Genomic DNA, 72,089 nt, shown 5'->3' with positions numbered 1-72,089 from the left:
TCTCTGGCCGAGGCGCAGGGTAGGCCCGGGACGGCGACGTCTGTTGGCTTGTTGTTGGTACCTCTGTGAGGAACGCAGAAGATTAAGACGGGCCTTCTTCCACGTAAGCCGACAGCGTCTGATGAACCTCGAGGCTGAAGGCACACTGACTTCTGCCTCCTGGTTCGGGAACAATGGAGGAGCATAGCCAAACTGACACTCGTGCGGGGACATACCAGTGGAGGAGGAGCACAAGGTGTTGTGCGCGTACTCGGCCCAAACCATGAAGGACGACCATGTGGACGGGTTGTTGGAGACCATACATCTGAGGGTGGTTTCCAGCTCTTGATTCATCCTCTCGGTTTGGCCATTGGACTCCGGATGGTACCCTGAAGATAGACTGGCAGTGGCCCCTATGAGTTGGCAGAAGGCCTTCCAAAACCTTGAGGCGAACTGGGGACCTCTGTCGGAAACCATATCTTGCGGAATGCCGAAGACTCGGAACACATGGTTAATCACCAACTCAGCCGTTTCCTTGGCAGAAGGTAACTTAGTCAAGGGAACGAACCTGGCCGCCTTAGAAAACCTGTCGATGATGACTAGGATAGTTGTATTACCATGGGACGGAGGAAGGCCAGTAATAAAGTCCAATGAGATATGGGACCAGGGTCGGTGGGGAATAGATAGAGGGTGAAGGAGTCCTTGAGGGCGGAGGTGAGAAGATTTGCCCTGGCAGCACACGGAACAGGCCTTGACGAAAGTGACAACGTCTTCTTTTATGGTGGGCCACCAGAACTTACGCTGGATGAACTCCAAGGTGCGACCTACGCCCGGGTGACAGGTGAGGCGAGAGGAGTGCCCCCACAGAAGGACTTGGGACCTTGCTGCCTTGGGAACAAACAACCGATTGGCAGGACCTCCTCCAGGGCCCGGTTCGATGGCTTGGGCTTGTTTCACGGTATCCTCCACTTGCCACGAGATCGGAGCCACGATCTTAGCGGCCGGAAGGACAGTCATGTCAGTATCTTCTCGAATGGCAGGAGAGTAGATTCGTGACAAGGCGTCCGGTTTGAGATTCTTCGACCCGGGTCTATAGGTGAGGATAAACTGAAATCGGCTGAAGAAAAGAGACCATCGAGCTTGTCTGGAGTTCAACCGCTTCGCCTGCTGGATATACTCCAGATTTTTGTGGTCCGTATGCACTTGAAACGGTTGAGAAGCCCCCTCGAGCCAGTGTCTCCATTCCTTCAATGCCATCTTAACCGCTAGGAGTTCACGATCCCCCACATCGTAATTCCTCTCGGCCGGGGTAAGCCGGTGAGAGAAGAAGGCGCAAGGATAAAGCTTCTTGTCTTCACCCCTCTGAGACAGGACAGCTCCAACCCCAACCTCTGATGCGTCTACCTCCACCACAAAAGGTTCATCCGCCGTTGGTAGTGTCAGAATGGGAGCAGAGAGGATGCGCTGCTTGAGTCCTTGGAAGGCCGTCTCAGCTTCTCTTCCCCACAGAAACCTTGTGTTGCCACCCTTGGTTACAGCTGAGAGAGGGGCTGCCACCGAGCTGAAGTTCTTGATGAACTTGCGGTAAAAGTTAGTGAAGCCCAGAAAACGCTGAACTTCCTTAACGGACTTGGGGGTGGGCCAATCCGCTACCGCCCCTACCTTCGTGGGGTCCATCTGGACTCGACCGGGTTCCACTACAAATCCCAGGAATTGTACTCGGGAGGAATGGAATTCACATTTTTCCGGCTTAACGTACAAATGGCTGTCAAGAAGGCGTTTGAGTACTTGTCTGACATGCTTAGTGTGTTCTTGAAGGGAGCTCGAAAAGATGAGGATGTCATCCAAGTAAACAAACACGAAGATGTTAAGCATATCCCTAAGCACATCGTTTATGAGCGCTTGGAACACAGCTGGAGCGTTGGTCAGGCCGAAGGGCATCACCAAGTATTCGTAGTGACCAGTAGGCGTGTTGAAAGCGGTCTTCCACTCGTCACCGGGTTTGATCCGCACAAGATGGTATGCGTTCCGCAGGTCAAGCTTAGTGAAGACCACTGCTTCCTGGAGCAGCTCAAAGGCTGTGGCCATAAGGGGTAGCGGGTAGCGGTTACGGACGGTTATGGCATTAAGTCCCCGGTAGTCGATGCAAGGACGTAATCCCCCGTCTTTTTTGGCCACAAAGAAAAACCCTGCTCCCGCCGGCGAGGTGGATGGACGCATGAGGCCTGCTGCCAGAGAGTCCTTGATGTAGGTATCCATAGCAGCTCGTTCGGGAGGAGATAGGGAAAAGATCCGACCCCTGGGGGGGCATGTGCCCGGAAACAGGTCGATGGGGCAATCGTAAGGTCTATGGGGTGGTAGTTTGGTGGCCCTCTGTTTGCTAAATACCGGTTTGAGGTCATGGTAACACTCGGGAACTCGGGACAGGTCGATGGATTCTAGAGACTCGGGAGGGGAACTCGGGGAACTTGGGAAGATACAAGTGGCTTGGCACGTAGGACCCCACTGCTTGATAGTGCCCACAGACCAGTCGATGTGAGGGTTATGGCTGTGAAGCCAGGGGTATCCAAGGACGAGAGGGAACTCGGAACACGAGGTCAGATGAAAGTTCATCACTTCCTGGTGTTGGGAAACTGAAAGTCGCAAGGGGGTAGTGACACGAGTGACAAGTCCAGATCCCAAAGGGCTTCCATCCAACGTAGTAACCCTTATGGGATCACTTAGAGGTTCAGAGGGAACGCCATTTTCCTTCGCCCAGACACCATCCATGAAGTTACCTGCGGCTCCAGAGTCTACCAAGGCTTGAAGGGGAAGCTCGTGGTTGTCCCAGGAAAGGGTAACTGGAATGAGCAGGCGGGAGTTGGATGGATGGGAGGAGGTTATGTTTCCCGTTACAGTCCTCCCAGGCCTGCACGGGAGAGTGCGTTTTCCCTGGAGCCCGGGACACGTGGAGAGGAAATGGCCCGGTTTGCCGCAATATAGACAGCATCGCTCCCTCATCAGGCGGTCTCTCTCAGCCTGGGAGATGCGTCCAACCTGCATGGGTTCCGGTGGAGTCAGCGAGGATAAAGGTGGAGACTCGGAGCTGGGACCGATAGGAGCTAGGGTGAGAGATCTACGGTTGAGCTCTCTCTCTCTCAGACGCAGGTCTATGCGTGAAGCCAACTTGATCAGGGACTCGAGGTTGTCTGGTGGTTCCCGAGTGGCCAGTTCATCTTGGATGGTGTCGGAAAGACCCTTCAAAAAGCACACTGTGAGCGCCTCGTCGTTCCAGCCACTCGCTGCTGCCACCGTGTGGAACTGGATGGCATAGTCCGTCACGCTGCGCCGACCTTGGCGGAGAGTCAGGAGCTGTTTGGCTGAGTCAGGACCGCTGGTAGGACCTTGAAACACTTGCTTGAATTCTTCAGCAAAGGTAGAGTAGCTGGCACAGCAGGGACTTTGGGCATCCCACACAGCAGTAGCCCAGGCTAGGGCTTTTTCCGACAGCAGGGTGATGATATATGCTATCTTGGACCGGTCGGTGGGAAACGACGAGGGTTGCAGCTCGAAGGAGAGAGAACATTGGGTGAAAAACCCCTTACAAACCCTCGGATCACCTGAGAACCGTTGGGGAGGCGGCAGACGAGGTTCAGCCAGGGGGTTAACTGCCACGGGCACTTGAATCTGATGAACTGGAGCAGAAGCGGTTGCAGGAGAAAGTTGATCAGAAATCTGCTTTATGGAAGTCATCATCTCCGACAGAAGTTGAGAATGTCCAGCCAGTAAGGCCTCTTGCTGAACCAGAGCAGCTTCGTGACGTTGGACAGTCCCCTCGTGGTGGGACAGCATGGGAAAAAAGTCCTGGGTACTGGCTGCCTCTGGGTTCATATTAATGGCTCAGTGTTTCTGTCGGGACCCGGTGCGAGAAACAGTCACTAATAATTGGCAGAACCCAGAAGATGAGGCAGACACAGCAGTACTAGAGATGGTGGTTTAATAAAAAATAGATATCTTCCAAAATACAAAAGAAAATCCACAAAGTGGTAAAAACAGCAAGGGAAAAAACAAACCTCAAAAGATCAATCCAAAAATACACGAGAACAAAACCAGAGAACCTCTGGAAAATACAACAAGAGAAAAATGTTCACAAAGGCTGGGGCTGGGTGCTAACATACAAACACTGAGCAAGGAACTGAGGAACACACAGGGTTAAATACTAACAAGGGAATGACTTACAGGTGCAAACAATAATTAGGGCAAGAAAAAACAAAAGGTACAAAAAAGGTGCAAGGGGGACATCTAGTGAACAAAACCTGAACAGTCCTAGCCAAAACCTGACACAAACGTAACAGGTATCAGTATTGGTAAACATGAATATAAATTAAACTTATTTGCAGATGATATCCTGATATACCTGACCAATATTTAAAACTCAATTCCCCCTTTGCTAAAAATATTTTCAGAATACTCTAAAATTTCAGGATATAAAATGTATGTGGGGGGAAAAATTATGGCAATAGGAAAACGAAAATAATAACTCTACAGCAATCCATTAAGTGGACCAGAAAAAATATGAAACACTTAGGATGCACAATAAATAACAACAAACAACAAATATATAAAGATAACTTTATTCCATTACTTAACTACAGTATATGAAAGTAGAAGTAATTAAATGAAACAATCTTCACATAAATCTTACAAGAAAAATAAACCTCTTTAGAAAGGCATGGTATTTATTTTCGGTAATACCAAAGACATTCTTCAAAAAAGTATACTCAGTCATTACAGACTTTATATGGGCAAATAAAATTCACAGAATATAAAGGAAAGTGTGATTTTAACCTTCCAGACTTGGAATTGTATCAACTTGCTAACCAAGGCTTTGCACTAAAGAGGAACAATGGGTACATATTGAAGATGTGCATACTCATCCCCAGAAATGTTTTACATGTCTATTTTCAAAGGATAAAGATAAATACATTAACAACTTCAACATTAACAACTTTGGGATAAATGTCAGACCTCGACGGTTGAAAGTTCCCAAACAGTCATTCGGATTCCCATGTAAAATAGCCTTTTGAGTGACTAAAACAAAAATTAAGTTTTCTCTCATGTCAAACTACCAGGAAGCCTGAAAAAACAGGCAGAGTGGGCGGGGATCTAGTAGGCTAGGGAGGGAGCTTACCTTGACTAGAGGTTCTTTGAAAACGCCTATGTCAAGCAACATGGACGCAGTGATGAGTGTTACAGTGAGATCATCTTTAAAAACCTCTTTAGCTGAGAGACGTTTTGCACTGTTTTGCTTTGGCTTTAGTCATCAATCTAGAAATAAGGCAATATTTTGAATAGTGTAGTAGTGTTTCACCCCTTCCCTCCTCAAAAAGCTATGGCCTTTGGCTTTCACCTGGAATTGTTTATTTATGTCTGAGAGAAGAAAAAAAATTCAACCTGTATCATCTAGTACATAATAAATGTATAATAAAACATGTACAAATATGATGATGTCGTAGTGAATTCATGACGTGAATGAACAAGGCTTTTCATACTTTATAATATGTCTATATATAGTTAAATCAGTTTTAGGAACATCTACCCAAAATATTTAACTTTCTTTTTTAATTTACCCCAAATATCATGACATTTTTGAACGTCTAAATCAACATTTTGGCCATTTAATCAATGTTTCCACCCTATCGACAAGTGAAGAGGACGCTTTTTCTTGGTTGTACTGATGTGCTTTGTGGCCTGCTGGAGGTCATTTTGCAGGGCTCTGGCAGTGCCCCTCCTTGCACAAAGGCAGAGGTAGCGGTCCTTCTGCTGGGTTGTTGCCCTCCTACGGCCTCCTCCACGTCTCCTGATGTACTGGCCTGTCTCCTGGTAGCGCCTCCATGCTCTGGACACTACGCTGACAGACACAGCAAACCTTCTTGCCACAGCTCGCATTGATGTGCCATCCTGCATGAGCTGCACTACCTGAGCCACTTGTGTGGGTTGTAGACTCCGTCTCATGCTACCACTAGAGTGAGAGCACCGCCAGCATTCAAAAGTGACCAAAACATCAGCCAGGAAGCATAGGAACTGAGAAGTGGTCTGTGGTCACCACCTGCAGAATCACTCCTTTATTGGGGGTGTCTTGCTAATTGCCTATAATTTCCACCTTTAGTCTATTCCATTTGCACAACAGCATGTGAAATTTATTGTCAATCAGTGTTGCTTCCTAAGTGGACAGTTTGATTTCACAGAAGTGTGATTGACTTGGAGTTACATTGTGTTGTTTAAGTGTTCCCTTTATTTTTTTGAGCAGTGTAGTTATAGGTTTCCGCTTTCATCTGTGTCTGGTGTTAGCTAGTTACTGTCTAGCTAGGGCTTCAGCCAGCATGGAACAAAAGCGGGGGAAGGGTTGCCCAAAACTCCGACACAGTTGTCATGTCATTAAAGACAGATGCCAAACAAGAGATTGTAACAAACTTCTTGACATCATTGATAGTCATGATATATAAACATTAAACATTACTGTTAATATATAAATATATGTAATGTACTCTGCAAAGTTTCAACTAAAATTGTCTAAGATGAACTTGCTAGCTAGCTTGATAAACAGTGCTGGCAATTCCATTTGGGCTAGCTAGCTGAATTATATAGCCAACTTTTCTCTATATTGATGCTGTTACAATAAAAAAAAACAGAATGACTGTTCAAGTCCTTTAAAGCCTCTAGAAGTGCATATAAAAAATAAAAAAAATTGGTCTACACATTTTGCCATGACTTATGACATGTTCATATAATATCTGGGTGAGAGTGACTAACAAAATAAATATGGGCCCCCTGGATGTCATGGCCCCTGGGCACGTGCCCAGTGTGCCCGGTCGGTAATTCAGACATGAGTACTACAAGGTTTAGATAGCTGGCTAGACTTACTTACCTAGTAATCTAAATATGTTAGCTGACATGAGCTAATTGAGTGACTGACAGTGACTGACAAAAGGAAAACTGTAGAAAACTACTGATGCACAACCAAATGTTGAAATTGCACCTTGTCTATTCTACTTTTTTAACTCTCAACAGTAAGTTGACACCCCGAAAATGTACTAAAATATTTAGCTTATTGGTAGGGCCCTGAATACATACAGTGGGGAGAACAAGTATTTGATACACTGCCGATTTTGCAGGTTTTCCTACTTACAAAGCATGTGGAGGTCTGTAATTTTTATCATAGGTACACTTCAACTGTGAGAGACGGAATCTAAAACAAAAATCCAGAAAATCACATTGTATGATTTTTAAGTAATTAATTTGCATTTTATTGCATGACATAAGTATTTGATACATCAGAAAAGCAGACCTTAATATTTGGTACAGAAACCTTTGTTTGCAATTACAGAGATCATACGTTTCCTGTAGTTCTTGACCAGGTTTGCACACACTGCAGCAGGGATTTTGGCCCACTCCTCCATACAGACCTTCTCTAGATCCTTCAGGTTTCGGGGCTGTCGCTGGGCAATACGGACTTTCAGCTCCCTCCAAAGATTTTCTATTGGGTTCAGGTCTGGAGACTGGCTAGGCCACTCCAGGACCTTGAGATGCTTCTTACGGAGCCACTCCTTAGTTGCCCTGGCTGTGTGTTTCGGGTTGTTGTCATGCTGGAAGACTCAGCCACGACCCATCTTCAATGCTCTTACTGAGGGAAGGAGGTTGTTGGCCAAGATCTCGCGATACATGGCCCCATCCATCCTCCCCTCAATACGGTGAAGTCGCCCTGTCCCCTTTGCAGAAAAGCATCCCCAAAGAATGATGTTTCCACCTCCATGCTTCACGGTTGGGATGGTGTTCTTGGTTGTCCTCATCCTTCTTCTTCCTCCAAACACGGCGAGTGGATTTTAGACCAAAAGGCTCTATTTTTGTCTCATCAGACCACATGACCTTCTCCCATTCCTCCTCTGGATCATCCAGATGGTCATTGGCAAACTTCAGACAGGCCTGGACATGCGCTGGCTTGAGCAGGGGGACCTTGCGTGCGCTGCAGGATTTTAATCTGTGACGGCGTAGTGTGTTACTAATGGTTTTCTTTGAGACTGTGGTCCCAGCTCTCTTCAGGTCATTGACCAGGTCCTGCCGGGTAGTTCTGGGCTGATCCCTCACCTTCCTCATGATCATTGATGCCCCACGAGGTGAGATCTTGCATGGAGCCCCAGACCGAGGGTGATTGACCGTCATCTTCAACTTCTTCCATTTTCTAATAATTGCGCCAACAGTTGTTGCCTTCTCCCCAAGCTGCTTGCCTATTGTCCTGTAGCCCATCCCAGCCTTGTGCAGGTCTACAATTTAACCCTGATGTCCTTACACAGCTCTCTGGTCTTGGCCATTGTGGAGAGGTTGGAGTCTGTTTGATTGAGTGTGTGGACAGGTGTCTTTTATACAGGTAACGAGTTCAAACAGGTGCAGTTAATACAGGTAATGAGTGGAGAACAGGAGGGCTTCTTAAAGAAAAACTAACAGGTCTGTGAGAGCCGGAATTCTTACTGGTTGGTAGGTGATCAAATACTTATGTCATGCAATAAAATGCAAATTAATTACTTAAAAATCATACAATGTGATTTTCTGGATTTTTGTTTTAGATTCCGTCTCTCACAGTTGAAGTGTACCTATGATAAAAATTACAGACCTCTACATGCTTTGTAAGTAGGAAAACCTGCAAAATCGGCAGTGTATCAAATACTTGTTCTCCCCACTGTATAAAGAGAACAGAAGCTTACAGCTATATCAATTTAATTAATTTAATTGTTTATCTAATGTACTTTATTGTAGCTGTCTCTCAGGCCACTCAAGTGACATCATTTAATGTTTTTTGGGGCCATGGAGATGTAACAATCAGAGGGTACGTCCCAAATGGCAAATGGCAACCTAGTCAAAGTAGTGCACTACATAGGAAATAGGGTGCCATTGGGGCATCTGGTTGTTACCTGTACTGTACAACATGATTAATGAGGACATTAACAACATTAATTAGTAGCTTGATTAGAAAACGAGTCTGTTTCATTACTGCAAGTCTGTGTCCAAAATGTTTCCCTATTCTCTACATAGTGCACTAACAGGGTGTGTGTGTGTGTATGTGTGGTGCTTAGCGTATTTATTTACTTAATTATTTAGTGTTAATTAAGTTGGAAACCTGAAGCATCTGCTGCAGAGGGAACGAGACTGCAGCGAGCAAGGAAAATGTCTGCCTTCCTACCTCTATACACATTCACGCACAAATCAAGTGACATTTTATTCATCATATGCTTCGTAAACAACAGATGTGGACTAACAGTGAAATGCTTACCTACGGACCTTCCCAACAATGCAGAGAGAAAGAAAATAGAGAAATAATAGAAAAGTAAAACACGTAATAATAAAAGTAATAATAAATGCACAATGAGTAACAATAACTTGGCCATACACAAGGGGTATCAGTACTGAGCCAATGTGCAAGTGGAATGAGGTAATTGAGGTAGATATAAATAGGAATAAGGTGACAGCTAGTGAACAGTAGCAGCAGCGTGTTATGAGTCAAAATTGTTAGTGCAAAAAGGGTCAATGCAGATAGTCTGGGTAGCTATTTGGTTAATTATTTAACTAACTATTTAGCAGTCGTATGGCTTGGGGGTAGAAGCTGTTCAGGGTCCTGCTAGTTCCAGACTTGGTGTATCGGTACCGCTTGCCTTGTAGTAGCAGAGAGAACAGTCTATGACTTGGGTGGCTGGAGTCTTTGACCATTTTTAGAGCCTTCCTCTGACACTGCCTGGTATAGAGGTCGGCCCAAGTGATATACTGGGCCGTACTCACTATCCTCTGTAGCGCCTTGCGATCAGATGCCAAGCAGTTGCCATACCAAGCGTTGAAGCAGCCATTCAAATTGCTGTCAATGGTGCAGCTGTAGATTTAATTGAGGATCTGAGGGCCCATTCTGAATATTTTCTGCTTCCTTAGGGGGAAGAGGCGTTGTCGGGTCCTCTTCACGACTGTGTTTATGTGTTTGGACCATGATAGCTCCTTAGTGATGTGGACACCGAGGAACTTGATGCTCTCGACCCGCTCCACTACAGCCCCGTCAATGTGAATAGAGGCGTGCTCGGCCCTCCGCATACACACACACACCCACACACACACACAAGAGCCCCATCGCGGACCAGGATGTCTTGCTCCCAGACAGACTAAACAACTTCTTTGCTCGCTTTGAGGACAATACAGTGCCACTGACATGGCCCGCTACCAAAACCTGCGGACTCTCCTTCACTGCAGCCGACGTGAGTAAAACATTTAAACGTGTTAACCCTCGCAAGATTGCAAGCCCAGATGGCATCCCCAGCCGCGTCCACAGAGCATGCGCAGACCAGCTGGCTGGTGTGTTTACGGACATATTCAATCAATCCTTATCCCAGTCTGCTGTTCCCACATGCTTCAAGAGGGCCACCATTGTTCCTGTTCCCAAGAAAGCTAAGGTAACTGAGTTAAACGACTACCGCCCCGTAGCACTCACTTCCGTCATCATGAAGTGCTTTGAGAGACTAGTCAAGGTCCATATCACCTCCACCCTACCTGACACCCTAGACCCACTCCAATTTGCTTACCGCCCCAATAGGTCCACAGACGACACAATCGCAACCACACTGCACACTGCCCTAACCCATCTGGACAAGAGGAATACCTATGTGAGAATGCTGTTCATCGACTACAGCTCAGCATTTAACACCATAGTACCCTCCAAACTCGTCATCAAGCTCGAGACCCTGGGTCTCGACCCCGCCCTGTGCAACTGGGTACTGGACTTCCTGACAGGCCGCCCCCAGGTGGTGAGGGTAGGTAACAACATCTCCACCCCGCTGATCCTCAACACTGTGGCCCCACAAGGTTGCGTTCTGAGCCCTCTCCTGTACTCCCTGTTCACCCACGACTGCGTGGCCATGCACGCAGTCAAGTTTGCAGACGACACTACAGTGGTAGGCTTGATTACCAACAACGACGAGACGGCCTACAGGGAGGAGGTGAGGGCCCTCAGAGTGTGGTGTCAGGAAAATAACCTCACACTCAACGTCAACAAAACAAAGGAGATGATCGTGGACTTCAGGAAACAGCAGAGGGAGCACCCCCCTATCCACATCGACGGTACAGTAGGGGAGTTTTAAGTTCCTCAGCGTACACATCACAGACAAACTGAATTGGTCCACCCACACAGACAGCGTGGTGAAGAGGGCGCAGCAGCGCCTTTTCAACCTCAGGAGGCTGAAGAAATTCGGCTTGTCACAAAAAGCACCAAAAGCACTTTTACAGATGCACAATCGAGAGCATCCTGTCGGGCTGTATCACCGCCTGGTACGGCAACTGCTCCGCCCACAACCGTAAGGCTCTCCAGAGGGTAGTGAGGTCTGCACAACGCATCACCGGGGGCAAACTACCTGCCCTCCAGGACACCTACACCACCCGATGTCACAGGAAGGCCATAAAGATCATCAAGGACAACAACCACCCGAGCCACTGCCTGTTCACCCCGCTATCATCCAGAAGGCGAGGTCAGTACAGGTGCATCAAAGCAGGGACCTAGAGACTGAAAAACAGCTTCTATCTCAAGGCCATCAGACTGTTAAACAGCCACCACTAACATTGAGTGGCTGCTGCCATACATGTAAAAAATGTATCACTAGCCACTTTAAACAATGCCACTTAATATAATGTTTACATACCCTACATTACGCATCTCATATGTATATACTGTACTCTATACCACCTACTGCATCTTGCCATCTTTATGTAATACATGTATCACTAGCCACTTTAAACAATGCCACTTAATATAATGTTTACATACCCTACATTACTCATCTCATATGTATATACTGTACTCGATACCATCTACTGCATCTTGCCTATACCATTCTGTACCATCACTCATTCATGTATCTTCATGTACATATTCTTCATCCCTTTACACTTGTGTGTATAAGGTAGCTGTTGTGAAATTGTTAGGTTTGAGTACTCGTTGGTTATTACTGCATTGTCGGAACTAGAAGCACAAGCATTTCGCTACACTCGCATTAACATCTGCTAACCATGTGTATGTGACAAATAAAATTTGATTTGATTTGACACACAGTCCCTCCGCACTACACAGACAGGTGAGGTGAAATCCCGAACCAGTTGATTACAAAATAATACAACAGGAGCTGAAGACAGAATACTCCCTGATAAATATTTTAACGTCCCAATTAATGAAGTCTACAGGGGACTCAGGAGAGGAGAGAGCAAGCCCAAAGTGACGGTGGCATCTGGCCGTGGCGAGCATTAAAAGCCTATTCCGCTGTTTTAACACCCATAAAAGAGGCGTTAAAAATGGGAGGCCCTGCTTTACACCTCCCTGTTGTGTACTTCCTGTCCCCTCGATGAGAACGCACACACCACACAAACACACACACCCAATTGTGGTGGATCATAAACGCTTTATGGCGCTAAGGCCACTGGAGAGAGTCCCCCCATCCTGCTCACAGCACACACATTCATACACACAAACACACAGACATATACACACCATTATACACATAGACATATACACACACATTCATACACACAAACACATAGACATATACACACACATTCATACACACAAACACATAGACATATACACACACATTCATACACACAAACACATAGATACCATCTTTGTCTCCAAGCCCCATGCCACTAATCGACCACAATTAAAGTGGAATCAGCCAAAAGTGTGTGTGTGTGTGTGTGTGTGTGTGTGTGTGTGTGTGTGTGTGTGTGTGTGTGTGTGTGTGTGTGTGTGTGTGTGTGTGTGTGTGTGTGTGTGTGTGTGTGTGTGTGTGTGTGTGTGTGTGTGTGTGTGTGTGTGTGTGCGCCAAAATAAACCTCAGAGACTGTACCAACCTCATAAGCCTGTAGAATATTACAAATAGATAGACAGAGACTGACTGATCTCCTTAATTCTCTCTCAACATGTGACAACATAAAACTGTGAGCACATGTACTATTTATGTGAAATAAATGTGACAACATGGCGATTCAAAATGTCAACATGTGAGAACATGAAACTACACGTGAGCACGTGAAAACACAATCTCATGATTTTTTTTAACACATGAGGATTAAATATTTGAACGTGATACATTGACACTACAAATGTGACAACATATGAGCTGAAAACATGGGGATGCAACGTTTCAACGCAATACCATTAAATAACGTGCATTTGAGCACATGTGAACGCCGAAATGTCAAATTTAATTTAGAATACTTTACTTTAAATTAACATTAATTCATTTTCATTGTTTCCTGCAGGTTTTATCTAGTTTATGGTTTTATCCAGGGACAACCCAAGGACATTTTTAGGACTTTCTCAGAACATTGTGTCATGGTGCCCTGGAGGTTTTTGTCAAGTTATGGTGAAAATACAGTAAATCTACAACTAGTTCCTGGAATTTCACAGCTAAATCAATGTGTTACCATTTATGGACAGTATGCTGATTACTTTTGGAAGAGTAAAAAGTTATTTGTTTCTGGACATTTTGAGCCTGTATTCGAACACACAAATGCTGATGCTCCAAATACTCAACTAGTCTAAATAAGTTTTATTGCTTCTTTAATTAGCACAACAGCTGTGCTAACATAATTGCAAAAGTGTTTTCTAATGATCAATTATCCTTTTAAAATGTCACGTGTGCTCTCCGGCCTCTAGGTCACCAGGCTGCTCGTTATGTTGCACGCCTGTCACCATCGATACGCCACCTGCACATCATCAGACTCACCTGGACTCCATCACTTCCCTGATTACCTTCCCTATATATGTTACCCCCTTTGGTTCTTTCCCCAGGTGTTATTGTTTCTTGTTTGTGTGCTGTTAGTGTCTCATGTTTTTATATTTTTTATTATGTTTATTTTATTAAAACACTCACTCCCCGAACTTGCTTCCCGACTCTCAACGTACATCATTACATAAAATGATAAACGTGGATTAGCTAACACAACATGCCATTGGAACACAGGAATGATGGTTGCTGATAATGGGCCTCTGTACACCTATGTAGATATTCCATAAAAAATCTGCCGTTTCCAGCTACAATAGTCATTTAAAACATTAACAAAGTCTACACTGTATATTTGATCAATTTGATGTTATTTTAATGGACAAAAAATTTGCTTTTCTTTCAAAAACAAGGACAATTCTAAGTGACCCCAAACTTTTGAACGGTAGTGTATATAGCAAAACACTATTACTGTAGAAATGTACTGTAAAATGACAAATATTTACTGCAAAATTAACAGCAATGGCTAACAGTGTAGTTTTATGTTATCACATGTTTAACCACATGATTTCACATGAAAATATGTTTTTGGATGACTTCACATGACATTTGAAATGTGAAAACAAGTTTATGGAATACTTCATGTGACATTTCAGGTGATAATTAACATGTGAAAACGTGTTTTTGGAACACGTGACATTTCACACTTGAAAACATGTGTTTTTGGAACACTTCACGTGACATTTCACACGAAAACGTGTTTGTGGAACACTTCACTTAACATTTTCATGTGAAAACGTGTTTTTCAACCACCATACAGTGCATTCGGAAAGTATTCAGACCCCTTGACTTTTCCACATGTTGTTATGTTACAGCCTCATTCGAAAATGTATTAAATTAATGTTTTTCCTCATCAATCTACACACAATATCCCATAATGAAAAAGTGAAAACAGGTTTTTATACATTTTTGCAAATTTATAAGAAATAAAAAACAAATACCTTATTTGCATAATTATTCAGACCCTTTGCTATGAGACTCGAAAATTATCTCAGATGCATCCTGTTTGCATTGATCATCCTTGAGATGTTTCTGCAACTTGATTGGATTCAATTGATGGGACATGATTTGGAAAGGCACACACCTGTCTATATAAGGTCCCACAGTTGACAGTACATGTCAGAGCAAAAACCAAGCCATGAGGTCGAAGGAATTCTTCGTAGAGCTCCGAGACAGGATTATGTCGAGGCACAGATCTGGGGAAGGGTACCAAAAAATGTCTTCAGCATTGAAGGTCCCCAAGAACACAGTGGCCTCCATCATTCTTAAATGGAAGAACTTTGGAACGACAAAGAGACTTCCTAGAGCTGGCCGCCTAGCCAAACTGAGCAATCAGGGGAGAAGAGCCTTGGACAGGGAGGTGACCAAGAACCCGATGGTCACTCTGACAGAGCACCAGAGTTCATCTGTTGAGATGGGAGAAGCTTCCAGATGGACAACCATCTCTGCAGCACTCCACCAATCAGGCCTTTATGATTGAGACGGAAGCCACTCCTCAAAAAAAGGTACATGACAGCCTGCTTGGTGTTTGCCAAAAGGCACCTAAAGCACTTTCAGACCATGAGAAACAAGATTCTCTGGTCTGATGAAACCAAGATTGAACTCTTTGTCCTGAATGCCAAGTGTCACGTCTGGAGGAAACCTGGCACCATCCCTACGGTGAAGCATGGTGGCGGAAGCATCATGCTGTGGGGATGTTTTTCAGTGGCAGGGACTGGGAGACTAGTCAGGATCGAGGGAATGGTGAACGGAGCAAAGTGCAGAGCGATCCTTGAGCGGACCTCAGACTGGGGCGAAGGTTCACCTACCAACAGGACAACGACCCTAAGCAGTCTCTGAATTTCCTTGAGTGGCCCAGCCAGAACCCGGACTTGAACCCGATCGAACATCTCTGGAGAGACATTGTACTGAGTAAAGGGTCTGAATACTTATGTAAATGTGATAGTCCTGTTTTTTTTTTTATACATTTGCAAACATTTCTAAAAACCAATTTTTGCTTTGTCATTATGGGGTATTGTGTGTACATTGATCAGGGGGAAAAACTATTTAATACATTTTAGAATAAGGTTGTAACGTAACAAAATGTGGAAAAAGTCAAGAGGTCTGAATACCTTCCGAATACACTGTAGGTGATATTTTACATATGAAAACGTGTTTTTGGAACACTTCACATGTGAACACATTTTTGGAATACTTCACGTGACATTTCACATTTGAAAATATGTGTTTCTGGAACACTTCACAGGTGACATTTCACTTGTGAAAATTAGTTTTTTTAACACTTCACATTTTACATGTGAACACGTGTTTTTGGAAGGCTTCACGTGACATTTAACATGTGGAAATATGTGTTTTTGGAACACTTCACATGTGAAAAGAAGACCCAACCTGGGATTTGAAATCACAACCTTTGCAGTGATGGTACACTGACCTCTCAGCTGCACCAGAAAGTCTGTAGCATTACCATACAATTCATTACCTATACTCTTTTGCACAGAGTGCCATCTGTACTGCTATCGGTTATTCTGACTATTCTCTCATCATTGATTTCATTGACTTATTTCAGCTATTTTAGGGTTCTGTATAGTTGTCTAATGTTGGTGGGCCATATTATTCTGTTTTAATGAGTATATTTTTAACAAAGCTGAGATTGACTTTGAAGTCCAAAGTGTAGGAATACAGGTGAAATCTGTTATTGAAACAGACATAGTGGCGTGGCGTAGCAAGAAGATTGGAATGCAGTGAACTAAGAGGTTGTGAGTTCAAATCCCAAGTAAAGACATGTTGAATAAGGACTGTATAAATAAACACACAATGCAGTCATGTGTGTTAAATATGTAAGTTGAAAACACTATGTTATTAAAAGCACTGTGTGTATCATAAAGACTCATTGAGGGCATCATCACCTGAATTCTCATGTGAGAATTTTCATCCACATGGTTATACGATCACATGTTAGGTGTTCAAAAACACATAGTTTCACATGTAAAAATCCACATAATCATGTTTTGTATTCCAAAAACACGTGCAAAACGTGTGAAAATGTCACGTGAAATCATGTAGTTTTTCCTTTAGTCTCTCTCTCTCTGTCTCTTTCCCCGCTATCTCTCTCTAGTTTAATATTTTTCTTGCATAACTGAAACTTTTAGTCATTCAGGCATTTTTGTTCCTTGTTATTTATTTTTCTGAAAAAGGACAGAGAGAGAAACGAAGGGATGTGTACCAGGCAGGTAGGCAGCGAGAGAGAGAGGGAGAGAGAAAGAAGGCTTTTGTCTGGAAGCTCTGTGGATGGTAATTGACCAGTGCTGCTATCACCATCAGGGCCCGGAAGACGCTGTGTCTTACATGGAATGGTGACATACTGAACAAAAGGGGTCAAAGGTGAACCCAGCCTCAGCCAATGGCTATAAAGCTTAAAATCACTTTTTCTGTAACTACATCGCTGGCAACTGCCACATAATCCTGAGGAATATTACAAAAAATGATGACTGATCACATTACTCCTCAGCTCTCTCTCTCTCTGTCACAAACTCCCCACCCTTTCATTCGTTCATCATCCCAGTAGTCTTGAACACTCTCTCGCTCTCCCTCTCTCTCCGCCACTCTCTCTCCTTCCATCTATCCTCTGACTGATGTAGAGACATTAAAGAGAAAGGGAGCGGATCTTTTACCTGCACTGATTGCTGTTAATTAATTAACAACGATGCTCACATCTGCAGACGAAGAGTGGAGAACAGCACTGCACTCTCTCCCTTTCTTTCCCTTTCTTTTGTCAACAGACCATTTCTTCCCCTGATATAAATACACAGATGCACACAAACACGCCCTCACACACACACACATGCACGCTCACACACCTGACAAGCGGCATTGATGTCATCTAGTGCACACAAGGTGCTTTCTGTGGAGCTGACACAGCTGCCGCTGTCCCTGTATCGATTGACCAGAGAGAGAGATAGGGAGAGAGAAATAGGGAGAGAGAGATCGGGACTGAAGGAAGAGCCCGGTTGGTGTGCGCTGTATTGATTATGCATTAATATGACTTAAACAGTCACTGTCCCCAGGATTTATATGGGAGCAATGCGGTGTCCAACCAGACAACAACTAGACCCGCTGGAACATGACGGACATTTTTAGTTCCGAAGAGAGAGAGAACAACTCTCTCTCTCTCTTTCTCTCTCTCCTTCTCTCTCTTTTCTCTCTCTCTCACTTTCCACCTTTCCCTTCCATGTATGTGTTGTCTTATGGAATATCACCCTCCAGGTATGGTGAGCAGAGAGTGTCTCTCCAGTAAAGAGTGGTCTTGTCCGGCGAATTGACGTCTCATCCCCATGTGAATCATAGGCGAGCAGGAGTTCAATCTTTAATATAACATAAACCATAATGAAAAATAAACCCACAAGAATATATGTTTAAAAATGCAGGGATACATTGAGGTAGAGCCTACTTCTCACATAAAATATTAATGTTGCGCTGCCTGCCTTGGGAGGTAGATTATTTATTAGGCTATGTCGGCATATGCTAATACATATACTGCGATGTGTGGGTATTCAAAGTGAACTCTGAATTAAAAATGTATATTGCTTGTGGCCCTCACATATATACTCCTTCGTATCCAGCTCCTTGATAGCCCCCCGTACTTCACCATCGAACAGAACCCCCCTGGGGACCTGTCGTTATGTTCCCCAGTGTGAACGTCACAGGCGTTGTGATCATAGGTGTGTGTTTGATATATTTAGATATATTAGATACATTTTGATCATAGGTGTGTGTTTGATATATTTAGATATATTAGATACATTTTGATCATAGGTGTGTTTGATATATTTAGATATATTAGATACATTTTGATCATAGGTGTGCGTGATATATTTTAACTGCCTGGTTGATTTGCGCACTAGTAACTATAGGCCTTATCCCATAGAGGCTAGGGATGTGACAAATTGGAAGAAGAAAAAAAAGGTTTTCCATTAAAACAATAAGAACATTTTATAAAATTCCATGTCAAATCCTATTGCGTGGTACGACCGCTAGGAAGCAATGAAGTTTCTAGCCCACGCGCAATTTAGATTTGGTCCACTAGATGGCAGCAGTGTATGTGCAAAGTTTTAGACTGATCCAATGAACCATTGTATTTATGTTCAAAATGTTGTATCAAGACTGCCCAAATGTGCCTAATTGGGTTATTAATAACTTTTCATGTTCATAACTGTGCACTCTCCTCAAACAATAGCATGATATTATTTCACTGTAATAGCTACTGTAAATTGGACAGTGGAGTTAGATTAACAATAATTTAAGCTTTCTGCCAATATCAGATATGTTTATTTCCTGGGAAATGTTCTTGTTAATTAAAATGTCATGCTAATCACATTAGCGCACATTAGCTCAACCGTCCCGAGGGTGGGATACTGATCTGTAGAGATCCTTAAGAGGTTTTAATTCACTTTGACTCCAGTGTTCCTTCCATTTTTAATGTGCATTAGCGACTCACAACAAAAAATATACCTAGCCAAGTGATCACAGTTCTACCTACATTCTATTTTCCCCTGTTATTTGTCTTGCACTCCATTTCGAACTGACCGCTCCCTACACACAGCTCCCATTAGGCCTATAGAAATTACTGCCTATAAAAACATATCTAACTGATGGGATACACAAACAAAACTGCGGACAAGCTACATTCCTTGCCAAATCATGACAGTTTATCACTAATTCAAAATGTACTGGTTGATTAAATCAGGGAAATATGTGTTCTAACTACGAGCTGCAGCTTTGGAATAATAAATGTGTCTCCTCTATTTTAGGCTTTTTGCTAATGGTCTCCAACAGGTCGATCGCTAGCTACCCGTAGCTCACAGCCCACCTATGAGTAGCTCGCCAACCAATTCTGAAAGTACATGCAATCTTCAAGTGTTACAACACAAACTGTCAAAAACAAATCTCACAAGTATCAGAGCCAATTAATGCTTGATCCGACTATGTCGCCAGAGGCACCATATGAATGGTGGGATGCAATTGCAAATCTCCGAAAGGCACGCAGAGGCCAAATTGAGCTCCGTACTGCATCGCTGTGCACCTCTCAAATTTTTTAACAATGCAGAACACAAACTCACTTCCTTGACATCTTTCTTCACAACAGCTGTGCGCTGCTCGGTGATGCGCAAGAAGTATGAATGCCCTGACTTCTGCAGAGGCCATATCACCATAAATGCTGCACGGCCAATGTAGATGTCGGATTGATCGTGCAGTGCCTTCCAGACACCTCAAGCTCCAGCTCCTATCTAATCAAGGCAAAGTTGACATTATCCCACCCCTGGTTAGCCACTATTGGGTTAAAAATCCAAACCTAACACAATATATGCCAATACATTTCCAGCATTATTGCCCCTGTCTGTCTGTGTGGTGCGCGCTTTTGTCTATCACTATGTGTGTAGCCAGCCAGTTGATGTGATTACCATCTTGTGGGTTGACAGAAATACTAAGTGTTAACTGAGAAGTAGGCTTACAGTTAAGTCGGAAATTTACATACATTGAGGTAGGAGTCATTAAAACTTGTTTTTCAACCACTCCACAAATGTACTGTTAACAAACTATAGTTTTGGCAAGTCGGTTAGGACATCTACTTTGTGCATGACACAAGTAATTTTTCCAACAATTGTTTACAGACAGATTATTTCACTTATAATTCACTGCATCACAATTCCACTGTGTCAGAAGTTTACATACACAAAGTTTACTGTGCCTTTAAACAGCTTGGAAAATTCCAGAAAATGATGTCATGGCTTTAGAAGCTTCTGATAGGCGTGCCTGTGGATGTATTTCAAGGCCTACCTTCAAACTCAGTGCCTCTTTGCTTGACATCATGGGAAAATCAAAAGAAATCAGCCAAGACCTCAGAAAAAAAATTGTGGACCTCCACAAGTCTGGTTCATCCTTGGGAGCAATTTCCAAACGCCTGAAGATACCACGTTCATCTGTACAAACAATAGTACACAAGTATAAACACCATGGGACCACGCAGCCATCATACCGCTCAGGAAGGAGACGCGTTCTGTCTCCTAGAGATGAACGTACTTTGATGCGAAAAGTGCAAATCAATCCCAGAACAACACCAAAGGACCTTGTGAAACTGCTGGAGGAAACAGGTACAAAAGTATCTATATCCACAAGAAAATGAGTCCTATATCGACATAACCTGAAAGGCCACTCAGCAAGGAAGAAGCCACTGCTCCAAAACCGCCATAAAAAAAACAGACTACGGTTTGCAACTGCACATGGGAACAAAGATTGTACTTTTTGGAGAAATGTCCTCAGGTCTGATGAAACAAAAATAGAACTGTTTGGCCAGAATGACCATCGTTATTTTGGGAAGAAAAAGGGGGAGGCTTGCAAGCCGAAGAACACCATCCCAACCGTGAAGCACGGGGGTGGCAGCATCATGTTGTGGGGGTGCTTTGCTGCAGGAGGGACTGGTGCACTTCACAAAATAGATGGCATCATGAGGCAGAAAATTATGTGGATATATTGACGCAACATCTCAAGACATCAGTCAGGAAGTTAAAAATTGGTCGCAAATGGGTCTTCCAAATGGACAATGACTCCAAGCATACTTCCAAAGTTGTGGCAAAATGGAATAAGAACAACAAAGTCAAGGTATTGGAATGGCCATCACAAAGCCCTGACCTCAATCCTGTAGAAAATTTGTGGGCAGAACTGAAAAAGTGTGTGCGAGCAATGAGGTTCTACAAACCTGATTCAGTTTCACCATCTCTGTCAGGAGGAATGGGCCAAAATTCACCCAACTTATTGTGGGAAGCTTGTGGAAGCCTACAAGAAATGTTTGACCCAAGTTAAACAATTTAAAGGCAATGCTACCAAATACTAATTGAGTGTATGTAAACTTCTGACCCACTGGGAATGTGATGAAATAAATAAAAGGTGAAATAAATAATTCTCTCTACTATTATTCTGACATTTCACATTCTTAAAATAAAGTGGTGATCCTAATTGACCTAAGACAGGGAATTTTTACTAGGATTAAAAGTCAGGACTTGTCAAAAACAGAATTTAAATGTATTTGGCTAAGGTGTATGTAAACTTCCAACTTCAACTGTATCTGGCAGTACAGTATATCATGAGTAAGTATTTCATTTGTACCTACACTGAACAAAAATATAAATTCACCATGTAAGGTGTTGGTCCCGTGTTTCCTGAGCACAAATAAAAGATCACAGAAATGTTCCATACGTACAAAAAGCGTATTTCTCTCAAATGTTGAGCTTTTCTTTTTTTGCCAAGATAATCCATCCACCTGACAGGTGTGGCATATCAAGAAGCTGATTAAATAGCACGATCATTACAAAGGTGCAACTTATGCTGGGGACAAACAACTCTAAAATGTGCAGTTTTGTCACACAACGCAATGCCACAGATGTCTCAAGTTTTGAGGGAGTGTGCAATTGGCAAGCTCCCTCCAACGTTGTTTTAGAGAATTGTCTATTGCGTCGTGTGGGCAAGCTGTTTGCTGATGTCAACGTTGTGAACAGAGTGCCCCATGGTGGCGGTGGGGTTCGTAAGCTACGGACAACAAACACAATTGCATTTTATCGATGGCAATTTGAATGCACAGAGATACCGTGACGAGATCCTGAGGCCCATTGTTGTTCCATTCATCTGCCGCCATCACCTCATGTGTCAGCATGGTAGTGCACAGCCCCATTTCACAAGGATCTGTACACAATTCCTGGAAGCAGAAAATGACCCAGTTCTTCCATGGCCTGCATACTCAGACATGTCACCCATTGAGCATGTTTGGGACGCTCTGGATCAACGTGCACGACAGCGTGTTCCAGTTCCCGCCAATATCCAGCAAGTCTATGCGAAGGAGATTTGTTGTCCTGCATGAGCAAGTAGTGGTCACACCAGATACTGACTGGTTTTCTGATCCATACCCCTTCCTTTTTTGAATGTATCTGTGACCAACAGATGCATATCTGTATTCCCAGTCATGTGAAATCCATAGATTAGGGCCTAATGAATGTATTTAAATTGACTGGTTTCCTTATATGAACTGTAACTCAGTAAAATATTTGAAATGGTTGCATGTTGCGTTTATATTTTGGTTCAGTGTATTTTAATTGTTATTTGCAAACTTTGCCATGAAATGAGCAGCAGCAGTACAGAACCATTACTGGACCGGCACATTAGATGGCCCATTCCTCACTCGCTAGATGCACAATTAAAGGGGAATTACACAACAAAACAATTGTTATCTTTCTTCCAGACCCCCCGAAAATATTGTCTTCGGATGTGATTTAAGCATTGACATGAACTCAGAACATACAATTTAGTTGTTTCTCTATTAACAAAATCGGAAGCCAGGAAAAATAAAACGGATAAAACATAATTTGGAAAAATAAAAATCACAGATTTTATAGGGCCCCCCTTTAGAGTTGTTTATTAACCATTATTTTACTAGGTATATTGACAGAAAACAGTGCACTACTTTGTCTTCTACACTAAGGACACAGGGAAGAGTTGCAGGGGAGGGGAGAAGATAAGAATGCGCCTATTTGAAAGCAAGAAAAAAATGAGTAGCTCTCCACGTTTTATATTTTTTAAGTAGCTCTCATGCTAGAAAAGGTTGGCGAGCCTGTGCTATAATGTACCATTCAGAATAGGTTACACCCCTAAACCTAGGCAGGTTCCAGAATGAAATATTCAACAAAAAAACATTATTTTGATGAAGGCAAATTGCATATTCATTAGTCTAGGGGTCTACTTTCATGTTTCATGTATAACAAAAGCCTGCCCACCAAATTTAAGCTCACAAATCAAACACAAGGCAAAAGAAAACACACACCAAATGCGGCTATCTACTGATTAAAAAGGGAAGAATTTTTGCTTTCTTATGCTGTTAACTACATGTCTCAACTCCCATTATAAAGGGAATAACACCCTGTTGAAACAATAGTAAACTGTGAACAGTGACATTGATGAGAAAGACGCACCTCTTTCAGTAGCGCCAGACGTGGTTCAAGTAGTGCTTCATTTAGCAAAATACCTCGTAACTCAAGTATGCTGTTGACAATGTGGTGTAAAGTACTTAAGTAAAAATATCTGTACTTTACTATTTATATTTTTGACATCTTTTACTTTTACTTCACTATTCCTAAAGAAAATAATGTACTTTTTACTACATAAATTTTTCCTAAAATTAAAAAAAAATCCTAAAATATAAATAGTAAAGTACAGATACCCCCAAAAACTACTTAAGTAGTACTTTAAAGAATTTTTACTTATGTACTTTACATGTACATACTGTATCTACCTCAATTACCTCGTACTCCTACACATCGACTTGGTACTTACCCCATGTATATAGCCAAGTTATCATTGTGTATTTATTCCTCATGTTATTATTTTTCTATTATTTCTCTCTCTGCATTGTTGGGAGGAGCCCGTAAGTAAGAAAACACCTGTTGTTTACAAAGCAAGTGACATGTTTTTTTAAAATAAAAACACGTTCTAAATATGCTTTATGAGTAGTGAATGAACCTAGGGTGGCAACACATACATTCTAAGTGTTTTTCTACGTGTTTTTACTTCATCCAAAAGTTGGAATAATATAGTGGGCACTTTGAATGCAGTGTTGGTTGACATGACAACATGTGACAGGGTAGGAACCAAAGTGTTGGTCTGTGTCCCAGTGGACCCTAATTATATGTTACATTAATTGTTTTCTCTTACTTGATGTAGTGTAGCTTTAATATAGATCTAATATTCATGCTCCACCTATTCCTCTCTGATTTAGAATATACTGTTGCACAAACAACATGCTGATCTAGGCCTACAACAGAGGGGTATAGTATGAAGCAGGTTTGAGGAATTAGTGAAGTAACTTTGGTCAACTCTTGAGTTCAACCAGAGATTATCTATTATATTGACCAGATACTCTAGTAGCCACTCTAACAATTAAAATAAATCTCTTCAAAAATAGAAGACATTCGGAAGGAGGCAAGATCAAGTGGGACCATTCCAGCCAATGAGAGGGCAGATACATGCACAACGGTTTTGACTAGTTACCACAGCCACAAAGTCAAATGGTCTATATTGTAAAAATTCAGAAAAACAAAACATTTATTTTTGGTCTGAATGTAAAGTTAAGGTTAGCAGTGAGGTAGAGGTTAGGGTTAGGTTTAGAATTACATTTCAAAAAGAGGAATTGCATAAATAGGCGGTGTTTATGACTTTGTGGCTGTGGTAACTAGTGACGACTAGGCACAACTCCGATATAAAATGTTTTTTCTCCAAGTTGCCAGTATGTCACGTGTTCTACTTATATCAGAACACTTGTAACAACCTAATCATTACGAAACTTCTATTCGATCAAATAAGCCACACTTAGCAAATAAGCCAATTGACCCTCATTGACCTCCATAAAAAAACTCCTGCTGGAGAAGGCAGATTTTGGTCTCAGTTACAATATCCCTCTTGCTTCACCTTTTCCTTTCTGGATCAACGATAATGGGTCATACGAAAGTGGCTCACCTTTAGACAGGCATATTTCTATGGCAACGAATCCTTCAGAACTACCCTGTTCCGGGGCAGGCTAACTCACGGCTACCTCCATTTACCCTGCATGAAATCACTGAGCCGTGATTTAAGGAACGTGAAGCTGGTTATAAAACCCTGAATAGATCTAGCTTGCTTTGTAGAATACTCATCGGCACTGGTACCAGGCTGTATCAACTAGCTACAGGCTAGCTATCAAGCTAACTATAGATTAACATTAGTGGTTACCACAATTTATTTTAGCTACAACTTGCTAAGAAAATCCAAACTAGCTAGGTGTTTGCAGACAGTAAGATACAGAAACGAATTGTGTAATTATAGAATGGATATATATATATATATTAATAAGCAAAGTGGAAAGCAGCATTGTTATCACCAACATATTGTTGCATCTGCGGCATTGACCATGCAGACTATCACTGCAAGTGAAAGGCAAGTGGTTGTGACCGGTTAAGTGAAAGGGTGCGGTGCTTGGTGTGTGTGGAAGGAGACAGGAGAGCGATGACTCAAGTAGCAAACAAATAAACTATAAAAACAGACATTACACACGGCAGAGTAGCGTAACACATTTAACAAACCAAACTTTGAAATACCCTTATACAAGGTAGAGTAAAAACCCAAACTGGTCCGTGCATCAGTACCGGTATATAGTAAAATACGGTATACCACCTGAAGTGAGAGTGTGCTTATGATTATTTAAAAGTCAAGGATTTCTCTAAATGATAGCTTGAGAGGAGAGGATTAGCATAAGGGTAGGGGTTGAGGGTCAGGGTTGAACTGGGAGGTGGACATGAAGCTAGGGTTGTGGTTGAGGCTTGGGTTTTGGTTGAACACTAACCCTAGCATTTCAAGCTCATTAAAACACCCACACTGCCACTCAGAGGGAAAAACATTTCTTATACTTTTCACTCTGCATTGTCAGAGAATCTTCCAACCACAACTTCAGCATTTCACCTGTAAGTAAACACAGGACTATTTTACTCCAATAGAAAAATATTAGAGTAAATTCAGAGTTAAAGATAACAGCTCTACTGGTAGGTAGTACAACACGTAGACCCCATTGCTAACCACCCCGTACAGACAGTGATATCTCCCTGTGTGAGTGATGTGGTCAGCTAAAATGGTGTCAGCCATTTTAGCTGCCATCTTTCTCTATGCATTTATGCTGCGCTTGGGAGATTCCCTGGCTCCGGCATCTGCTGATTACCCCTACACACTAATCTATTCTCATAGCTTATTTATACTCGGTTCACTCTACCCCCGCGGGTAAAAGCTTTTTAAATCACTTATCTTCATCAAGGGAAGAGAGAAGGAGAGAGTGAGACAAAGAGGAGGGGAGGGAAAAAAGACTACTGGTGTTACCTTTTCTTCCATTTTTTATGCTTGTATTTTGCAGCTCATTCTTGCTAGTGGCTAAATGGCTGGAGGCCAGAGATACTGAGGTGAGGGTGTACGGGTTGTGTGTGTGTGTGGGGGGAGGGGGTTAGTGTAGTGCTGACAGTGTGTTTGTGAAGTGTGTGTGTGTTGAACAGGAGGAGTGCTGGGATTGAGCCAAGACAGGCCAGGATAGGACAGGGAATTGGTCAGGATCAAACACAGAGCTGCTTTACCAATCCGAGCCACAAGAGGGCAGAAGAAGACCTCTGCAAAACCAGGAGCCTATAGAAATTTTTCAATGCTTTTACTGTCGCAAAAAAAGTTATGACATTTCAAAATTGCTCTTATTTCTGTGTGTGTGTGCATGACTACTGCATGCATATGTGCATATGTGCCTGTGTGTGCATGTGTGCAGAGAGAGAGAGAGAGAGAGAGAGAGAGAGAGAGAGAGAGAGAGAGAGAGAGAGAGAGAGAGAGAGAGAGAGAGAGAGAGAGAGAGAGAGAGAGAGAGAGAGAGAGAGAGAGAGAGAGAGGGACACAGACAGAGAGAGGGAGGAGAGAGAAAGTAGTAACTAAGAAAGACAGAGGCATAATATTTGCTGTCTACAGTTTGGTTCTGGGTTTGGGTTGGTGTGCTTTGTTCTCCCAAGCACATTCCACTGTGTCCACCGAGAAAGTTTGGCAGGTACACACCATCAAATAGCCAGGAGAAATAGAGACACACCCTATACAATACAGGCACACACACACAACTAAACAAGCATGCAAAACCACCATATGTCTCATGTACCCTTTCACTCAAACAACAGATCATTATTTATTTGTCTTTTTAATGAATATGGTCCATATACATACTCAACTTGATCGTATCAAAACTACTTTAAACAATGCATAGTGGCTGAACAGCCTTAGTCAACAGTCTATTATAGAAAACATGTATGTCTGCAGGCACTAAAACATTTCCTGGCAATTCTGGTCTCGGCTAAGTATTTCCTGGAATCTAATTCCAAACCAAATTCAATATCTGGCCTTTCTCCCTAGATAATTTTTTCATGTGATGGTTTGGTTTGAAAAGAGGCCCTTCAGAACCATGAGGGAAAGTCAACTAAGACCCATGGATAGTTGGTAGAGCATGGTGCTTGCAATGAAAGCGTTGTGGGTTTGACTCCCACGGTGGACCAGTATGAAAATGTATGCACTCATTACTGTAAGTAGTTCTGGATAAGATCGTCTACTAAAATATACATTTAAAAAATGTGTGAGGGTTTGGTTTGCACAAGGACCGAACTAGGACCCATTGATAGGGTATATGGGTTTGGTTTATAACGGGCCCAACTAGGACATAGGTTGTGAGGGTTTGTTTTGGTTTGGAACAAGGCCCATCTAGGACACAGGGATAGGGTGTGGGGGTTTGGTTTTGAACAGGGCCCAACTAGGATGCAGGGATAGTGTGTGGGGGTTTGGTTTGGAATGGGGCCTTGGCCTTGGAGGCTAACAGTGAGCTCTAGGGATGTCAACTCGTATAAAAAATAATATTTATGAAACCCCCCTGGACATTTTCAATGACTCGAGGTTTCATGGAAAGTGAATACTGGCTTGTGGCAAAATATTTTGTTTAAGATATTCATATTTTGGTAGATATTATCTACACCACTGAGGTCTAACACATTACACTTCACAATACATTATATAAAACAACTAAAAACATAGTATATATCAAATACTTTGCACAACTCAATAATATATATATTGATTGTTGCTCAAATCTAAACAGCACCATTGAACAGGTAAAGCACCATGTATTATTATTGTATATGTAACTGATTTTGCCCTATGCGATTATCATTTCCATTATTGCTAAACCGATATTGTATCTTCAGTAAAGCTGAGTCTATTGTTGTATTATGGAGGCTGGGTTACATCCACACTGGACCAATGTTGTCAATATTGGCGCTGGGTTTTTTATTCAAATATTCAAAGGGCAACCCCACCCTAGTACAACAACTCCACAGACAGGGCTGACTACAGTCTACAAATGTCAGACAGACAACACTGCAGAAATGGAGTGACCTTTTCTATCTGAATGGAAAGAGGTTTGCTTACAGGTTTTGAATGTCCACAGTCACTGAACAACCAGAATGCAGCTATGTGAATGAATGTACAGCTATGCCATGCTTTGTCTCATTCACTTCTAGCACCTGTTGCTTTATCTAGTCCAGGTTGTATGAAATGTTTTATGATATATGAAGTATACCTGTGTAGTTCATCCAGTCAGGGAATAAAGCCTGAATAACAAGATATAAAGTGCTCCATCTCCTGTTCACTGTGAATTAGTCCTTTTTGGAAGTTTTTCCTGGGTAAGCCCTATCACTACTTGTTTTAGGATATGTTTACAGTGTAATTTAATCTTTGTGTAACCCAAAAAGATGATCTATCGCTACAACTACATTTGAAAGCTATGAGGGGTGCTCTTAACCTAACATATGGTTTATCTGAGTGCAAACTTGGTAAGAATTATAATACTTTCCCTCACACAAAATACATAATTCATGAAATGGCCTCCATCCCAAATGGCACCCTATTCCCTATTTAGTGCACAAATTTTTATCAGGCTCCATAGGGTTCTGGTCAAAAGTAGTGCAAAATATAGGGAATAGGGTGCCATTTGGGATGTACCCTTAGTGCTGCCGGGGGACATGGAGTACTTTTTAGGGTTTACTGGCCAATGGGACATCAGTACAGCTATGTGATGGCTGCAGATGCAGGACACTTCTTCACACCCTCAAGGCACTTTAAACTCACCAACACAACAGTGACAATCTTGAATTCATTTTGTTTGGTTTCCTGACAAAACATCCAAAAGATCCTCAATCTTTATCGGACTGTGTGTGCAACATGTATTTTTGCCAGATTAAGACTTGGCTTGGTTTACTTCTCAAAATATATATTTTGCTATCTAGATTATGTTATATAAAATACATTTATTAAAAGACACAATAAGAAAATTAAGGAGATATTCTACTATGAACTGTGAACCAATCACTCTTCTGATTTTGTCTCCATCTCGTTTCACACGTCCATAATATCACACAAGCCCACAACCCTGTCCGCATCTCAAATAGCACCCTATTCTCCCCTATGTAGTACACTACTTTTGACCAGGGCCCATATGGCTCTGCTCAAAAGTAGTGCACTATATAGGGAAAAGGGTGCCACCTGGGACATAGACCCAACCATCCCCCTACCCTTCGCTCTTTGGCTTGATGAGGTGTCCATTGAAAGTGACGTAGGTTTCAAAGTCATCGCTGAAGATAGCGTTCTCTCTCTCCCCTTTGAACAGCCTGACCCACACCTGGTCCTCTCTCTCCAGCTCTAGCATCAGGCTCTGGCTCTGCATGATGCTCCGGTCACTGGGCTGAGCGTACAGGATCACCACCTCCCTCTCGTTATGCATCACGTGCACATACGTCTCCTTCTGGTTCCACGTGTGCACGTTCAGGCTGAAGTAGTAGACCCCTGGCACGTAGCAGTAGAACTTGCCGGTGAACATGTTGAAGTGGCCGTAGAGGTTGACGAGCTCAGTGTCGAACACTAAGGTCTGGTAGTAGTCGTTGGAGTGGATGGCCTTCTTGCGGCCCACGGAGAAAGCAGCGTACTGGGCCTTGCAGGGTTCACCCGGGGTCCCTATGCTCCCTTTGGTGCCCCTGATGCCGTTGGGCCCTCGGGGGCCGGCCTGGCCAGACTTACCGGATTTACCGTAGGGTCCTCGCTGGCCGCTGTCCCCCTTCTCACCTGGAGGAGGAAGAAGTAGAAATGTTAGTAAAACTCCAGTACATGCAACTTTTCAAGGCAATAAGAAGAGAATACCTCAGGTCAGTGGATGCAGTCAAAGGTCATGGTTTAAGGTCAGACTACAGATAAATTATTGTGTTTGTGTCTGACACAGATTTGCCCACTGCTTTGCATAGCTAGTGGTCATTCACCATAACAGTTACAGTACCACATCTGTTTTCACATTCTCAGCATCCAAGATGTACAACGTGCAGATACAAATACCCACAGCTGTTGTCCCCTCTTCTAACCCACTGGTTCCCAAACATGTTTTCGCCCAAAGCCTTTAATCACCTCATCATTATCCCCCAAGACACAACTTGAGTCCCAAATTACACCTTATTCCTTACGTAGTGCCCTTATTTTGACCAGGGCCCATAAGCACTATGTATGCAATAGGGTGCCATTTGGAATGCAGACACAGTCCAGTCTTAAAGCTGAGACCCAGTAAAACGTTTCACAACCCACCAGTGAGTCCTAACCCACTACTTTTCCTAACCCTGGGGAACAATTTACTAACCCACAAACCCAAAGTGTTTGTCCCCTCTCATCTTTGTGGAGAGTCACCAAGCTCATCCTGCTTGCCAAAGACCCTGCATGCCTGTGTGGTTTAGCCTGACCCTGAACTGATCTTGGCAGAGACATTATTCTGGTTAGAAAGGTATGAGAGGCTCGCTGACTCTCGAAAGCATTGTGTGTAGTTGCTAGTTACGAGCTTCAGTTGCTAACTTCAGACCCATTTGCTATTCGGCCCTTTACCTTTAAGGCAAATTAACCAATCTGCTTTCTGCTACACTGGACCACTCATTTGATGTTCTTGTGCAACTCTTTAAATGGAAAGTGCTTTCCCCCAGTGATTCAGGTTCTCCAAACGGTTGAAGTTAAGTTCAAGTTAATTGCGTCCACCAACCATCTCTCCTCAGAAATTGAGCCTGGGAACAAGGTTAAGTTTAAGTACGTAAGTTCAAGTTACTTAACTTGAACTTAACTTAATGTGGTAGTCAGTAGTAGTGCAGGTGAGCCACCTACCTTTGAGGATGGTGATGTTGATCTGTGGCACCGCTTGGTACTGTGGGTACTGTTGTGGGTAGTGGGGGTTGGAATAATGAGGGGGCTGCTCTCCAGGGTCACAACACCGCCGACAGTCTTTACCCCTCACCTCACTACCAGGGGCCATAGAAACAATGTCAATGGATACATCCCAAATGGCAACCTATTCCCTATTTTGTGCAATACTTTTGGCCCATATAGGGACCCTGGTCAATAGTAGTGCACTATATAGAGAATAGGGTGCCACTCAGAGGGGTAGTATGTAGGAGTAGTATGCAGTAGTACCTGACATCTCTGTGGTAGACCCTGGTGTTTGTCCTAGGGTCTATCCTAGGGTCTGTCCTGGGGTCTGTTGTCTCACTGTCCCTGTCTCTGTTCTGGTCTTGTTCCTGGTTGTAGGGGGTCCGGTAGGGTTCACCTGAGACCACCAACAGGAGCAGTACCACCCACGCACACAGGGCAGAGGGCGGCTGCCCACCCCGCACTGTCATCTTCGGAAAACAGGAAGTGACATCAGTCATAATCAGGAAGTTATTGAGCTCATATGGTAAGGAACTTCATATCTTCTCCAATGTACTTTGAGAAGGAGATGAGGAGAGAGGACACAGGAAATCAAGGAGATACAATTGAGATTCATCCATAGATTTTGTTAATGGTTGTTCTGCACTTTAGTTTTGCTATGAATAGACCTCTTTCTTTCTTTCTTTAGGACAGTGATTACTACATAATCGGTGAAGTTGGGGACAGACCCAGTGTCTCTGGAGACAGAGTGGTTGGCCTGCTACATAATGTGTTTGTGGGATAAACCAAACTCCTATATTCTCATCTGTTTTCACTTGGATGGTTATGACACCTCAATATGACAAACAACAACAGTGTGCGTCCCAAATGTCACTATATAGTGCATTACGTTTTACAAGGGCTCTGGTCAAAAGTGGTGCACTATAAAGGGAATATGGTGCCATTTGAGACGGAGACAGACTGTACTCAGAGTAAAAAATAAATAAATAAAAACACACATTTCCACACATTAGCCTAACTCAAGAGAAATTATGCTGGAGAATATGATTGTCTTTGAACTTCTTTAAAGCTAGAATCCTTAGTTACTACATAAATTTTTGGACTTAGAAATGAATAATGATATATACCCTATAAGTTTTGAAGAGTATAACTTATAACGTCAATTCCACAGTAAGAGAATTGCGCTGAGACTCAGGTTTTATATTTAAAATGTATGCCAAACAAAAACCATTGATTTCAAAGTTTAACAAACCATACAACTCTATGCACAATAATTACTTTTAACATTTTGCACTGAACATTTTACAAAATAACTGTGCAGATGCAAACTTTGGTAACAGAATCTCTGTAAAATCTCACTCAGTTTTTTATGTGTCCATGTTTTCCAAGTAAATATTTGCTCTGAAATAATATTTAATTATGTCTGCAGAAAGAATGGGGTGTCAGCTATGACATGACACATTGACTTTGAAAAAATCTATTTTGGTTCTTGAACTACAGTAAGTGTGTCAGAGCTTCTAGGAGTACTGGGTGGAGGAGTCAAGCGCAGAGAGCAGGTTAGTTTAGGACGTGGATTTTTATTCCTGTCGACAGTAACAACGGTCATGCCCAACACAACGGGCGCATGAAAAATCCCAGTCCAAACACACAGGACTAAACTGTCCGGAAAATAGCTTCACCTTAAAACTTCTTTGGGCTGCAAGCCCGAAGCCGGGCGCAATATGACAACAGCCACTTCAAGTGCAGGGCGCGAAATTCAAAATATATTTTTTAGAAATATTTAACTTTCACACATTAACAAGTCCAATACAGCATATGAAAGATAAACATCTTGTGAATCCAGCCAACATGTCCAATTTTTTAAATGTTTTACAGCGAAAACACCACGTATATTTATGTTAGCTCACCACCAAATACAAAAAAGGACAGACATTTTTCACAGCACAGGTAGCATGCACAAAACCAACCTAACTAACCAAGAACCAACCAAACTAACCAAGAAACAACTTCATCAGATGACAGTCTTATAACATGTTATTCAATAAATCTATGTTTTGTTCGAAAAATGTGCATATTTGAGCTATAAATCAGTTTTACATTGCAGCTACCATCACAGCTACCGTAGAAATAGCACCGAAGCAGCCAGAGTAATTACAGACACCAACGTCAAATACCTAAATACTCATCATAAAACATTTCTGAAAAATACATGGTGTACAGCAAATGAAAGACAGGCATCTTGTGATTCCAGCCAATATTTCCGATTTCTTAAGTGTTTTACAGCGAAAACACAATATAGCATTATATTAGCTTACCACAATAGCCAGAAACACAAGCCATTTACCAGCAGCAAAAGTTAGCGATCGTAACAAACCAGCAAAATATATATAATTTTTGACTAACCTTGATAAGCTTCATCAGATGACAGTCCTATAACATCAGGTTATACATACACTTATGTTTTGTTCGAAAATGTGCATATTTAGAGCTGAAATCAGTGGTTATACATTGTGCTAACGTAGCATCTTTTTCCCACAACGTCCGGATATTTTTCATATTCTGACCAAATAACTATTCAGAAACATTACTAAAAAATACATGTTGTATAGGAAATGATAGATACACTAGTTCTTAATGCAATCGCCGTGTTAGAATTCTAAAAATAACTTCATTACGACATGCAGTTTACGTTATGGCGAGAGCGTGCCCAAAATCTGGGCGCAAACTACTAGTTCACATGTTCGACAGATATATGAAATAGCATCATAAAATGGATCCTACTTTTGATGATCTTCCATCAGAATGTTGTACAAGGGGTCCTTTGTCCAGAACAATCGTTGTTTGGATTTAGAATGTCCTCTTCTCCAGTCAATTAGCACGGAAAGCTAGCAAAGTGGCGCGAAGCTCTCCTTCCTGAACATACGCAGACAAAGCAACACGCCTAACGTCCCGAAAAAATTTAAATAATCTAATAAAACTATATTGAAAAAACATACTTTACGATGATATTGTCACATGTATCAAATAAAATCAAAGCCGGAGATATTAGTCGTCTATAACGAAAGCTTTACAGAAGGCAATACCAGGTCACTTCTCGCGCGTTCCAGAAAACAGGAAATTGGGGTCACGTCATGCCAAGAGCTTTTATTCAACCTCAGATGATGTTATACACTCCATTTCTTCTCTCGCTGCCTGTTGACATCTAGTGGAAGGCGTATGAAGTGCATGTATACTAATAAATAGCAAGCACATTTATAGGCAGGCCCTAGAACAGAGCATCGATTTCAGATTTTCCACTTCCTGTCAGGAAGTTTGCTGCAAAATGAGTTCTGTTTTACTCACAGATATAATTCAAACGGTTTTAGAAACTAGAGAGTGTTTTCTATCCAATAGTAATAATAATATGCATATTGTACGAGCAAGAATTGAGTACGAGGCCGTTTGAAATGGGCACCTTTTATCCAGGCTACTCAATACTGCCCCTGCAGCCCAAAGAGGTTAAATACCAACACCAAATAACAGAAAACAAGCCCGCACAAAAGCCAGCGGGCCTACTGCCCTTAAATAGCCTACCCACAAAACTAAACTCAAAACAGGTGCACCCAATCAGCCCAAACTAACAGAAAAAAAAAGAAGGGAATCGATGGCAGCTAGTAGGCGGGTGGCGACGACCGCCGAGCGCTGCCCGAACAGGAAGAGGCACCATCTTCGGCGGGATTCGCGGAGGGGCAGGTTTCGGGTCGAGAGCCAGACCCTGTCCCCTGGTGCGAACACAGGGGCCTCACTGCGGTGGCGGTCAGCGCTCTTCTTCTGCCGTTCACTGGCCTGTCTGAGAGAGTCCTGGACTGCCTGCCAGGTCTCTCTAGAGCGCTGTACCCACTCCTCCACCGCAGGAGCTTCGGTCTGGCTCTGATGCCACGGAGCCAGGACCGGCTGGTACCCCAGTACGCATTCAAATGGCGACATGTTAGTTGATGAGTGGCGGAGTGAGTTCTGGGCCAACTCTGCCCACGGGACGTACCTCGCCCATTCTCCTGGCCGGTCCTGGCAATACGACCTCAGAAACTTACCCACTTCCTGGTTCACTCTCTCCACCTGCCCATTACTTTCGGGGTGATACCCAGAGGTAAGGCTGACCGAGACCCCCAGACGCTCCATAAACGCCCTCCACACCCGGGACGTGAACTGGGGACCTCGATCAGATACGATGTCCTCCGGCACCCCGTAGTGCCGGAAGACGTGGGTAAATAGAGCTTTCGCAGTCTGTAGGGCCGTAATGGGCAATGGGCAATGGGAGGAGACGACAGGACTTAGAGAACCGATCCACAACGACCAGAACGTTAGTGTTCCCCTGAGATGGGGGAAGATCAGTCAGAAAATCTACCGATAGATGAGACCATGGCCGTTGTGGAACCGGGAGGGGTTGTAACTTCCCTCTCGGCAGGTGCCTAGGAGCCTTACTCTGTGCGCATACCGAACAGGAGGAGACATAGAGCCTCACGTCCTTAGCCAAGGTGGGTCACCAGTATTTCCCCCTAAGACCCCGCACTGTCCTCTCAATCCCCGGATGACCCGAAGAAGGTAGTGTGTGAGCCCACCCAATCAAACGATCACGGACACCAAGCGGTACGTACCTAAGGCCAGTCGGACACTGGGAAGGCGCAGGTTCTACCCTCAACGCCCGCTCGATGTCCGCGTCCACCTCCCATACCACCGGGGCCACCAGACAAGAGGCTGGAAGGATGGGAGTCGGATCGATAGGCCGGTCCTCCGTGTCATATAGACGGGACAGCGCGTCGGCCCTAGTGTTGAGGGAACCTGGTCTATAAGAGATCGTAAATCTAAAGCGTGTAAAGAACATGGCCCACCTAGCCTGAGTCTCTTCGCCGCTCGGATATACTCCAGATTGCGGTGGTCAGTCCAGATGAAGAAAGGGTATTTAGCCCCCTCAAGCCAGTGTCTCCACACCTTCAGGGCTTTTACCATAGCTAGTAACTCCCGGTCCCCCACATCATAGTTCCGCTCCGCCGGACCCAGCTTCTTAGAAAAGAAAGCACAGGGACGGAGCTTCGGTGGCGTGCCCGAGCGCTGTGATAGCACGGCTCCAACACCAGCCTCGGACGCATCCACCTCCACTATGAACGCTAACGAAGGGTCTGGATGCGCCAACACGGGAGCCTCAGTAAACTGTGCCTTCAACTGGTTGAAGGCTCCATCTGCCTCGGCCGACCACCGTAGACGCACCGGCCCCCCCTTCAGCAGTGAGGTAATGGGCGCCGCCACTTGACCAAAACCCCGGATAAACCTCCGGTAGTAATTGGCAAACCCTAAAAACCGCTGCACTTCCTTTACCGTGGTCGGAGTCGGCCAATTACGCACGGCGTTAACGCGGTCACACTCCATCACCACCCCCGAGGTGGTAATGCGATAACCCAGGAAGGAAACGGCTTGTTTGGAGAACACACATTTCTCAGCCTTGACGTATAGGTCATGCTTCAGCAGTCGCCCAAGGACCCTGCACACCAGGGAGACATGTGCAGCGCGTGTGGCAGAATAGATCAAGATGTCATCAATATATACTACCACACCCTGCCCCTGCAAGTCCCTGAGAATCTCATCTACAAAGGATTGGAAGACGGCTGGAGCATTCTTCAACCCATACGGCATGACGAGGTACTCATAGTGGCCTGATGTGGTACTAAACGCTGTTTTCCACTTGTCTCCTCCCCGAATACGCACCAGATTATACGCGCTCCTGAGGTCCAGTTTTGTGAAAAAACGCGCTCCGTGGAATGATTCCATCGCCGTAGCGATGAGAGGTAGCGGATAACTAAATCCCACTGTGATTGAATTGAGACCTCGATAATCAATGCACGGACGCAGTCCTCCCTCCTTTTTTCTCACAAAAAAGAAACTCGAGGAGACGGGTGACATGGAGGGCCGAATGAACCCATGTCTCAGAGCTTCGGTGACATATGTTTCCATAGCCAACGTCTCCTCCTGTGACAATGGGTACACGTGACTCCTGGGAAGTGCAGCGTTCTCCTGGAGGTTTATCACGCAATCCCACCGTCGATGAGGTGGTAATTTGGTCGCTTTTTCTTACTAAAAGCGATAGCCAAATCGGCATATTCTGGGGGAATGCGCACAGTGGAAACCTGGTCTGGACTCTCCACCGACGTGGCACCGATGGAAACTCCCACACACCTACCTGAACACTCATCTGACCACCCCTGAAGAGCTCCCTGTCTCCAGGAAATGAGGGGATTGTGAATGGCTAGCCAGGGAACCCCCAACACCACTGGAAACCCAGGTGAATCAATAAGGTAGAAACTGATCTGCTCCCTATGATCCCCCTGCGTTACCATGTCCAGCGGAATCGTGGCCTCCCTGACCAGCCCTGACCCTAACGGTCGGCTATCTAAGGAGTGCACGGGGAAAGGTGGGTCTATCTGCACCAGCGGAATACCCAACTTACGGGCGAGTCCGCGATCCATAAAACTCCCAGCTGCGCCTGAGTCGACTAGCGCCTTATGCTGGAGAGACGGGAAAAACGCAGGGAAAAAAATAACCAAAAACATGTGACCAACAGGGAGCTCTGGGTGAGTCTTGTGCCTACTCACCTGGGGTGGCCGAGAAGTATTGCGCCTGCCATCTCGACTCCCAGATGGACTCCTCCAGCACCGGTCCGAAGTGTGTCCTCTCCGGCCACAGTAGGTGCAAGAGGAGCCACCTCCTCCGGTCCCCCTAGATGCAGCTCCTCCCAACTCCATCGGAGTTGGAGCGGGAGGGCTGGGAGGTGGAATTGACAGGACCCCCTCTGAACGCCCGCGGGCAGCTAGCAGGTTATCTAGTCGGATCGACATGTCTATCAGTTCATCGAGAGAGAGTGTGGTGTCCCGACAAGCTAGCTCCCGGCGGACGTCCTCCCGGAGGCTGCAACGGTAATGGTCTATCAAGGCCCTGTCATTCCACCCCGCACCAGCAGCCAAGGTCCGGAACTCTAACGCGAAGTCCTGAGCTCTCCTCACCCGAGGGAGTCGGACGCACGGTAGCCAGGTAGAGCTCAAGCTGGAGCAGAAATCCCTGGCATCCAGCCGCTGCTCCATTGTACTCCCTCGGGGGGGTGAGACGCAATGTGCTGGTCCCAGCCGATGACATTGGAGGAGTGGGTTGCGTCGTCTGCAGGGGAGCTGGGGAGGGCGTCGGGAGACCACTCCTCTCCCATCGCTCCATCCTCTCCATCATCTGGTCCATCGCTGACCCGATTCGATGGAGGACAGCTGTATGATGGTGGACGCGCTCCTCCATTGTTGGGAGAGGGGTGGTCGCTGCTTCTGCTGACTCCATTGGTGGTGCGGGCTTCTGTCAGAGCTTCTAGGAGTACTGGGTGGAGGAGTCAAGCGCAGAGAGCAGGTTAGTTCAGGACGTGGATTTTTATTCCTGTCGACAGTAACAACGGTCATGCCCAACACAACGGGCGCATGAAAAATCCCAGTCCAAACACATAGGACTAAACTGTCCGGAAAATAGCTTCATCTTAAATACCAACACAAAATAACAGTAAACAAGCCCGCACAAAAGCCGGCGGGCCTACTGCCCTTAAATAGCCTACCCACAAAACTAAACTCAAAACAGGTGCACCCAATCAGCCCAAACTAACAGAAACAAAAAGAAGGGAATCGATGGCAGCTAGTAGGCCGGTGACGACGACCGCCGAGCGCCGCCCGAACAGGAAGAGGCACCATCTTCGGCGGGATTCGTGACAAAGTGAAGTGGATTTACACCTGGTAAGGGAATTGCGATAAAGGAATTTTGTAATGCGTCCCTGATCTGTTTTACACAGAAATGCATAAATATGGATATCATTTTCTTCATGCTGATGTATCCTAAATAGGTACACAAAGGTATCCAATATCCTCCTTTGCATATGTGGGTATTATTCTACACACTGGCTATTATTTTAATGTCTCTGCACCCAAACAAGACCAAATGTGGTTGGTCTGGGCCGGAACAAATCTGAACCAATCATAGACATCTATGTTTCACAAGCTTGTACATCAAAGTACAGCACAGTAGAGCTCAATAGAGCACAGTAGAGTACAGGTATAACAGTCTTATAACATGTTATACAATAAATCTATGTTTTGTTCGAAAAATGTGCATATTTGAGGTATAAATCATAGTTTTACATTGCAGCTTTCATCAAAAATATCACCAAAGCAGCCAGAATAATTACAGAGAGCAACGTGAAATACCTAAATACTCATCATAAAACATTTATGAAAAATACATGGTGTACAGCAAATGAAAGATAAACATCTTGTGAATCCAGCCAATATTTCAGATTTTTTCTTTCAAAGCACTTCATAATTACAGAAGTGAGTGCTACAGGGCGATAGTCATTTAGGCAAGTTACCTTGGAGCTCTTGGGAACAGGGACAATGGTGGTTAGCTTGAAACATGTTGGGATTACAGACTGGGACAAGGAGAGATTGAAAATGTCTGGGAAGACATCTGCCAGCTGGCCTGTGCATGCTTTGAGAATGTGCCCTGGGATTCCATCTGTGATTCTTAACCTGTTTAAATTATTGATATCATGTCAGGAAGTTGGGAAGACTAAATAACACTGGAGATTTTGCTATATATAATCAGAAGGATAGAATTATGGTCAGATTTGCCAAACGGAGGGCGGGGGAGAGCTTTGTATGCATCTCTTTGTGTGGAGTAAAGGTGGTCTAGGATAATTTTTTTCTCTGGTTGTACATGCGACATGCTGGTAAAAATTTTGTAAAACTGAATTAAGTTTGCCTGCATTAAAGTCCCCGGCCACTAGGAGGGCTGCTTCTGGGTGAGCATTTTCTTCTTTGCTTATGGCCTTATAGAGTTGGTTGAGAGCAGTCTTAGTGCCAGCTTCGTTCTGTGGTGTTAAATAGACGGCTACGAATAATTTGGATGAGAACTCTCTTGGTAGATAGTGTGGTCTACAGCTTATCATAAGCTACCCTACCTCAGGCGAGAAATACCTTGAGACTTCTTTAATATTAGACATCGCGCACCAGCTGTTATTGACAAATAGACACACACCCCACCCCTCGTCTTACCAGAGGCAGCGTCTCTGTTCTGCCGGTGCATGGAAAATGCCGCTACCTCTATATTGTCCGTGTCATCGTTCAGCCACGTCTCGGTGAAACATAAGATGTTACAGTTTTTGATGTCCCGTTGGTAGGATAATCTTAATCGTAGGTCATACATTTTATTTTCCAATGATTGCACGTTAGCAAGAAGAATGGATGGCAGTGTGAGTTTACTCGCTCGCCTCCGGATTCTCAGAAGGCTCCCCGATCTGCTGCCCCTTTTCCAGCATAATTTCTTCACGCAAAAGGTGTGGATCTGGGCCTGTTCCAGTGAAAGCAGGATATCCTTCTTGTCGGACTTGTTAAAGGAAAAAGTTTCTTCCAGTCCGCGGTGAGTAATCACTGTTCTGATGTCCAGATGTTATTTTCGGTCATAAGAGACGGTAGCGGCAACATCATGTACACAATAAGTAAAAAAATAAGTTACACAAAATGCAAAAAACTAACAAAATATCACAATTGGTTGGGAGAATGTAAAAAGTCAGCCATGTTCTTCGGCGCCATCTTGACACATACATACAGTGGGGAGAACAAGTATTTGATACACTGCCGATTTTGCAGGTTTTCCTACTTACAAAGCATGTAGAGGTCTGTCATTTTTATCATAGGTACACTTCAACTGTGAGAGACGGAATCTAAAACAAAAATCCAGAAAATCACATTGTATGATTTTTAAATAATTACTTTGCATTTTATTGCATGACATAAGTATTTGATCACCTACCAACCAGTAAGAATTCCGGCTCTCACAGACCTGTTAGTTTTTCTTTAAGAAGCCCTCCTGTTCTCCACTCATTACCTGTATTAACTGCACCTGTTTGAACTCGTTACCTGTATAAAAGACACCTGTCCACACACTCAATCAAACAGATTCCAACCTCTCCACAATGGCCAAGACCAGAGAGCTGTGTAAGGACATCAGGGATAAAATTGTAGACCTGCACAAGGCTGGGATGGGCTACAGGACAATAGGCAAGCAGCTTGGTGAGAAGGAAACAACTGTTGGCGCAATTATTAGAAAATGGAAGAAGTTCAAGATGACGGTCAATCACCCTCGGTCTGGGGCTCCATGCAAGATTTCACCTCGTGGGGCATCAATGATCATGAGGAAGGTGAGGGATCAGCCCAGAACTACACGGCAGGACCTGGTCAATGACCTGAAGAGAGCTGGGACCACAGTCTCAAAGAAAACCATTAGTAACACACTACGCCGTCATGGATTAAAATCCTGCAGCGCACGCAAGGTCCCCCTGCTTAAGCCAGTGCATGTCCAGGCCCGTCTGAAGTTTGCCAATGACCATCTGGATGATCCAGAGGAGGAATGGGAGAAGGTCATGTGGTCTGATGAGACAAAAATTTAGCTTTTTGGTCTAACTCCACTCGCCGTGTTTGGAGGAAGAAGAAGTATGAGTACAACCCCAAGAACACCATCCCAACCGTGAAGCATGGAGGTGGAAACATCATTCTTTGGGGATGCTTTTCTGCAAAGGGGACAGGACGACTGCACCGTATTGAGGGGAGGATGGATGGGGCCATGTATCGCGAGATCTTGGCCAACAACCTCCTTCCCTCAGTAAGAGCATTGAAGATGGGTCGTGGCTGGGTCTTCCAGCATGACAACGACACGAAGCACACAGCCATGGCAATTAAGGAGTGGCTCCGTAAGAAGCATCTCAAGGTCCTGGAGTGGCCTAGCCAGTCTCCAGACCTGAACCCAATAGAAAATCTTTGGAGAGAGCTGAAAGTCCGTATTGCCCAGCGACAGCCCCGAAACCTGAAGGATCTGGAGAAGATCTGTAGGGAGGAGTGGGCCAAAATCCCTGCTGCAGTGTGTGCAAACCTAGTCAAGAACTACAGGAAACGTATGATCTCTGTAATTGCAAACAAAGGTTTCTGTACCAAATATTAAGTTCTGCTTTTCTGATGTATCAAATACTTATGTCATGCAATAAAATGCAAATGAATTACTTAAAAATCATACAATGTGATTTTCTGGATTTTTGTTTTAGATTCTGTCTCTCATAGTTGAAGTGTACCTATGATAAAAATTACAGACCTCTACATGCTTTGTAAGTAGGAAAACCTGCAAAATCGGCAGTGTATCAAATACTTGTTCTCCCCACTGTACATACACATACATACATACATGCATACATACATACATACATACATACATACATACATACATACATACATACATACATACATACATACATACATACATACATACATACATACATATATTTAAAAAATATATATTTTTCCTTTATTACCCTCCAACCCCACCACCCCTCCCCAATTGGAGCAAACTAGTGAACAACAACGCTGAGGCCTGTATTTCCAGCTTATACATACTATACACATTTTATGGACACAACCTATTACAATAGTTATATTTTGTTTGTTTTTACTCTTGTCCTTCCTCTACGCTCAACCTCTCCTATCCATGTCTGATGTCCATCCGGTTTGATTTCTATTTGCCATAGCTTTCAAACTGTGCTCTTTCACAAAAGATCTTAACCTATATACGTTTTACGGGCACAGTATGTTTTACATTAGTTATCTTGTTGTTATTAGTCCCAACCTTCAGCTCCATTCAACCCCTCCCATCTATCTCTTAACACCATCCATATTGGATTTCTATTTGCCATATATTTTTCAACTGTGCTGTGATGTTTCACAAAAGTTCTGAACCTTTCTATTCTCATCTACAGATTGTAAACTGAAAAAAAAGGTTTTGCTAAAAGTATTATTATATTATTGATCGATTGACTATGACTTTTGAGATCACCCAGTAGTGCTATCTGCAAGGTTAGCTCCAGGTAAATATTGCAATTCTTCAGGCTTTCCTGGACCTGTGATCACTAGGTTCTACAGCTGCACCATCGAGAGCATCCTGACTGGTTGCATCACTGCCTGGTATGGAAACTGCTCGGCCTCGGACTGCAAGGCACTACAAAGGGTTGTGCGTATGGCCCAATACATCACTAGGGCCAAGCTTCCTGCTATCCAGCCTCTCTAGGCATAGACTGTTGTCTTTGCTACCGCATGGCAAGCGGTACCAGAGCGCCAAGTCTATGTCCAAGAGGCTTCTAAACAACTTCTACCCCCAAACCATAAGGCTCCTGAACATCTAATCAAATGGCTCCCCAGACTATTTTCATTGCCCCCTCCCTCTCTCTTTACGCTGCTGCTACTCTCCGTTATTATCTATGCATAGTCACTTTAATAACTCTACCTACATGTACATATTACCTCAATTACTTCGACTAACCGGTGCCCCCGCACATTGACTCTGTACCGGTACCCCTGTATATATACTCAATATTGTTATTTTACTGCTGCTTTTTAATTATTACTTTTATTGTTACTTTTATTTACATTTTTGACCAAAGTCTGCAGTGTGTGTGTGTAAGTGCATGAGTACTGGAGGCGAGCAAAAGCTCAGGAGAGAGGAGGGAGTGTGGCGGGGGTACCTGTACCAGACAGGGTGAGACAGGTCAGGGAAGACGGTGAACAGATCGCCAGGTGGAATCCAAGCAGCAGTGCAGCAGTGCAGCAGGCAACGGGAGTAGGTGTCACACCCACTTGGGAGAAGCTTTTTTTGGGAGGCATATTCCTTCTAGAAATCCCCAGCTAGCTAGCATCCAAACAAAGTTGTCCTGTGGCTGTTGTATTTTGGAGATTGCGAGGAGGATATCTTCTGATGTGATCAAAGCAATAATATTGTTTCTTATTGAGGTAGTTTACAATTTTAGTGTCCTGGCTGCATGTCAGTTCAAGTTGGAATTGAGATGATGAATTGTAATAAATGAATATAGCCAAAGAGTATCATGCTTCGCATCTTCCTCTGATAAATCTACTGTCAGATAGATTGACAAATTATAAGACGTGTGTGCTCTATTCATGCTCTATTCAAATCACTTCCTTTGTAGTTTCTTTCTCAGATCTGTATTCAAAAAGTTTTAACAAGTAGTCACCTATTTTTGTAAGTAGTTGCTTTCTCAGAGCTGTATTTAAAGTTTTTGGGATCTGTATTCAAATAGTTATAGTCACCTCCAACATAACTAGAATTTCGATATCATGGATGGTCAGTCCTTGCATCCATAGCTGTCACGCCCTGGCCTTAGTATTCTTTGTTTTCTTTATTATTTTAGTTAGGTCAGGGTGTGACATGGGAAGTTTGTGTGTTTTGTCTAGTTTAGGGTGTGTGTATTGTTTAGGGGGTTTTGTATAGTGTATGGGGTTGTGTTCAGGAGAGAGGTCTAGGAAAGTCTATGGTTGCCTGGTTTGGTTCTCAATCAGAGACAGCTGGTTATTGTTGTCTCTGATTGGGAGCCATATTTAAGGTAGCCATAGGCTTTAGGTGATTGTGGGTAATTGTCTATGTTCTATGTTGCATGTGTGCACTTAGTTTGTTTTAGCTGCTTGTTTGTTGTTCGTTTAATAAGTATTTGTTTTTTCTTCATTAAAAGAAGATGGCTTTCTTTCACGCTGCGCCTTGGTCCTCTCTCTCACCCATAGACGATCGTGACAATAGCGTTGTCTATGCATTTGACAGTGGTTACATTTCTCCAGGCCCATCCCTCACCTTTTTACCAAAACAGCGGCGGGTTGGCCACTTTGTTTTTGTTTCATTAAGGACTCTAGCTTTAAGGTAGTGATAACAGAACATCCTCGGACTGCCCTGAAGATCAGATACAGTGTGTTTGAAGATTACCTGAATCCAAAGGTCAAGTTAAGGGTCACTGCTCTCTTATCCTTGATAGGAATGTGATGTTACTCTTTGGATCAGGACTATGGGATGAGAGAAAGGGTCAGTCAGCTGACTGCTCAAGTATGTATGGGATGTTGTTTTTGCATACATATCAAGGGGAGTGTGTGTGTGCAGGCAGCACATATATTTGGCAACTATTTATGGCTATTCTGGTGGTCTAAAAGTATATGGCATATTTTTTATGGCACATTTTATGGCTCCTGGCATTGTATTTGTTTCTCACAGTATGTGTATTTTTGTCTGCTGCTGTTTTGACAATGAATATAGACATACACTGAGTGTACAAAACATTAAGAACACCTGCTCTTTCCATGAAATAGACTGACCAGGTGAATCCAGGTGAAAGCTATGATCCATTATTGATGTCACTTAAATCTACTTCAATCAATGTAGATGAAGGTGAGGAGACAGGTTAAAGAAGGATTTTTAAGCCTTGAGACAATTGACAGGGATTGTGTATGTGTGCCATTCAGGGGGTGCCAGGCGCACAGGTTTGTGTCAAGAACTGCAACTGGGTTTTTCAATGAAAACAGTTTCCTGTGTCTATCAAGAATGGTCTACCACCCAAATGGCATCCAGCCAACTTGACAACTGTGGGAAACATTGGCATCAACAAGGGCCAGCATCCCTGTGTAACGCTTTCGACACCTTGTAGAGTCCACGCCACAACGAATTGAGGCTGTCCTGAGGGCAAGGTGGATACAACTCAATATTAGTTCTCCCGGGTGGCGCAGTGGTCTAGGGCACTGCATCGCAGTGCTAGCTGCGCCACCAGAGTCTCTGGGTTCGCGCCCAGGCTCTGTCGCAGCCGGCCGCAACCGGGAGATCCGTGGGGCGACGCACAATTGGCATAGCGTCGTCCGGGTTAGGGAGGGTTTGGCCGGTAGGGATATCCTTGTCTCAGTATGTAAAAATGTAATAAAATGTATGCACTCTACTGTAAGTCGCTCTGGATAAGAGCGTCTGCTAAATGACTAAAATGTAAAATTAGGAAGGTGTTCTTAATGTTTTGTACACTCAGTGTATTTGATATAGACATAACAAGAAATATTGCAGCGTCATACAATAAGTTATAATACAATGCAATATACTGTATGATACTTAGGCTACGATGCATCTACAAATATAATGAAGAAAGGACTTAACCCGAACCTTAAAAATCCACTTTAAAACAGCTACTCACTTAAATGGCCACTGATCTTTTTTATCCTCAATCAAATAATGACTTCCTCTGCAATTTGACAGAAAGTTTCACTGCGTTTTACCAGAGTGTGAGTCCCAAATGGCACCCTATTCCCTATACAGTAGTGGCCCCCTGGTCAAAAGTAGTGTTCTATAAATGCAATAGAGTGCCATTTGGGACTGAGAGAGTGCCGTCCATTATCAAAGGAAGTGGTCTATTACCTGTGATCCATTCAGTGAAATACAGGGTAGAGCATTTCCTTTCAGTGTAATGGTAGGGCTTGATTGTTTTTCTTATCCAATTAGGAGATCGTATCCACCTACAGTCTGTAATCACAACACACACACACACACATATGCATGCACGCACATACAAACACACTCTCCTCTCTCCGTAACAAGGTAATTACGAGCATCACAGCCGCTTTTAACCTGGGGGTCACTGTTTCAGGGTTTGATTTTGTTTCCTGTGATGCGATGTGGTTGAAATGGTTTTCCAAAACGAAGCCATGCGGTCGGCTTTTAAAGCAACCACTTTAGAAAACATAGCATCACACACAACCACAGCTACACACACAAATATGTGGCACAGACACACGCACACACGCACCCACCCACCCACACACACATACACATACACATACAGTAAGTAGAGCTGTGCTTTTGAAGTCAACAGGCCAGACAGAACACTACTACCAATTAACCATTGAACAAAATATCTGTGAACCACTGTGGTAGTAAATCAGACAGAGGCTGCGTCCCAAATAGTGCCCTATTCCCTATATGGTGAACTACCTTTAACCGTTATGGGCCCTGGTTAAAAGAAGTGTACTAAAAAGGGAATAGGGTGCCATTTGGGACGCAAGCCAGAGAACAGACAATCAACACAAATAGAAGGGACTGTTTGTACTGGCCGAGAAGGTTTATACATGGTCTGATAAGGTGCAAGTCTAAGAATGGAGACAAAGAATAGATAAACAGTAGCTACATTGTTAACAAAGGATGGAAGAAGAAAGAAAAGACACCAGCGAATGAAACAAGATAGAAGATATCAAAAGTATAACCAGTTTGTGTGTGTGTGTGTGTGTGTGTGTGTGTGTGTGTGTGTGTGTTCATGCATGGGTGTGTGACTGGATCTCCTCAAGAGCACAATAATCTTGCTGGTGCATCTGGAGAAGTTCAAAGCAGCGGCATCATGCACCTATGATTTTAGAGGGGGCACGAGGTATGTGAGGATGGAAGGGGGATGGTCCGGAAGGTGTTTCAGAATTTAGCATTTTTCAAACCCCTGAAACTGTCACGTTCCTGACCTATTTTTATGTTATTTTGATTATGTTTAGTTGGTCAGGGCGTGAGTTGGGGTGGGCATTGTATGTTGTGTGTGTTTTGTTTAGTCTATGGGTGTTGTATTGTGTATGGGATAGATAATTGTGAGGTTGTCTAGTTATGTCTATGGCTGCCTAGATTGGGTCTCAATCAGAGACAGCTGTCATTCATTTGTCTCTGATTGGGAGCCATATTTAAGGTAGCCATAGGCAGTAGGCTTTTGTGGGTAGTTGTCTTGTTTAACGTTTGTTGCTTGTCTGTGCACTTGCGTTATTTAGCTTCACGATCATTTGTTGTTTTTTGTTTGTTTGTATAGTGTTTTCGTTTCATGTTCATCTTCGGTCATTTAAATTAAAAGAAGATGGCTTATTTTCCTCATGCTGCGTTTTGGTCCGAATCTCTTCCACACGGTCGTGACAGAACTACCCACCACAACAGGACCAAGCGGATTGAGGAAGGAGAAAAGGAACTAAAACAATGGGGAAAAGAGGAATGGACTTGGGAGGAGATCCTGGACGGCAAAGGACCCTGGACTCAGCCAGGGGAATATCGCCGTCCCAAAGCGGAGCTGGAGGCAGCACGTAGGAGAGGCTGGAAGCCCGAGAGGCTCACCCAAAAATTTATTGGGGGGGGGGCTAAAGGGGAGTGTGGCGAAGCCGGGTTGGATACCTGAGCCAACTCCCCGGGCTTGCCGTGGAGTAAGAGGGCATCGTACTGGTCAGACACCGTGTTATGCGGTAAAGCGCACGGTGTCCCCAGTACGCGTGCTTAGCCCAGTGCGGGCTATTCCACCTTGCCGCACTGGGAGGGCTAGGTTGGGCATCGAGCCGAGTGCCATGAAGCCGGCCCAACGTATCTGGTCTCCAGTACGTCTCCTCGGGCCGGCGTACATGGCACCAGCCTTACAGGTGGTGTCCCCGGTTCGCCTGCATAGCCCAGTGCGGGCTATTCCACCTCGCCGCACTGGCAGGGCTACGGGGACCATTCAACCTGGTAAGGTTGGGGAGGCTCGGTGCTCAAGAGCACGTGTCCTCCTTCACGGTCCGGTATATCCGGCGCCACCTTCCCACCCCAGCTCAGTACCACCAGTGCCTACACCACGCACCAGGCTTCCAGTGCATCTCCAGAGCCCTGTTCCTCCTCCACGCACTCTCCCTATGGTGCGTGTCTCCAGCCCAGTGCCTCCAGTTCCGGCACCACGCACCAAGCCTCCTGTGCGTCTCCAGAGCCCTGTACGCACTGTTCCTTCTCCCCGCACTCGCCCTGAGGTGCGTGCCCTCAGCCCGGTACCTCCAGTTCCGGTACCACGCACCAGGCCTAGAGTGCGCCACGAGAGTCCAGTGTGCCCTGTTGTTGTTCCCCGCACTCGCCCTGAGGTGCGTGTCCTTAGCCCGGTTCCTCCAGTTCCGGTACCACGCACCAGGCCTATAGTGCGTCTCAGCCGGCCAGAGTCTGCCGTCTGCCCAGCGGCGCCTGAACTGCCCGTCTGCCCAGCGGCGCCTGAACTGCCCGTCTGCCCAGCGGCGCCTGAACTGCCCGTCTGCCCAGCGGCGCCTGAACTGCCCGTCTGCCCAGCGGCGCCTGAACTGCCCGTCTGCCCAGCGGCGCCTGAACTGCCCGTCTGCCCAGCGGCGCCTGAACTGCCCGTCTGCCCAGCGGCGCCTGAACTGCCCGTCTGCCATACGCCGTCTGAACTGTCCGTCTGCCATGAGCCTGCAAAGCCGCCCGTCTGCCATGAGCCTGCAAAGCCGCCCGTCTGCCATGAGCCTACAGAGCCGTCCGCCAGACAGGAGCCGCTAGAGCCTTCCGTCAGACCGGATCAGCCAGAGCCTTCCGCCAGACCGGATCAGCCAGAGCCTTCCGCCAGACCGGATCAGCCAGAGCCTTCCGCCAGACCGGATCAGCCAGAGCCTTCCGCCAGATCGGATCAGCCAGAGCTTTCCGCCAGACCGGATCAGCCAGAGCCTTCCGCCAGACCGGATCAGCCAGAGCCTTCCGCCAGACCGGATCAGCCAGAGCCTTCAGCCAGCCATGACCGTCCAGAGCCGTCAGCGAGCCATGACCGTCCAGAGCCGTCAGCGAGCCATGACCGTCCAGAGCCGTCAGCGAGCCATGACCGTCCAGAGCCGTCAGCGAGCCATGACCGTCCAGAGCCGTCAGCGAGCCATGACCGTCCAGAGCCGTCAGCGAGCCATGACCGTCCTGAGCCGTCAGCCAGCCATGACCGTCCAGAGCCGTCAACCAGCCAAGAGCGTCCAGAGCCAGCCAGCCAGGATCCGCCAGTCATTCTGGTGTTGCCCCTCATTCTGGTGTTGCCCCTCATTCTGGTGTTGCCCCTCATTCCGGTGTTGCCCCTCATTCCGGTGCTGCTCCTTATCCTGATGATGCCCCTTAATTTAGGTGGGGTTATTTGGAGGGTGGGCATTGTGAGGGGGATAAAGAAGCGGGGATTGATTATGGTGGGGTGGGGACCTCGCCCTCAGCCTGAGCCACCACCGTGGACAGAAGCCCACCCAGACCCTCCCCTAGACTTTTGGTGGTGCGTTCGGAGTACGCACCTTGAGGGGGGGGTTATGTCACGTTCCTGACCTATTTTTATGTTATTTTGATTATGTTTAGTTGGTCAGGGCGTGAGTTGGGGTGGGCATTGTATGTTGTGTGTGTTTTGTTTAGTCTATGGGTGTTGTATTGTGTATGGGATAGATAATTGTGAGGTTGTCTAGTTATGTCTATGGCTGCCTAGATTGGGTCTCAATCAGAGACAGCTGTCATTCATTTGTCTCTGATTGGGAGCCATATTTAAGGTAGCCATAGGCAGTAGGCTTTTGTGGGTAGTTGTCTTGTTTAACGTTTGTTGCTTGTCTGTGCACTTGCGTTATTTAGCTTCACGATCATTTGTTGTTTTTGTTTGTTTGTATAGTGTTTTCGTTTCATGTTCATCTTCGGTCATTTAAATTAAAAGAAGATGGCTTATTTTCCTCATGCTGCGTTTTGGTCCGAATCTCTTCCACACGGTCGTGACAGAAACAGCTTTTTTAAAGCTAAAGCCATATTCATTATGCCTAATTCTATGTAAAAATATGTATAATTTTCTGCATAGGTTATCTAAGCATATCTCTTTACCTGTTCAATTGTCATTTGAATGAATTATGTACATTGATTCTGTAAGAACTTTTACACCTTAGACAAGTTTATTACAACTGCCACACTGGTATATAGCAACATAACCCAATAATTAAAGACATTTTTGTATTTTCTAAAGTCTAGCAACCTTGCAAGCATGCATGCCAGCGAAGATAGTTAGACAAGATACAGAACAGAAGCCAGTAAATTACTGTAGATTTACAGGACCTTTACTGTAACACAAATTTACAACATATTACTGGAACACCTGACTGCTGTATTTCTAGAATTAGTGTAGTGGATTGCCATTGAGCCCCCATAATGCATTGCACTTTACAGTACTGCAGTGTAATATATAATTACAGTAGCTATCTGTAAAATAAAATGCTGTAAATCTACAACAATTTGTTACAGTGTGAGGTTGGGAGTTTGGGAACCTATCTAGCTAGGTAGTTAAAGTCAACTTCATAAAATTGCTATTTGGCTAGTATTACAGAGAAACAACAAAACGTTTGGTTTTATTTATTCATCAAGAAGGAATCAATAGAGATAAATAGTAATGGCGTCTTTTTGTAGGCACCATCTCCACCATGGTTCTGTCCAACGAACCATTGGTTCTGTCCAACGAACCATGGTGGAGATGGTGCCTACAAAAAGCCAGTAATTTACTGGCTTCTGTTCTGTATCTTATGGGAAAATGTATTGAGTTTTTGTAGGGTTTTTGGATAAACGCTGAAAATTAGATCTTGTACGTTTTGTGAGATAATCTTCACCAGCTAATGTAACCTTTTGTGAATTTTTAAGCATTTCTGTAATAAAAAAGCACAAAGCACATAGAATGATTTGTAATTCATAAATGTGATGTTAACTGACTGATATTATCTCATAGAACAAAACGTATAAGATATCCTAAGCCTGTGTTAACCTCAGACCTTATTTTCGGCATTTATCGCAAAATCCTATTCTTTCCCCATTGTTTTTCCTGAAAGAACCAGAGGTAACTCATTTCCATTTCTTTAGGACAACAAGCTGGCGAGGTCTATATGCTACATAAATTGATCAAATTCTGGAGCTAATTGTGTTTTGTGTTGTCTTGATGATTATGTAAAGAGTGGTTATTGGTGATTTATGTATGTTTACACAACAGTAAGATGGGCTAAAATAGTCCAAAACTATTTTATCCCATCTTACTCTTGTGTAAACATACATGAATCACCACTAACCACTCCTTACATAATCTTCAACACAACACACACTTGGCTCCAGAATTGGCCCTGTATACCTTTACTTGTTGTTTATCGGAAACAGTGGTTGTGAGTGACTATTTACAGCAAACCAGATAGCACTTCTTGCCTCTCCTAAATCATGTTAGCAATATAGATCTGTAATATTCACAGCTGATATCTAACAAAACCAGTGTTCAAATACTAAAGTATGCACTTTCCGAGTTTTCTCATAAGACAGACATGATTTTGAACAAAGGACGATTCCTCATTTTGTGTTTGATTTGGTGTTCCTCTTCAAGCCCCTATCATGTTTACAATCCCACTTCCGATATCTTCCTAACCATCCCCCCTCTTTCCTCCGGATCCCCTCCAGAGATGTTTACACTACAGTGGCAGACACACACACATGCTGTATATATGCACAAACACTGTATATATGCACACATGCACACACACACACACTGTACATACATACACACACATGCATACACACACACACAGACATACACTTCGGACCGGCAAGTTTAGGGAACATGAGAAAAATTGTAAATCTCCAACCACAGTCCTGACCTTACTGTAAACTGTGTTGCATAACCCATAGTGTTATTGCTTCCCATATCTCCAGGGAACTCTTGCACCGGCTGTGTGTGTGTGTGTGTGTGTGTGTGTGTGTGTGTGTGTGTGTGTGTGTGTGTGTGTGTGTGTGTGTGTGTGTGTGTGTGTGTGTGTGTGTGTGTGTGTGTGTGTGTGTGTGTGTGTGTGTGTGTGTGTGTGTGTGTGTGTGTGTGTGTGTGTAAAGATGGACTACAGATACATCAAAATGAATCTTGTTACAAATATAAGATATTCTAATGACTAAAATATAACATACTTTTAGACAGTTGTATTTAGATAAAATACAGATACATACAGGTATTGGTAGCACTTTATAATAGCTCAACGTAATAAAGCATTTATAATGGATTAGTAAATAGTTTGTTCATTTTTTATTAATCATTACTCCAGTCATAAGATGTTTGATATAGGTCCTTATAAACCATTTATTAAACAGTAGTTAATTGTTTTGGGGTGGCCTCATCTAAAGTTTGGGATACTTATACTTTACAAATGTTTTGAGTGACCAATGTAATTTCTCACAAAAATATGGAAAGATGAAATCGTCTGTGACAGTAGAAGAGTCACGTTGTCGTTTTGAGATAGGTTCCCCTGTCTTACTCTCCGTCATGTTTGGGTGTTGCTTGTTGTGTCACGAATACCACCGAAGGTGGCTCCCCTTCCTGTTCGGGTGGCGCTCGGCGGTCATCGTCCCCGGTCTACTAGCTGCCACCGATCCCTTTTTCCTTTTCGTTTATGTCTGTCTAATTGTTTTCACCTGTTCCTTGTTGGGGTTTTGGGATGGGTGCTATTTATGTTCGTTTTGCCCGCTAGTGTTTGTGCGGGCTTATTGGTTGTTACGTTTGGTGATGTATCGTGTCTTGTTTTGGGTTTTTCGCTGTCCAGTGTTTGTAACAAGGTTTGGGGTTTGTTTAGCGCCAGTGTTTTGGGCATTCACCCATGTTTGGACCTGTTACGTTTTTGAAGGACATTAAAGCGTTTTCCCGTTCATTTCGCTCTCTGCATTTGACTCCTCACTCATTTCACTCACCCACCGTTACATGTTGTCATTACTTCATGTCTTAAAGTAATGATGGACTGTCGTTTCTTTGCTTATTTGAGCTGTTCTTGCCATAATATAGACTTGGTCTTTAACGAAATAGGGCTATCTTCTGTATATCATCACTACATTGTCACAATACAACTGATTGGCTCAAACGCATTAAGAAGGAAAGAAATTCCACAAATTTACTTTTAACAAGGCACGCCTGTTAATTGAAAAAAGTGACTACCCCAAGAGTGTGCAATGCTGTCATCAAGGCAAAGGGTGGCTACTTTGAAGAATCTAAAATATATTTTGATTTGTTTAACACTTTTTTGGTCACTACATGATTCCATATGTGTTATTTCATAATGTTGATGTCTTCACTATTATTCTACAATGTAGAAAATAGTAAAAAAATAAGAAAAACCCTTGAATGAGTAGGTGTGTCCAAACTTTTGACTGGTACTGTATATATAGATAGACATACAGATAGATAGATATACACACACACACACACACACATTAGAATACAAAAACACAGTCATGGTAAGCACAAATCACCCAGAAAAAATGTTACATTCATCCACAAATAAATCCCCAATCAATACTTTAAATTGCCTGAACAGCACCAGGCATTTTTTTCAGTAATGAGGCCAGTGTCTGAATTAATTTGTTGTTGTAGAGAGGAGGAAGTAGAACCCTTCAGGAATTTGACAGTTTTCCATAATTTAGCCAGGTTCCCATTACAATCTGAAAGAGCGGTTACATAATAATCAGATTTAGCCTTTCTGATTTGTTTTACACAATGATTCCTCAATTGCTTTAAAGCTTGCCAGTCTAGGCCAAAGCATGTGCTCCTGGCCTTTACCCACGCATCATCTCATTTATCAAATCAAATCAAATTGTATTGGTCACATACACGTGTTTAGCAAATGTTATTGCGGGTGTAGCGAAATGCTTGTGTTTCTAGCTCCGACAGTGCAGTAAAATCTAACAAGTAATATCTAACAAATCTAAGTAAAGGAATGGAATTAAGAATATATAAATATATGGATGAGCAATGTCAGAGCAGCATAGACTAAGACACAGTAGAATAGTATAGAATACAGTATATGCATATGAGATGAGTAATGCAAGATATGTAAACATTATTAAAGTGACTAGTGTTCCATTAATTAAAGTGGCCATAGATTTCAAGTCTATGTGCATAGTCAGCAGCCTCTAATGTGCTCGTGATGTCTATTTAACAGTCTGATGGCCTTGAGATAGATACTGTTTTTCAGTCTCTTGGTCCCAGCTTTGATGCACCTGTACTGACCTCACCTTCTGGATCATAGCGGGGTGAACAGGCACTGGCTCGGGTGGTGGTTGTCCTTGATGATCTTTATGGCCTTCCTGTGACATCGTGTTGTAGGTGTCCTAGAGGGCAGGTAGTTTGCCCCCAGTGATGCGTTGGGCTGTAAAAGTTTGTGAGGGTTTCAGCTGCCAAGCCAAATTTCTGCAGCCTCCTGAGGTTGAAGAGGCGCTGTTGCGCCTTCTTCACCACACTGTCTGTGTGGGTGGACCATTTCAGTTTGTCAGTGATGTATATGCCGATGTACTTGAAGCTTTCCACATTCTCCACTGTGGTCCTGTCAATGTGCATAGGGTGGTGCTCCCTCTGCTGTTTCCTGAAGTCCACAATCATCTCCTTTGTTTTGTTGACGTTGAGTGAGAGGCTATTTTCCTGGCACCACACTCCCAGAGCCCTCAACTCCTCCCTGTAGGCTGTCTCGTCATTGTTGGTAATCAAGCCTACTACTGTTGTGTCGTCTGCAAACTTGATGATTGAGTTGGAGATGTGCTTGGCCACGCAGTCATGTGTGAACAGGGAGTTCAGGAGGGTGCTGAGCACGCACCCTTCTGGGGAACCAGTGTTGAGGATCAGCGAAGTGGAGGTGTTGTTTCCTACCTTCACCACCTAGGGGCGGCCCGTCAGGAAGTCCAGGACCCAGTTGCACAGGGCGGGGTTCAGACCCAGTGCCTCGAGCTTAATGATGAGCTTGGAGGGTACTATGGTGTTCAATGCTGAGCTATAGTCAATGAACTACATTCTTAAGTATTCCTCTTGTCCAGATGGGATAGGGCAGTGTGCAGTGCGATGGCGATTGCATCATCTGTGGATCTATTGGGATGGTAAGCAAAGTGAAATGGGTCTAGGGTGATAGGTAAGTTAGAAGTGATATGATCCTTAAATAGTCTCTCAAGCACTTCATGATGGCAGAAGTAAGTGCTATGGGGCGATAGTCATTTAGTTCAGTTATCTTTGCTTTCTTGGTTACAGGAACAATGGTGGCCCTCTTGAAGCATGTGGGGACAGCAGACTGGGATAGGGAGAGATTGAATATGTCCGTAAACACACCATGAAGCTGGTCTGTGCATGCTCTGAGGACGTGGCTAGGGATATCGTCTGGGCAGGCAGCCTTGCGAGGGTTAACACGCTTAAATGTCTTACGTCGGTCACGGAGAAGGATAGCCCACAGTCCTTGGTAGCGGGCCGTGTCGGTGGCACTGTGCTATCCTCCAAGTGGGCGAAGAAGGTGTTTAGCTTGTCCAGAAGCAAGACGTCGGTGTCCGCGACGTGGCTGGTTTTCCTTTTGTAGTCCATGATTGTCTGTAGACCCTGCGACATATGTCTCGTGTCTGAGCCGTTGAATTGCGACTCCACTTTGTCTCTGTACTGACGTTTTGCCTGTTTGATTGCCTTGTGGTGGGAATAACTACACTGTTTGTATTCTGCCATATTCCTAGTCACCTTGCCATGGTTACATGCGGTGGTTCGCGCTTTCAGTTTTGCGTGAATGCTGCCATCTAGCCATGGTTTCTGATTAGGGTAGGTTTTAATAGTCACAGTGGGTACAACATCTCCCAAACACTTCCTGATAAACTCACCGTATCAGTATATTCGTCGAGATTATTCTTGAATGCTGCCCGGAACATATCCCAGTTCAAGTCATCAAAACAATCTTGAAGTGTGGATTCCGATTGGTCAGACCAGCGTTGAATAGTCCTTAGCACGGGTACTTCCTGTTTTAGTTTCTGCCTATAGGAAGGGAGGAGCAAAATGGAGTCATCGTCAGATTTGCCCGAAAGGAGGACGGGGGAGGGCCTTGTAGGCATCCCGGAAGTTGGAGTAGCAGTGGTCGAGTGTTTTAGCAGCACGAGTACAACAGTCAATGTGTTGATAGAACTTCGGCAGCCTTATCCTCAAATTTGCATGGTTAAAATCTCCAGCTACAATAAATGCAGCCTTAGGATATGTGGTTTCCAGTTTGCACAGTGAAGTTCTTTGAGGGCCGTTGTGGTATCGGCTTGAGGAGGGATATACATGGCTGTGACTATAACCGAAGAAAACTATCTTGGGACATAATACGGTTGGCATTTGATTGTGAGGTATTCTAGGTCAGGTGAACAAATGGACTTGAGTTCCTGTATGTTATCACAAGTACACCATGAGTTGTTAATCATGAAACATACACCCCCGCCCTTCTTCTTCCCGGAGAGATATTTATTCCTGTCTACGCGATGAACTTAGAACCCAACTTGCTGGACCGACTTAGACAGTATATCCCGAGAGAGCCTTATTTCCGTGAAACAGAGTATGTTACAATCCCTGACGTCTCTCTGGAAAGAGACCCTCGCCCTGAGCTCATCAACTTTATTATCCAGAGCCTGAACATTAGCGAGTAATATACTCGGAAGCGGTGGGTGGTGTGCGTCGGCCTCTGGAATCAGTTAAATTGCCCTGGGGGGTGCGAACAAAAGATCCGCTTTGAGAAAGTCATATTTCTGGTCGTAATGCTAGTAGTGCTGGTGAGTTACCACCGCTCTGATATCGAATAGTTCTTCCCGGCTGTATGGAATAACACAAAAAAAATCTGGGCTAATAATGTTTCCTAAGAGCTAGAAGCAAGGCAGCTCTCTATGTCGGCGCCATTTTAGGATCTCTAGGGTTGGGCCGCGTAGGCTTAGTCACCAGCTGGGTTAGTTTTAGATCATTAGATATGTTTTTTAGATTGTCTGAAGCCCGTATTTCCAAATCATAATTTAGGTCACCCCGGATAATAACTGCTGATTTAATAAAAGAAGACAACAAACTAGTTATTTCCTTGAGTGCAAAAAAGGTTAGCCGAGGGAGGGCGGTAGACCCCTATAACAGTTATGGATACATTTTCGCCAGACAAAGGCTTAAAGATAGTAGCTAAACAAAATTGGCAAGGGAAATGGATTTTAGTAAAGAGACAGATAAATATTGTTTTATAAATATGCCACTCCACCTCCTCTACCCTGTCTGTCAGCTCTGAACACATCATAACCGTCAATATTAATATCAGAGTCCAGAATGAATCTTAACACAGCCTTGAAATATGGACAAAGGGGCCTCCCGGGTGGTGCAGTGGTCTAAGGCTGTGCCAGTGGTCAAGAAGCTATGCCACCAGCGATTCTGGGTTCGAGCCCAGGCTCTGCCGCAGCCGGCCGTGACCGGGAGGGTCATGGGGCGACGCACAATTGGCCCAGCGTCGTCCGGGTTAGGGAGGGTTTGGCCGGCAGGGATATCCTTGTCTCATCGCACACTAGCGACTCCTGTGGCGGGCCAGGCGCAGTGCACGCTGACCAGGTCACTAGGTGTACGGTGTTTCCTCTGACACATTGGTGCGGCTGGCTTCTGGGTTGGATGTGCGTTGTGTCAAGAAGCAGTGCGGCTTGGTTGGGTTGTGTTTCGGAGGACGTGTGGCTCTCGACCTTCGCCTCTCCCGAGTCCGTACGGAAGTTGCAGCAATGAGACAAGACTACTACTAATTGGATACCATGAAAAAGAGGGTAATAAAAAAAAATGTATGGTTTGGTTTGGGTAGAGCCCATCATCCCTGTAGAGCATCTTTTATTTCCAAAAGGTGTCGAAAATTGAGGGTTATCATGCCAACAGAGTGGCAGTAGTCTTTATGCCAGATATGAAGTGCTGAACCTTTCGCAGCCGCGACCCAGCAACGACATGGGACCATAGATACAGTGCATTCGGAAAGTATTCATATCCCTTGACTTTTTCCAAATTCTTTACGTTACAGCCTTATTTTACAGCTTCATCCATCTACACACAATACTTCATAATGACATGAAAGCTAAAACTGTTTTTTAGACATTTTTGCAAATGTATAAAATAAAAAAATTAAATGTTCCATTTACATAAGTATTTACTGAGTACTTTGTTGAAGCACCTTTGGTAACGATTACAGCCTTGAGTCTTCTTGGGTATGACGCCACAAGCTTGGTACTGTCATGACGTTGGCCTGGGGGTAGGTTTAGGACAGTCATAAATACCTCTTTCCCCCCTCCTCCGTTCCTCTTCCCTACTCTACTGATCTGACAAATCAACTGTAAATGTTGGTGTTCCTCAAGGCTCCGTTTTAGGAGCACTATTGTTTTCACTATATATTTTACCTCTTGGTGATGTCATTCGGAAACATAATGTTAACTTTCACTGCTATGCGGACAACACACAGCTGTACATTTTGATGAAACATGGTAAAGCCCCAAAATTGCCCTCCCTGGAAACCTGTGTTTCAGACATAAGGAGTGGATGGCGGCAAATGTTCTACTTTTAAACTCGGACAAAACAGAGATGCTAGTTCTAGGTCCCAAGAAACAAAGAGATCTTCTGTTGACTCTGACAATTAAACTTGATGGTTGTACAGTCGTCTCAAATAAAACTGTGAAGGACCTCGGCATTACTCTGGACACTGATCTCTTTTTTGACGAACTTATAAAGACTGTTTCAAGGACAGCTTTTTTCCATCTACGTAACATTGCAAAAATTAGAAACTTTCTGTCCAAAATGATGCATAAAAATTTATCCATGCTTTTGTCACTTCTAGATTAGACTACTGCAATTCTCTACTTTCCGGCTACCCAGGTAAAGAACTAAATACACTTCAGTTAGTGCTAAACACGGCTGCTAGAATCTTGACTAGAACCCCAAAATTTGATCATATTACTCCAGTGCTAGCCTCTCTACACTGGCTTCCTGTTAAGGCTAGGGCTGATTTCAAGGTTTTACTGCTAACCTACAAAGCATTACATGGGCATGCTCCTACCTATCTTTCCGATTTGGTCCTACCGTACATACCTACACGTACGCTACGGTCACAAGACGCAGGCCTCCTTACTGTCCCTAGAATTTCTAAGCAAACAGCTGGAGGCAGGGCTTTCTCCTATAGAGCTCCATTTTTATGGAATGGTCTGCCTATTCATGTGAGCGATGCAGACTCGGTTTCGACCTTTAAGTCTTTATAGAAGACTCATCTCTTCAGTAGGTCCTATGATTGAGTGTAGTCTGGCCAAGGAGTGTGAAGGTGAACAGAAAGGCACTGGAGCAACGAACCGCCCTTGCTGTCTCTGCCTGGCCCGTTCCCCTCGCTCCACTGGAATTCTCTGCCTCAAACCCTTTTAATGGGGGCTGAGTCACTGGCTTACTGGTGCTCCATGCCGTCCCTAGGAGGGGTGCGTCACCTGAGTGGGTTGAGTCACTGACGTGATCTTCCTGTTCGGGTTGGCGCCCCCCCCTTGGGTTCGTGCCGTGGGGGAGATCTTCGTAGGGTATGCTCGGCCTTTTCTCCGGATAGTAAGTTGGTGGTTGAAGATATCCCTCTAGTGGTGTGGGGGCTGTGCTTTGGCAAAGTGGGTGGGGTTATGTCCTGCCTGTTTGGCCCTGTCGGGCCACAGTGTATAGTCGGGCCACAGTGTCTCCCGACCCCTCCTGTCTCAGCCTCCAGTATTTATGCTGCAATAGTTTATGTGTCGGTGGGCTAGGGTCAGTCTGTTATATCTGGAGTATTTCTCCTGTCTTATCCGGTGTCCTGTGTGAATTTAAGTATACTCTCTATAATTCTCTCTTTTTCTCTCTTTTTCTCTCTCTTTCTCTCTCTTTCTCTCTCTCTCTCGCTCTCTCGGAGGACCTGAGCCTTAGTACCATGCCTCAGGACTACCTGGCCTGATGACTCCTTGCTGTTCCCTGCTCGTGCTGCTGCTCCAGTTTCAACTGTTCTGCATGCGGCTATGGAACCCTGACCTGTTCACCAGACGTGCTACCTTGTCCCAGACCTGCTGTTTTAAACTCTCTAGAGATAGCAGGTGCGGTAGAGATACTCTGAAAGATCAACTATGAAAAGCCAACTGACATTTACTCCTGAGGTGCTGACCTGTTGCACCCTCTACAACCACTGTGATTATTATTATCTGACCCTGCTGGTCATCTATGAACATTTGAACATCTTGGCCTTGCACTGTTATAATCTCCACCCTGCACAGCCGGAAGAGGACTGGCCACCCCTCATAGCCTAGGTTCTGGCCTTTCTATGGAGTTTTTCCTAGCCACCGTTCTACACCTGCATTGCTTGCTCTTTTGGGGTTTTAGGCTGGGTTTCTGTACAGCACTTTGTGACGTCAGCTGATGTAAGAAGGGCTTTATAAATAAATTTGATTGATTTATTGGATGGCTGTCTTCTGATTTATAAAATGGTGGGAAATCAATTAAATAAGTCATATAAACATATTAATATATTTTTAAGTAATTCTATTGCCTGATTTTGGGGACTGTCAGCTTAAGAGTTAAGGAGCATCAGGTACTGCTGGAATGTCTAGCAATGGCATGTCCATCTATTGTGAGAAATTACACTGGTCCCTCAAAACATTTATAAAGTATTTATACAATTTTAAAAAGCCCACACTTTAGATGAGGCCATGCAAAAATACTTAATTAATGATTAGTAAACGGTTTATAAGGACCCATATTAAACATCTTATGAATAATCTTATGAATCACTATAAATATTTAAAAGTTGTTTATAAATGTGTGAATAACTAGGTTACTAACATTTACAAATGTGGGAGTACTGACTAATAAATGAAACTATTTACTGATCCATTATAAATGCTTTATTACATGGAGTTATTATAAAGTGCTACCCAAGTATTTGTATTTACATTTGCAATTACACACCTTCACTACAACAACATTTTCAGAAAACAAAGAAATACAATTGTACTCACTATGACTGTGATATGTGGTTGTTTATCTACCTTAGTTGAATTCACTGACTTTAAGAGTGTCTGCTTTTTGACCAAAATGTAATTGTAAAAAATGAACAATTGCAAAGCACACTGGGTGTTATTATTGGCCTTCTTTCGGGGGCAGAGCTCATTATAATAATACCCAGCTTGCTTTGCAAGCATTCATTTTTATATTAACACTTTGATAATTTAGCAGACACTCTTATCATACCATAGTGTCATGAGACATCTGACACCAATGCAGGGTGAAAGTCGGCCACAAAATTATGAACCCCTGTAAAAACAAATGGTATAGAAAAGTATTTCGTAATTTACAACAAACAAGTCAAATACAAATTACAGGTCTCAAAAATATCTTGTACATTGGATTTTAGTTTGTATTTCACTGCAAGCCAGTGAAATACAAATGACGGAATACTCAAAAGCAATTGAAATAAGTATCTTTGCACACACACACGCACACACACAGTATGATAACATGCCAGGAGCATGTTCACCTGTAGCACGATAGAGGACCAATTAAACAAAACACCTAGGTTGCATTCCAAATGGCACCATATTCCCTATATAGTGGCTTACTTTGACAAGGGCCCAGCAGACTCCTTTGTGCCTTGGTAAAAAAGTAGTGCACTAAATAGGGAATAGGGTGCCATTTGGGACGCAATCCTATTAATGACATTGTGAAGGCTAAGAACAACAACATGGAAATAGACCTGTACTCACTGGTAGAGTATACAGACCTGTACTCACTGGTAGAGTATACAGACCTGTACTCACTGGTAGAGTATACAGACCGGTACTCACTGGTAGAGTATACAGACCTGTACTCACTGGTAGAGTATACAGACCGGTACTCACTGGTAGAATATACAGACCTGTACTCACTGGTAGAGTATACAGACCTGTACTCACTGGTAGAGTATACAGACCGGTACTCACTGGTAGAGTATACAGACCTGTACTCACTGGTAGAGTATACAGACCTGTACTCACTGGTAGAGTATACAGACCTGTACTCACTGGTAGAGTATACAGACCGGTACTCACTGGTAGAATATACAGACCTGTACTCACTGGTAGAGTATACAGACCTGTACTCACTGGTAGAGTATACAGACCTGTACTCACTGGTAGAGTATACAGACCGGTACTCACTGGTAGAGTATACAGACCTGTACTCACTGGTAGAGTATACAGACCGGTACTCACTGGTAGAATATACAGACCTGTACTCACTGGTAGAGTATACAGACCTGTACTCACTGGTAGAGTATACAGACCGGTACTCACTGGTAGAGTATACAGACCTGTACTCACTGGTAGAGTATACAGACCTGTACTCACTGGTAGAGTATACAGACCTGTACTCACTGGTAGAGTATACAGACCGGTACTCACTGGTAGAATATACAGACCTGTACTCACTGGTAGAGTATACAGACCTGTACTCACTGGTAGAGTATACAGACCTGTACTCACTGGTAGAGTATACAGACCGGTACTCACTGGTAGAATATACAGACCTGTACTCACTGGTAGAGTATACAGACCTGTACTCACTGGTAGAGTATACAGACCTGTACTCACTGGTAGAGTATACAGACCTGTACTCACTGGTAGAGTATACAGACCTGTACTCACTGGTAGTGTATACAGACCGGTACTCACTGGTAGTGTATACAGACCTGTACTCACTGATAGAATATACAGACCTGTACTCACTGGTAGAGTATACAGACCTGTACTCACTGATAGAATATACAGACCTGTACTCACTGGTAGAGTATACAGACCTGTACTCACTGGTAGAGTATACAGACCTGTACTCACTGGTAGAGTATACAGACCTGTACTCACTGGTAGAGTATACAGACCTGTACTCACTGGTAGAGTATACAGACCTGTACTCACTGGTAGAGTATACAGACCTGTACTCACTGGTAGTGTATACAGACCGGTACTCACTGGTAGAGTATACAGACCTGTACTCACTGGTAGAATATACAGACCGGTACTCACTGGTAGTGTATACAGACCGGTACTCACTGGTAGAGTATACAGACCTGTACTCACTGGTAGAATATACAGACCGGTACTCACTGGTAGAGTATACAGACCGGTACTCACTGGTAGAATATACAGACCTGTACTCACTGGTAGAATATACAGACCTGTACTCACTGGTAGAATATACAGACCTGTACTCACTGGTAGAATATACAGACCGGTACTCACTGGTAGTGTATACAGACCTGTACTCACTGCTAGAGTATACAGACCTGTACTCACTGGTAGAATATACAGACCGGTACTCACTGGTAGAATATACAGACCTGTACTCACTGGTAGAATATACAGACCTGTACTCACTGGTAGAATATACAGACCTGTACTCACTGGTAGAATATACAGACCTGTACTCACTGGTAGAGTATACAGACCTGTACTCACTGGTAGAATATACAGACCGGTACTCACTGGTAGAGTATACAGACCGGTACTCACTGGTAGAATATACAGACCTGTACTCACTGGTAGAATATACAGACCTGTACTCACTGCTACAGTATACAGACCTGTACTCACTGGTAGAGTATACAGACCTGTACTCACTGGTAGAGTATACAGACCTAGAGTAGTGTATACACTACTCACTGGTAGTGTATACAGACCTGTACTCACTGCTAGAGTATACAGACCTGCATTGCTGTAAAATACTTCCGAATTGAATGAAAGTTGCGGTGCACAGTGCACTGTTGAGATGCTGGAATTGTTTTTGGATGAATGTGCGAAGGTATCCTACTTTTTTTAATGATTGGTTTGTTTCATTAAAAGGTAATACATTTTTACTGGCCTCTGCCTGCGGCCTCTAAGTCCGACCCTGAACCTCATCAAACTTCACTGGCTCCCTATCCAATTCCGTATAAACTTCAAGACCCTCAAAACACCTCTTTCAGAAAGTCTATGGTCTTTGATTGACTTGTCATTTACATTAAATGTTGGCCATTTAGTGGACACTCTTGTACTTATCAACTTACAGTCAGTGCATTCAACCAAGGTTGATAAAGAAAACACATATCACAGTCATAGCAAGTAAAAAGCTTCTGTAACCGTTACTGAAAATGTTGTTGTAGTTAACAATACATTGGTCTTCAAAATAATTGTAATTACAACAAGATAGCTTATGATGTATCCCGATAGTGCCAATACAATACTGAGATATTCATGGGAACTCGATGTCAGAGCAAAGAAACACAGTGCAATACAGTGAAAGGGACTGTTAAACTGTAAGAAAATTATTTTTACAGTATTTTACTGTAATTACAAGGGATTAGAGGAAGCAGGTTGGCTGTATGCATTTGCATATTACATAATATTATTGAATACTAGTTTTTTTAATCACTTTCTCTTCTAGAGGCCTAAACAAATGCTTCCAAACTGGTTGTGATTACAGTGCAAAACAGATTAAATGGACATGGGTAAATTGTGAAGCATTAAAAGGTTTAAGACCCACTACCACTATAGTGATGTTACATTTGATACCGCCGCTCTGGGGCATGCGTCGGAATCGCTTAATTTATTCCGTAGCAGTGTGCTGATGCCTGTCTCGCTTTATCAGAAGCACGTGATCAAACCTGATTGGTTTGGCATTGGTTTCAGCGGAAGACAAAAAGGCTACACTGCCCATGCGCTACGGCATGTGTGACATTATCTCTAACAATTTGACTTTTCTAAATTCTTATGACCAGCAGGTGCCACTAGTGTACACTGTGTTGATTAATGCCTCAAGTAATGAACCTGTTTTTGAAACAATTGGCTGGAAAGCCTCAATGGTTCAGGAAGCTTAGTTTCCCCATCACTAGAGACCTATTTCTTGTACACAAAATATTTAGGGAACTACTACCACATATCACTTAAATTGGTACAGGCCTCGCAGTAACGGATGCAACAAATACAGCCACTTACAAGGCAAGCCTTAAAATATGTTAATGAGTCAATATCTTCCCAAAGCCCATGAAACCCTACCGCTTCAAAGAGTATCTTAAATAATCCTTCACCTCACCTTGACCCCCCCCCCCCCCCCCCAATTTGTATTTATTTGCTAAAAATAATGATCCTGAACCAGCACTTGACTCCCCCCCCCCTTGCTAGCTCTGACTTTGCTGATAGTTACTGTATTGAGGAACGTGTAGTTACTATGCCGTGATGTGCTTGTCCCACCTAGCTATCTTACGATGAATGCACTAACTGTAAGTCACTCTAGATAAGAGCATTTGCTAAATTACAAAAATGTAATACCATGCACCCACTAGTGTTGAAAACAAATTGGGCTCTCATGGTATGCTACTGTATTCTAAATTTCAGTAAATTACTAGCAGCAATTAGCCAATAGATGATAGAGTATCAGAACAAAGTGTGTAAAATTACTAAAGTACACTATATTACGATATTCTGTGTGGGTACAGCATTCTTACTCATGGGTGCAACAAATATAGCCTCTTACAAGGCTCGCCTTAAAATATGTTAATGAGCCAGAGACTTTCCCCGCCTACAACATTTTCCCACGATGTACCATAATGAATACTGTAAAACACATTTACAGTATTTTACAGTGCATTCTACTGTGTACTGCAGTTGAAATTACAGAAAGGTTGTACAGTGTGCTGTTAAACAAATGTGCAGTATTTTACTGTGCATTCCACAGTAATTTATTGCATTCAGTTTATACAGTATCATACAGTTGATTAACACAGTAGGTTAGTGATAAAATTACAAAAACGGTGTAGAGAATGCAGACAAGGATTGAACAAGTGCAGTGCCTTTTGACGGCAGCAATATTTTTGGTTAGGGAACTACTGTAGAAGAACATTGTTTTGTTATGTAAGGTAGGATGTTTAGACATTGCTTTCTGTATTCGCTGACACTCCCTCTCTCTTTCTATCCCTCTCTCTCAAGGCAGGACATGACCGGTGCAGAAGCAGTAAGTTCAGCTGCAGCCTACAGGCATTGTGTTGGTATGCCTGTCACGACTCCCGCCGAAGTTGACTCCCCTGCCTGTTCGGGCGGTGCTCGGCGGTTGTCGTCACCGGCCTACTAGCCGCCACCGATCCCTTTTTCCTTTTCTGTTAGTTTAGTCTTATTAGTTGCACCTGTTCCTATTTGTGTTTTCTTGATTTTCTAGCCTATTTAAGCTTGTTAGGCCCGCTCTAGTTTGTGTTCACGTTTAGTGTTGGCTGTGGTTTTGTGCTCCGGACCGTTTTTACCCTGTGTTTTGGGTTGGTCAGTGTTTTCCGCCCTGTGTTTGGGCATGACCATTTGTGCCGGAATAAAAGTGCCTATTTTTCTTGAACCCTCTGCTCTCTGCACCTGACTCCTACCTTCCACTCCTATTCATCCGTGACAATGCCCAAAGAATTCCTGTCCCACATTCATTTCACTTTGCCTCTTCAGGACACTCAGATGCCTATCCCTCTCAAACCAGCTCTACTTCTGCTCTCTGATTATATCCCTGTCTTTATACTATCGCCATTGTTACTGTCTAACAGAGAGACAAGGAATGAGTCCCAAATGGCACCCTATTCCCTATAGTGCACTACTTTTGACCAGGGCCTGCACTACAATATAAATAGGATGTTATTTGGGGCCAATTCAAGTATTTACGTGTCTGACTACACTGTCACGGGAGACAGGGTGAGGCAAAAACCATGCAGTCATCTCAGAACAAAACAAACACAGAAATTATCGACAAGTATCCAACGACAACAGAAAATAAAAGTTTAAAACGTGTCAGCCACTTGCTGTCAGCTAGCACAGTTCAGTGAGGTGCTGAAATCATTCATGATTTATCTCAAATGCATTCAGTCCCAGAATTGAATATAGGCCAGATGACACCACTACAGTACTTACTCAGTTCATGGTGACAGTTTTTGCTATTCAAACAAAAAATGCAACACTTTGCTTAGTGAAAACACTTTTCTGAGTGTTAGAGTGGTTAACTCTTACCACTGACCCTGCAGCCGCTGTAAAGCCTCAGAGAGATATATTCCTGTATTCTGACATGGGGTAGAGGGCATTTTAGTACGACATCTGGGAACGGTTTGTCACAACTCCACAGAAGCTGTGTGTGTGTCTGTTTGGACAGGCTTTGTTAACACATTTCATAAGGAATAGTGTCCAGTGGCAAAGACTATAGAAAGTGGATCTGAGCGGAATGTGTTTATTAAAGTTTAATAGATATCTACACGTTATTCCTGACATTTAGATTTAATTCAACAAAATGAGCATTCTAGATAATATGACAACACTTACCGCTTCTAAGATTATGGATCCACAAGGCTATATGGAAAGGATCCTGCTTGCTTCTTTGACTTGGTTTTAGCCTGGTTTAGCCCACGTTTATCACACCGTCAGCCTTAGTTTGTCCTGGTTTTCTCCCAGTTAGTCTTCCTCAGATCCCTGCCGTCAGTCAGTGTGTGAGTGTCATCCTCCTCCAACTCTCCCCCTAACACTGAACACTGCTGCCTGCCTGCTGTCTGCAGAGAGACTAGGTCTTCAAAACAAGTGGAGTGGAGAGAGGGAGGGAGGAAGAAAAGGAGGGTTGGAGAAATAAAGGGAGGAGCACAGATAGGGATGAAAGAAAAATAACAACAAAACGAGAGAGAAAGGGCAGATACAAGGAGAGAGAGCAACATGAGGGGACTAGAGAGGAGAGCGGGAAGAGAGAGAGAAAAGAGACAGAGAGAGATAAGGAGAGAGCACAACGAAGGGACCCAGAGGACAGAGAGAAAGAGAGAAAGAGAAAGGGGGGGTAAAGTAGCTGAAACAAGATTTAACAGTTTGTCTGGACAAATTAAACAAATTGTTCTCCCAGCGTTTTGTTAAGAATCATCTGTTGTACTTCAATTGTTTGACAGATGTAAAGTGCATGTTTAGGTAATCCAACTTTAACCGACACTGTTAGCCATTATTGTAATTTTATCAGTAATTTACTGTAGTAATCAACAGTATGATACTGTATAAACTGAATACAGTAGATTACCGTAGAATGCACAGTAAAATACTGTACATTTGTTTTACAGCACACTGTAAGAGCTTCCTGTAATTTCAAGAGTTATACAATGTAGAATGCACAGTAAAGGCACAGCATCACAGTGCTACATTAGCTGTACCAATATAGATCCTGCTACGAGTCCAGGCTCTGTCACAGCCAGCCGCGACCGGGAGACCCATGGGGCGGCGCATAATTGGCCCAGCGTCGTCCGGGTTAGGGGAGGGTATGGCCGGCAGGGCTGTCCTTTCCCCATTGCGCTCTAGCGACTCCTGTGGCAGACCGGGTGCATGCATGCTGATTGTGCGGAGGCATTGTGCGGAGCCATTGTGCGGAGGCACCGGTTAGTCGGGCTAATTGAGGTAATATGTACTGTACGTGAATGTATAGTTAAAGTGACTATGTATAGATGATAAACAGAGAGTAGCAGCAGCGTAAAAGAGGGGTTGGCGGGATGCTGGGACACAATGCAAATAGTCCGGGTAGCCATTTGATTACCTGTTCAGGGGTCTTATGGCTTGGGGGTAAAAGCTGTTGAGAAGCCTTTTTGTCCTAGACTTGGCGCTCCGGTACCGCTTGCCAAGCGGTAGCAGAGAGAACAGTCTATGGTGTTCTCTTCTCTTGCCGCGCTTCCCGTGGCTGGGGTCTTTGACAATTTTTAGGGCCTTCCTCTGACACCACCTGGTATAGAGGTCCTGGATGGCAGGCAGCTTAGCCCCAGTGATGTACTGGGCCATACGCACTACCCTCTGTAGTGCCTTACTAACCTCTGTACTACCCTCTGTAGCAGTTTCCGTACCAGGCAGTGATGCAACCTGTCAGGATGCTCTCGATGTTGCAGCTGTATAACCTTTTGAGGAACTGAGGACCCATGCCAAATCTTTTCAGTCTTCTGAGGGGGAATAGGTTTTTTCGTGCCCTCTTCACGAGTGTCTTGGTGTGTTTGGACCATGTTAGTTTGTTGGTGATGTGGACACCAAGGAACTTGAAGCTCTCAACCTGCTCCACTACAGCCCCGTCGATGAGAATGGGGGTGTGCTCGGTCCTCCTTTTCCTGTAGTCCACAATCATCTCCTTTGTCTTGATTACGTTGAGGGATATGTTGTTATTCTGGCACCACCCGGCCAGGTCTCTGACCTCCTCCCTATAGGCTGTCTCGTCATTGTCGGTGATATTGCCTACCACTGTTGTGTCATCTGCAAACTTTATGAAGGTGTTGGAGTCGTGCCTGGCCATGCAGTCATGGGTGAAGAGGGAGTACAGGAGGGGACTGAGCACGCACCCCTGAGGGGCTCCAGTGTTGAGGATCAGAGTGGCAGATGTGTTGCTTCCTACCCTTACCACCTGGGGGCGGCCCATCAGGAAGTCCAGGATCCAGTTGCAGAGGGAGGTGGTTAGTCACAGGGTCCTTAGCTTAGTGATGAGCTTTGAGGGCACAATGGTGATGAACGCTGAGCTGTAGTCAATGTATAGCGTTCTTATGTAGGTGTTCCTTTTGTCCAGGTGGGAAAGGGCAGTGCAATAGAGATTGCATCATCTGTTTGAGCGGTATGCAAATTGGATAGTGCATTTCATGTAAAAAAAAAAATATGTAAAATTGAAATCGAAAACCATGATAATTTTTTTAATAATCTTACTGAAACCGAACTGATTTCAAAAAGCACTAATTGCTCAGCATTAGGTACTGTAAAATGGATTACTGTCAAATGGATTACAGTAGCTGTGCTCTAAAATAAATTAAAGTAACTTACTGGCCAATTGCTGCCAGTAAATTACAAGAAATTTGACAGGAAATGTTTTACAGTGTGAGGCCACAAAAGGTTTGATTGAACACTGTGATGATAATAATAGTGTGATGTGAGAAGGATTTCAACAGGACTGATATTAACATTTTTGACTTGGAAAGAAGCCAAAATAGTCAAGACGTTGTCAGTGAACAATACCACTCATGCTGCTACATGTATACTAATTCAACTGTAGGTATAGGGGTGTTAAATTATGCTTACATATCAAACTAAAACCATGCCTTTCTGCTTACGTGCAAATAAAGTTGGAGTTGTCACACTCACAACAACGTCATGTGCAGTCTCCTGTTGGATGGAAATCCTAACTTCACTCACTTACCTTAGAGCCAGACACACACACGCGCACGCTCGCACGCACACACACACACACACACACACATATCTGTAACTAGCTCCTTAATGTGATGAAGGACTGAATCCCTTAATGGTCTGAGCTGTAAAGGCTCAGTGATTTCTGTCAATCAACTCACTCCATTCTAAAGATTGAAGAGATGAATGATTGACAGATTGCTGCCCCATAGTGCTCTGGTCAAAAGTAGTGCCATTTAGGACACACCCAGAGACTAAAGCAGGGGTAGGCAACTAGATTCAGCCGTGGGACGATTTTTGTTGGAGCGGATGGTCGGCGGGCCAGAACATAACAAATAGACCACAACTAAGCCCCAAAAGAAATTGTATTTTCAAATGTAATAATTTCATACCTTGATTGCACTACATTATTTTGTTTTGTAATTTAAAACAGGACTTTGTTACGAGAGGCATATCTAGACAGCTGCTGTTGTCACCAACTCTGTTTAGTGGTAGGCTAGTTGACACACATGGCTTTGATACTGGTGTTGAGTGGCAAAAACATTCCCTGAATCCCCAAGGCCCTACTAACTCTCTGACACACACACACACACACACACACACACACACACACACACACACACACACACACACACACACACACACACACACACACACACACACACACACACACACACACACACACACACACACACACACACACACACACACACACACACCTACCACCATTGGTCTATT

General features: G+C 43.8%; 1 protein-coding gene across 1 annotated transcript; it reads right to left on the bottom strand.

Annotated features, from left to right (window-relative positions):
- Positions 1 to 29,459: 29,459 nt before the first annotated feature.
- On the bottom strand, positions 29,460 to 68,715 carry LOC139571201 (complement C1q tumor necrosis factor-related protein 1-like). Its single transcript, XM_071393827.1, has 4 exons — positions 68,499 to 68,715; positions 31,938 to 32,143; positions 31,632 to 31,765; positions 29,460 to 30,563 (listed from the first exon to the last, which is right to left on the bottom strand). Exons 2-4 carry the CDS (start codon positions 32,141 to 32,143, stop codon positions 30,013 to 30,015), a joined length of 891 nt encoding a protein of 296 aa, XP_071249928.1. The 5' UTR covers positions 68,499 to 68,715; the 3' UTR covers positions 29,460 to 30,012.
- Between the last annotated feature and the right edge of the window lie 3,374 nt (positions 68,716 to 72,089).

This window comes from Salvelinus alpinus, chromosome 3 (genome assembly GCF_045679555.1).
Source record: "Salvelinus alpinus chromosome 3, SLU_Salpinus.1, whole genome shotgun sequence".
Classification (NCBI taxonomy): Eukaryota; Metazoa; Chordata; class Actinopteri; order Salmoniformes; family Salmonidae; genus Salvelinus; species Salvelinus alpinus.
This window is presented reverse-complemented; position numbering and strand designations above follow the sequence as displayed.

Bases quoted from the DNA above. Each gene is read 5' to 3' on its own strand.
- LOC139571201 (XM_071393827.1), bottom strand. From the start codon at position 32,143: ATGACAGTGCGGGGTGGGCAGCCGCCCTCTGCCCTGTGTGCGTGGGTG. The intron at 31,766-31,937 runs GTACTACTGCAT...GGCCCCTGGTAG, and splicing joins GTCTACCACAGAGATGTCAG to TGAGGTGAGGGGTAAAGACT. The intron at 30,564-31,631 runs GTAGGTGGCTCA...TTCCTCCTCCAG, and splicing joins CAACATCACCATCCTCAAAG to GTGAGAAGGGGGACAGCGGC.